Genomic DNA, 72,089 nt, shown 5'->3' with positions numbered 1-72,089 from the left:
TACATCTTACTTGTAGAGTTTGTTGGCTGTTTCATTTAAAGTCATCATTGCGTTCAGTGTTAACATTTCATCAGATCATTTGCTTTATACATTTATTTTTTGATAAAACACTTAATTTGAATGAGTACCTACTTAACGAGCGCTAAAAGAATACATACATTATCACATGATCGCACATTGTAAAAAAGACTTTGCTGCCTTAAAATTTTTTGTTAAATTAACTCAGATTTACAAGTCATGTCAACAGTGATGAGTTGTCACAACTTATAAAATATAGTTCAGAAAAGTCAACTTAATTTTATAAGTTATAACAACTCACCTGTAGTTATAACAACTCATCTCTAGTCAAGATAAATAATAGTAAGTTGAAATGACTTGTAAATCCGAGTTGATTCAACAAACAAATTTTAAGGCAGCAAAGTATTTTTTACAGTGCATAAGTATGGACGACATCCGCCATATGACATATTAGGCTTGTTCGCGTTTATGCGGCGCTGCGAAATCATAATAGGCTACTGCGATTTGAAATCAGACTTCTCCATATGATCTCTGGAAGCGCTCCCGTGGTACTTTGATGTCACCCGCCTGCTGGTTATTGTGGCCCTGCATGAACTTAAACAAGCCTGGTATATACACGTATGCGTTTGTATGAGAGACAGGTGCGCTAACACCTGTTTGCATCAGTAACTTTGACAATCCTACTTTGTCCGGTCTCTGTCAGTGTTGCAATCTCTTGACAAAGGAGAGTTCGGTCAGCTGCTCGAAGATCTCATCTTTGGAGAGATCCAAAGGTTGGTTTTATACTCTGAAATATACTTAAAGGGGTCATGGCATGAAAATCAGACTTTTTCCATGTTTAAGTGCTATAATTGGGTTCCAGTGCTTCTATCAACCTAGAAAATGTGAAAAAGATCAACACAGTAACTTAATTTTGGTAAACTGTTCTCTACAAGCACATTAAAAAAATAGGTCGTTGAAATTTAGCTCTCCTTATGATGTCATAAGAAGCTCTTATTATAATAATACCACCCCTTAATCTGCACTATCCAACCACAGCACTGCCATTTAGTGCAGAAAAAGAGAGAGAGAGAGAAAATAATTGACATCACAATTGAGTTTCAATTGCAACAAACCACCATCATTGCAATCAGTGTTTGAATTTCATCAGTTAATTTGCATGTTAAAGGACACACCCAAACCTGCACATTTTTGCACACACCTACAAAGTGGCAATTTTAACATGTTATAATAAATTATTTATATGGCATTTTGAGCTAAAACTTCACATATCTGCTCTGGGGACACCAAAGATTTATTTGACATCTTAAAAAAAGTCTTGTGCCATGGCCCCTTTAATAATTAAGATATCTCTAAGATACCACTTAGATATAGCACACCTCAACAGTGATGCACAATAAAAATGACAACTGCTGACCAATACTTAATTATATTACAGATTTTCTTAGTGGAGAAAAATGAGTTAAACAAGCAAACTGTAATTTAATGTATATTGTCAGATGACAGCTGTGCTTGAAAGACATGCAGGTGATGTGAATACATTCATTTTCAGTTAAGCAATGATTAATGCGTGAGTTAATGCAATGTCCTTTTATTTACTGAATACAACAGGAAACCATGAATAAAGATAATTCAATTAATGAATAAAACCATCACAATAAATGAAAACATATAGAAGTGAATACCATATGAAACAAAACTTTATTTTTCTAACAAACCGTTACATATTTACTGCCATCTCAACAAAGCTGTGGCAATTCTGCAGCTTTATTTCAATGATGCACATAAGCACTTTGTGGGATATCCTGGGTCTGTGCATGAAGTCAGGGTGGAGAGAAACATCCCTGTGTATGCTGGTAGCCACCTGCAGGCAAGCGAATCCTCACGGATGGTGGCTATCCTTGTGTAAGTGCACCCATCTGCCTCATCACCCCACAATCTTGCTCTTCTTAATGGGCACATGGTTGATCAAGAGGATGAGGAAGACCATGACCAAGCATCTGCACAAGAAATCAATAATCAGAAAAGTGCTGTAGTAGATATTACAACAGTTAAAATAAACCAGAACTTTACATTTAAATACATTTTTTTGTAGAATACAGATGATAAAGGTGGTGCATGATCTCTGAAGGTGCATTTTGGTACTCTGCCCGGCACCCTTTTCCAAAGTCTTTTTTAAAAATCATGCATATGGTTTTGAATCTGTGTGTAAATCCACTTTAGAGACATGCAGTATGTGAGCTTAAGGGAGCTCCCCTGTTAGCTATAAATATGTGTTTTACAGCAAAATCACAAATACTGTATACGATACCGCCTTTATACAGTTTACTGTTCAGTAGGTTCAACAAATGTAGGAACCACATTATTTGTTTGTTATAGCTACTTGCATTTGAAATCACTTGAGTTGGTGTCTCCGGTCAATATGACGATTGCTTTGCTTTCCCAAGGCATCCGGGGATTTCTGGCCTACTCATATTATGAATACTAATTTGGACACACTACTCTGTTCACATACTGTTTTCTCCTACTATAAAGGCCCTGTCCCAAATGGTGCACTTCATGTGGACTTTCGGCCTCGTAGCCTTAAAATGCGCATGTGTGTTGTGTTCATCAAAGTGTGCTCATCAGTGCCACCTTTGCATCCTTATTGTGGTCTTCAGTGAAGCCCGCACTGCAGCAGGCACCGCGCACTTTATCAACCCTGAAATCTTTGCGAAAAAGCAATCAGACCAATCAGACGACAGTAAGGAGGATTTCACACTGATGGACAACTTCTCTTCTTGTTTCCGGCGTGACGCTCTGTCCCAAAATACGACTACGGGGCGCCCTCTTAGACTCTTGTCAAGGGTCCCTAAGGGTCTGCACTAGAGGTCTTCTCGGGGCCAAAGAAATGTACCCGATCCGGAATTACCTGAATCACTTTATACCCAACAATTATCCCTCTGGGGACAATAAAGAATCTAATCTAAATCAAACCCAAGGTGCATAAATAATTGTTTTAGAAGAAAGACCCAACCTTAGACAAAGCCGAGAAAATTAGACCCGAGTCCGACCCAAACCAGTGGCATTTTTTGACCTGAATGTAAACGGCAACGAGCTGTGTGCAGTCTGCAGCCCCGCACGCATCAGTCAGACAGAAAGTAGTCAATACAGAAGGTCTGGTGTTTTTCGCTGCTTTTTCTGGACAAAGCCCGCCCACGAGCTGTTTGACCGACATGTCAAACAACCAATCACAGTTTGTTTCGTCTAGCGCCACGTTTCGGACTCCCCACAATAACGAGCCGGCTGGAAACAAGTCAGTTATTGAAATAACCAGCCGCAACCAAAGAGCATCTAAATAAACAACATTACTCACCATAGAACAACGTTGTGCACTTTATCAACAGCCACACAAATGAGACGCTCCCGTTAAACATCTGTTTGAAGCATATCTCTACACTTTTTAACACATACAAGCAATTCAGGAGAACCAAACTTTTTGACTCTATTAACTTCCTCAACAAAACTCTTGGACGTCTTTTAGATAGTCTATGCTGCGAACTTTGCATATTTTTGAGAATCCAATGTTTAGCTGATCATGATAACTGGTCATTATTATCCACGTGAACTTTTCCTCAATGGAACGTCAGAGCTTTGTTTTCCAGGGACCGAAACTAATCGCGACACTCGCGTCTCCTGGAAATCCGGTTTATTTCAACCAATCAAAAGACGACTTTAGACATTCTCACAGGGTTTCTAGAAAAGTGTACGAAAAACATCAGACGTTCAGCCAACAGTCTGTGGGCGTGACGTCTGGGGCTGAGACTAGAAAGAAAGAAACCCCGCTGGTCTTACAACTAATTTGGCGAGCTGCTCCATTTGCTTTACTTTGTTATCTGAAGATGACACCCAGGTAACCACTAAAATGTACATTTAAAATTGACTGACATGTCTGTCTCAATGAAAATTAACCTACCGCCAGCCACACAATGTCCCAAGCGCTCTTGGCAAACAGAGGAGAGGTTTGAAAAGGACATTGACATGCACACGCGAGAGAGTTCGGGTTTTCGGGTCCGTTCGGCAAAAACACATTAATTTTTAATTACCCAAGACCGGATGCTGCTAATATTATACCTGAACTGTGTCCGAGGCACAGATGAAACTTTTAGACCCGAACCCGATTGGGTTCCAATGTAGTGTGCACTACATTATGTCATCAAAGTGTGGACTCTGAGGAAGTCTATAAGTCCATAGTGTGCCATTTGGGACAGGGCCAGAGTAGATGTGTAGGCGGTTTAGGACGCTACTTAAATATATGTACCTCCCAATCTCGCAAGAAATAGTCCAAAATCCAAAAATATCCTGAGGATTTGGACTTATTATTCATTAGCCTACTGCTTTTTGCCTTCTTTATAGTATGGACGTATGTGGTTTTGGATGCAGCCACTGACTTCCATAATAGGAAAAACAAATATGATGGAATTCAATAGGTACCGTCAACTGTGTGCTTACCATCATTTATCAAAATATCTTCTTTATCATTTATCATAATACTACCATAATATTTGTTTTCCTACTATGGAAGTCAATGGTTACAGCAGTTGTGTGCCTACCAACATTTATAAAAAAAATGTGTGTGTTCATCAGATAAAAAAATAGTACAGGTTTAGAACAACATGAAGATGAGAAAATTAAGACAGCCTTTTCATTTTTAAGCTTAAATGTATGAAGCAAGTTACTTTTCAAACCCATTTCCCAGAACATTTTCCACATCTTACACTAATTCAAAAAACGTTTTTACTGTAGTAATTTTGTAAGGGCCATGCAGCACACTTGCTCAAGTAATCATTCTTTCATATGATTCAAAGCTGTTTAATCTGATGCATTGGAAATTTCACCGGATCATGGTTATGTGCATGTCAGTATGTCTGGTCTGCTTTAGATGCCGTCACTTTGTATTGACAAGTGTTCAGTGTATTGAAGCCATGCAGACAAATGAAGTGTGTAAGACAGCCGGGCTTTGTGTAGATCAGACAGTCCTCTGATCTCAGACTACAAATACATCCGGTTAATTACAATGACTCATAAAACCCACTGCACAGATACATTCAGTCACAAAAGCAATTATATGAGAAAAGACAGCACAGATTGAAAAGCCATTCAGATCTATGCTGGCATTCGCAAGGATTATTCAACATTTCACCAAATAATGTCTTGCAATGCATTTCACATGGGAATGAGAGATGAAATGTAATAAACTTCAGCTCAACAGTTTTATTTTGACATACATGGCATGCATTATTTTTTTTTATCGTCCCTGAGTTCTGCTTATAGTTCTAGTTTACGTTCTCAAAACATTTCATTCAATGCATAATGTTTGAGTTCTGTATGTTACTGTTTCCCTACCTCATCAGTCTTTCCTATTTCAAGATAAAAGATTGATATAATGATAGGACCTGTTTGCATGGTATGTCTGGACTACATTAAATTCAATGCAGTATTCAGTGGGCGATATATGTAACCTTCACTCTTCATTGACAAAAGATGACCGCAGGTAAACGCTTTTATTTTGTGCCTTGCCACAGATGACTGCAAGTTAGTTGTGTGTTGTCCTTTAGGGGTTTGCTGATCTGGAGCCAGTGAGCAGTTCTTACGGACATGCTGAAGCTGCAATTGTTACAAGCCCCCAAAACAAAATGACACTGTGCCTGACACGAATACCGCTTGGGAAATGAAGACACAAACCAGATGAACTGGAATGTTGGAACAGCAGAAGTGAAAATATCTTTTTTCCACCCGGAAAAGAAAAATAAGCAGATGTTTATCCTTGAGGGTTTGCACAGAAACAGCCTGCAGACAAGCAAAGGGAACATTTCTCAAGTAGAAAACCAGGACTTTATTTGGAAGCTCTGATTTTAAATGTGTGCATATTCAGATTTGCCAATGACATTTAAAATCTTGACATGTTAAAAATGCATGAATGAGTTTTAAGAGCAAATGGGTAAATATGATGATTTCCCATAAGGATAAATAAAGGGATACACTTTGCTCCAATAGAAGATACAAAAATAAAGGAACAGAAGGGACACTGGGACAGTACCCTTTCAAAAATGTATATATTTTTACCTTAAGGGTTCTTTAATCTGTAAATATCAGCATATAAGTACTTTTTTAAAAGGTATCCTACGTTCCCAGTAATAACTTTTTTGTACCTTTTTATTTAGTATTTTAGAGTTTAAAAGCTAGTTTTTTTATTTTATATTAAAAAATCTTTTGTTCAATTTAAGACCGTAATGCAATTCTAGAACAACAGCAGGTTGAGTTAATGGCATTATTTTATTGATTTTCACATACTATAAAACAAATATTATTTTTTTAAAACCTATCATAAAGCAGCCTGGGGTGTGTTTCCCAAAAGCATCGTTAGCCAACGAACACCGTAAGTTCCATCGTTACTATGGTGTTTCCCAAAACCATCCTTCAAGTGAACATTCACAAACTGCATCGCTAACTTGTGTCGTTGGAACGACAGCTCTTGACCTGACGTTAGAAGTATCGTTCCTTGTTATTATCATATGTAGACTTACGTTGATCATGCTTTTGAACAAAATAAGCAAAAAACATGTAGTACAATGTATATCCATCATTCTAAATATATAAAAATTTTATTTTACGTCTTTAGGTTTGTAAACAGAATTAAAGCGCTGCATTTGAAACTGCGCATGTGCGCAGTCCTACGAGCTTTAAGACCCTGGGGAATCCCTGGGAAGAGTAACGTAAGAGGGAACTTGGGCGTAAATTAAATATCTTTGAAATAAAAACAGATAACTAAATCACAATAACAAAATCAGTCTTCCGATGGAATATATGTTATTAACAGCAATAATCTGACATTAAATCGATTTGCACAGATTAATTAGTACCTCACCTCCCACGTGACATCATCAACTTTGTTGTTAAACTAACATGGTTCAAACGACGAATGTGCGACAAAGTTATATGCTTTTGGGAAACAGTCGTGAGTAGCTAGGTTGTTTCTCCAACGATGCATCGTACTATGGTCGTTCAGTTGTTTGGGAAACGCACCCCTGGTCTCACTGTTAATATGTAATTCTGCAATGTAATGAGCAAAAAAATGTAGGAACATTTTAGTAGTAATAGTAACAATATAGCATTTAATACATATTTTATGTCACTGATACAATCCTTCTAAACCTACCAAAAATGGTTTATTAAAATCATTTTAAGAGTTTGGTTCCAAAACGCAATAAATCCATTTTGACTAATTTGGGTAAAAATGTGTTTTCCATACCAAGAAAGTGACAAGATGAAAACCATTATTTTCTGTTACAAACTTTCACATAGCATCTTTAGGTTATAATAACATTAAATATTAAAATCCACAATTTGATTTTCAAAGATTTATTATAAAAATGTACTTTGTCATATTAAGAACACTTTCATCGCTGCTGTCATCCATGTCAACTTTTTTGTTTACAATGCGTGGGATGGTGCGCTTTGATTTGTTGAGCGAATTTATTGCATTTTGCAGAGAAGGAAGATTGGCGTTTAGCGCATTTTGAAAAAGATGAAAGAATAACATGGCGGATATTGGATTTTGCGTAAAATGAAGAATTTACTTTTTAATACTGACCAGGGCTGGGTTTCCTGATAACGATTGAACTTAGCACTTAAAAGCGCTTTCTACGAGCTACTTAACGAACATTCGTTGTTTATTTGCGTGCGTTTCCCAAAGATGCACGTAAAACGATCGCTCGCAGCTGGGTTTTAAGTGCTACTTACGTGTCGCTATCCGTTTGTCAAGTGCTGAAATGTCACCAATACAATGACTACAATTTGTAGCAGAAGCTTGTTTAGGCTAATGATCTTAACCGATGTGCACTAATATTTTTTTATAATATTTTACATTATTGTTTAATGACTTTTTAAATGTTTTAATAATTTGTGCATAATGAAATATTATTTTCCGTATTTAGGTAGCACTTGCCCCACTCTGAAATGCCTTCTGCATTTTATATTATAGTTTAGATTATTATTATTATTTGTTTTATTATCTATGTTTATTTATTATTAGGAATTATTGCATTGTACCATAAATATTTATTTGATTTCTTTAATCAGATGCCATTTCCCTTCAAAAACAATTTTTTACTAAATTATAGCAGCAATAAGGAACCATTTATCAATTTCCTAGTACCAACTTTTACCAAAATTGTACCAAAAACCTTTTCCTTCTTTATTAATTTATGTTCAGTCCTTTCAATTTGATTTCTTATTTAAATTTATATTAAAGTAATTTAAACACATAAACAAAGAAGTACCCAATAAATACATTTAAAACATTGTATTATTGTCATTGCATGAGTGCAATTTGCTGGTTGTCCTGGTGGTGACCTTGTAAACTCTGTTGTCTTACAATGCACTCCAGACCACTCGTAGATCTACAATGATTTTTAAGTGCTACGTAAGTTACGAAACTTTTGGGAAATGGCCCGTAATTCTAAGATGATTCGTACGATCGTTTTTACGATCTACTTAGCCTTACGATGCTTTAAAAGGGACATATAATAAAAAACAGACTTTTTCCATGTTTAAGTGCAAAAATTGGGTCCCCCGTGCTTCTATCAACCTAGAATGTGAAAAAGTTCAACACAGTAACTTTTGGCTAAACCATTCTCTGCAACGTGAAAAAATAGGTCATTGAAATTTTATGATGTCAGAAGGGGATAATACCGCCTCTTAATCTGCACTATCCAACCCTAACTGCCATTTAGTGCAGAAATCAACTCATTTGCATTTTAAAAAACGGCACATTTTTGCTCACACCTACAAAGTGGCAATTTTAAAATGTTATAATAAATTATTTGTGGGGTATTTTGAGCTAAAACTTCCCTGTACTCTGGGGACACCAAAGATTTACTCGACATCTTAAAAAAGTCCCCTTTAAAACTAGGAAGATATACACTATATAAACATTTGCAGGCTGTTAACCTTTAAATGATTTGCTCTGAACTCAATGCAGTCACTAAATAAACTGCTAACCTACTTCTGTTGGCAAACAACGCAACATTAATGGTTCAGCTTCTGAAACAAGTCAATGTAAGTTCTGAAGAAGCCGGTGAAATATGGGTTGAGAATATTAATGTCATGCTCAGCATGTAACTAAAGCACTGCTATAGAGTTCATCCCATCTGTTTGGCAGTGAGGTGATGTTGTGTAATGATCTCTATAATTGCAGAAGCTCCGAGGCCAAAAAAGTGAAATTGCTGCAAGCCAAGCAAAACTGTATGGAGGCCCGACTTCAAAAGTCTTGATGAAATGTATGATCATCAAAGCGAAGAGCTCCCCGAAGAACACTTCTGGTCTCTTACAGCTGTACGGTTACACCAGCCTCAGCTTTTCCTATAACATTCACCCATAATGTTAGCGGTCTATCAGGTGTTTCACAAAACTTCGAATTAAAGACTTCCCCCCTCAAGTACCACTTCATGGAAAAATGAACACAGAAATTAGTGCTTATTCAGGAACAAAAGATAATTTCTGTTAATGATCCATACGACATTTACTACACATCAGTGCAAAACATCTTACTGTACATGATAACTACAATTATTTCATCATCATTAATATGTTTATGATGCAACTGGAAAAAAGATGTCCTGTTATATATGACAAGTAAGTGATAATGTCAGCCAGTCGTTTCCACACAATAAACACTCCGGATTGTTTTAACCCATTGTTGGGACAAATATAAACATTATCTGGGTTAAAGGTATACAATTTGTAAGATATTTGCAGTAAAATATCCAAAAACCACTAGGCCAGTGCTATATATTTTGTTCAGCTGATTACTAAGTCGTGAGAAAATTGCCATTTTAAACAGTGACAGAGTCGCACATCAATGATGTTAATATCCATGTTATCCTTTGTTAAGATAGAGGATCAATATCGGTGTCGCATTATCTGGATGGAGATAGCTTCACAAACAACCTTCAACTACACAGAGATGCCGATCTTGCTTGTGTTTTACTCGACAGGTGAGTTGTTTTGATTTGTAAAATGTTGTGCTATTATATCGATCACAAGATGAGTTTGTATTAGACTCTAACGTTATATGGACAATGAAAACAGTGCGTCTTTCTGTGGACGATTTAGACTCACCTAAAGGATTATTAGGAACACAATACTAATACAGTGTTTGACCTCCTTTCACCTTCAGAACTGCCTTAATTCTACGTGGCATTGATTCAACAAGGTTCTGAAAGCATTCTTTATAAATGTTGGCCCATATTGATAGGATAGCATCTTGCAGTTGATGGAGATTTGTGGGATGCACTTCCAGGGGACAAAGCTCCCGTTCCACCACATCCCAAAGATGCTCTATTGGGTTGAGATCTGGTGACTGTGGGGGCCATTTTAGTACAGTGAACTCATTGTCATGTTCAAGAAACCAATTTGAAATGATTCGGTGGTCATAAAGGGATGGACATGGTCAGAAACAATGCTCAGGTAGGCCATGGCATTTAAATAATGCCCAATTGGCACTAAGGGGCCTAAAGTGTGCCAAGAAAACATCCCCCAAACCATTACACCACCACCACCACCAGCCTGATGGGTCCATGTTCTCATTCTGTTTACGCCAAATTTTGACTTTACCATCTGAATGTCTCAACAGAAATCGAGACTCATCAGACCAGGCAACCTTTTTCCAGTCTCAAAATTGCTTAAATCACATTTCTTTCCCATTCTGACATTCAGTTTGAAGTTCAGGAGATTGTCTTGATCAGGACCACACCCCTAAATGCATTGAAGCAACTGCCATGTGATTGGTTGATTAGATGATTGCATTCATGAGAAATTGAACAGGTGTTCCTAATAATCCTTTAGGTGAGTGTACGTTCAAGAGGTAATTATTGTATTGCAATGTAACATAACGCAATTTAATTAAATGAGAAATCATTGTAGATTGTAACTTTGTTGTGTTTGTCTGAACACTTAATTCTGAGATGTGTTGAATAGGACTAATACTGTAACATCTATGACTATCAATTTAGTTTTGAACATTACATGAAAACTTTGTCACCGGGTGACTATGATAGGGCGGAACCAAAAGTGGTGAAGAAAGGTTCCGCCTAAAGATGGCTTCCGCCCGGGCCCGATTTTTAACTGCACCATTTTATTTCCTGGGCTGCGTCCGAAAACTCTAAATTGCTGCCTTCTGAGGCAGCTTTTCAAGGCAGCAAGGCATCAAGGCATGTCCGAATTCAATGTTTGGTTTACTTCCTGTCTCCTGAGATACCTATGCGTGGACGTACATTAAGAATGTGATTGGTCGAGTCCAGTCGAGTTCGAAAAAATAAAATGGCGGCCAAGGACGCGACTGGACCACCAATTTAGTGTAAATAAAGGTATATTTTCACTTTTTACACCTTTTAATTGCATTTCTAGCGAGAAATTAGTATTGTAGTTTTCAAATATGTGATTAGTTATCACAAAGGCGCTCTCTGTTTATATTTCAAACACGCTGCCTTAGAAGTGTGTCCGAAAGTCTTTCTCTGAGCTACCTTCATGCCTCCGAAGTCATTTCCTCATGAGGCAGCAAGGCAACGAGTCACTGCCTTGAGTTTTCGGACGCAGCACTGGTCTCCCTAGCAACATAGATTACGGACAAACGAGCAACAGGTGTGACAAATCAAGCGGAGAACTCATGATTGGAGGATGGAACAGAGACAACACACATAAAAAGGCCCAAAGAAGCCCAAACAAGAGAAGTCGTTTCGGGCACGAGTGTTTTACTGCCTAGGGCAGACCCGATCACACGCTCCGTCCTTCGAGGAGCCGGAGGGCGCCGTTGATCCACGGAAGTGCTTATAGCACAGGGAAAGAGTGCGGCAGCCAGGAAAGGCGAAAAGGACGGAGCGGTGGATTTTAAAGGAGCACTGCACCGGAACGTGCTTGTGGTGTACTTTGTATACGCTGTGTTGCTGCTTTGCAGACGGACCACGCTGGCTGGATCGCTCTCCTGGGGAAGAGAGAAAGGGGCAGTTAGCTGACGAAGGAATATTGTGGAGTTTCATTGAGAGAGCGTACACAGAGCCATCAAGAGTGCAGTTAATAGCTGTTGTTGACAACGAAGTGTGAGTAACAGCTGTGGTACTTATCTGTGCAATACTTGTACAAAGAGTGTTTGGTGTGTTCCTTTGTGTTTTTGAGGTCCCTGGCCCCACTGGAGAGGGAAGCGTGGGCGAGCCGTGGTTTGACCGGAAGCACGGACGAAGCACTTGGTAGGAAGCATCGTTCACCAGTAGAACAGTGGCCCTGTGGGAAAAAGGAAGCGCAGGTGAGCCAGAGGAGCGATAATCAACACGCCGGGCCGGTGAATAACACACATCTCACTCTCATCGGCGGTCCAGCGATCGCCCAACCATCCTCTCGAGGTCGTCGTAGCCAGGTGGCAAGAGCAATCTAAAAACCACGTGAAGTTGTATAAGAGTGCTGTGGGTGAGTTTCACTGATTGATGGTGTTTACGCTTTACTTGCTGTGTGTATGCTGTGCTTGTAGCGTTCAAACCACCTAGCCCTGACGAGTCACGAGACGGCGACATCCGTTGTGGCCTGGGTCCTAAGGAGAGCGAGAAAATTTGAGCCCTGTGCCCGGGGTGTGTCAACGAGAGCTTCGTTTGTCCATAGAGCAGACAGTGGTGAAATCCAGTGAGTATTATCAAGAGTGTACCGTGCGGACTGTGGGTTGTAACAGTGTGTGTACTGACCTCTCCAACAGAAGCTTGTGGTGAGCGGAGCCCCGACGAAAGTTCGCCCCAACTCGTGACCCCGGTCGTGGAAGAAGGAGGGGGAGTTTGGGAAGCGTTCGGCTCCGTGTCATCGGACCCACTAGTCCCTACGACGCCCGGACAGCCGGAGTGAATGGGCGAAGGAATACGGTGCACCGACACTGTAGCGAAAACCCACTGTTTGCAAGCAAAGCTCTGTGTGTATGAAGATCCCCAGTGCTGTGAGTAACGTAACCTGTGAAGTAAACCTGTTCTGTGCTTATAGCAATTACCTACCTGTACCAGTGAAGCTCTGTGTGTATGAAGATCCCCAGTGCTGTGAGTAACGTAACCTGTGAAGTAAACCTGTTCTGTGCTTATAGCAATTACCTACCTGTACAAGTGAAGCTCTATGTGTACGAAGATCCCCAGTGCTGTGAGTAACGTAACCTGTGAAGTAAACCTGTTGTGTGCTTATAGCAATTACCTACCTGTGCAAGTGAGGCTCCGTGTGAAGCAAAGGTCCCCAGTCCCTGTCCCAAGTGGCCCTGGAGGCGAGCAGAAGAACTATTAGTTTTAAATTACCCTTTCCCCTTTCCCCTCTCCTTTTAAATATTTAATAAAGTTTGTTTTAATTGTAGTATACTCGTCTGTCTGGTCATTGGGGTGGTCTTGGGAACCTCCTCGAGGTGGAAGAACTGAGAGGGGTGTGACCTTTAGTTTATTCGGGTCCGCCCCGGCCGTGACAACTTACATAATGAAATAAAACCATGTCATCAAACGCAACATTTATAAAACTTGATTACTTTACCTCATCCATTAACATGATTTCTCTTTCCGTCTGATTGATGGCTATCAAAGACAACAAATCCCATCATTCCATGCTTCTTCAGAGCGTCATTAATCTGCGTCATTATTATTGTTTTGATTGTGCGCCTTCTAGCGGTAGATTCTACAAATTGTACCTTTAATTTAACCCAACGACTGGGTTCGTCCTTTTTTTGACTCTACGCTGAAGATAAAAATGAAAATAAAAATAACCCATGCATTTTTAGATTGATCCCTGACAGGGTCTTGTCTTCCTGTTGGGTGTACAGTATATTGTGATAAGGACTTGGAAAGACAATCTATCCATCCATTTTTTGTAGAGTATTTAAGGTCAATAATGACTGGTAAACTTTGCATTTTTCACCTTTTTTTATAAAATGATGGGTCAATTTTAACACAGCATTGGGTCAAAAAGGGACAAACCCAAACCATTGGGTTGTAATTAAACCAATGCTGTGTTGTTTTAACCCATGGTTGGGACAAATATAAACATTATCTGGTTTACTTCACAACCCAACGACTGGGTTTGTCAATTTTTGACCCAACGCTGAGTCACGATTTAAAACAAGTGACAAAACGCACAAATAAACAAGACAAAAGACATTTCTAAACATACATTTTATTAATCCTAAATCACTTTTAAGTCTCTGACATGCCATATTTTTAATGGGGGAGTGACATGAACCTGCAGTTTTCAACAATAGCATAATTCAACAATGCAATTAATTCAAGTGTTGGTTGTGCATTTTTTGTCATGCCGAGATTTACTCTGTAATCTCTCTGTGTACTTTTCCCAAGCACTCACGGGCCATTACTCATTCTGAAGTCACGTCCATACATTTTCAGTCTCAGCTGGATATTTTACAGAGTCAAAGCAGGTTAAGTACTTTACATGAGACCAAAATAGCTGTAAATCCTCTCCTGGGGTATAAACTTACAAGCCCTTAATTCCTCTCAGTGCGGACAAGATCTAAAATACATGCAAGGCATAACTGCTGTATGGTAGTGTTTGGGTTGGGATACAAACTTAAGCTTACTGTTTCTGTAGATCAGATCTATTGCCGTTTTAAGTTTCAGAGTAAAATTTTTGCCTGACTTGTAAAATAGTACAATTTACTTATAATGATGACCTATATTAGCTTAAATAAATATATTTTTAAATAAATATATATATTTATTAAATATATTTTTTAATGTTTTATATGTACTCTTAATTCTTTTTTATTCTTTATTATTGTATACATTCCTGTATTTTTTATACATTTATTTTCTTTTAATTATTATTTAAAATTCTCATGTATCTTTGTTTTTCTTGTGATTTTACTGTCTCTTATTTCTAAATACTTTTTATCTCTCTGTGTATGAAATGTGCTATACAATAAAAGTTGTCTTGCCTTGCCTTGCCTTGCCTTAACCCTCATAAATTTCACATTTCAGGGGCAATAAAAACATTACTAATACCCATACAGCAAAAAATATATTTTTCCTGGCCAAAATATAAAAGTTTGTATAAAATGTATAAAGTATGTATAAAAGTCTATTTGAAATATTAAAAAATGTATCTAATTTCAACTTTTTCAAAACTGTTTTGTATACAGGTCCATAACATATAAAGTTTTTCTTCCAATGCGACATGAATATAAATGCTTTAAAATATATTTATTTATTTTTAAAATATACTTCAAAATATAGGCCTACAAAATATTGTCAAAAATATATTGGTAAAAAATACATTTTATTTTTTTTTATCGTATTTTAAAATATATTTTATTACATATATTTTTTGCCAATTGTTGGTTTATTTTGAAATATATTTAAAAAAAAAAAATTTTACTGTATGAGACCAGCCTGATTTTTTTCTTATGAATTTCTATGAAGTAAATCATAAAAAAACATAAACTCTTAAAAATAATGCTGGGTTATTTTTAACCAATCGTTGGGTAATAAAAAAACCAACCCATTGAGGTTGTAACTTATGTATATAATATAATCCAACATTTTTTAGAGTGTACACTTATTATAAAAATATATTTAAATCCCAACCCCAACATGACAGGGGTGATAGGAAATCATACAAAAGCGTGAACGAATATCAGCGTATATGGTTGTAGTCATTTAAATTAATACGAATTAGCCACCTCATAAAATATATACAAATTGCCATGACACTGTGTTGAAAGAACCCTATAAAATTAAGTAAGACCATATCAGAAATCTATATACTACACAATGTGTGCACACAAATCATATTTGATGGATACCAGTGACACTATTTCATTTCTAAGCAATTATGGATTTCTTTTGAATTTCACCCCAGATGAATTATGACACACCAACAGTACAGCTGTGTGATTCCGGAATGAACCTCGAAATAGGCGCTTTGATTTTGACTAAGGCTGAACAAATACTTAAGCATGCAGGACCAAATACCTACCAGCAGGCATTCAGGGTCCTCCAATCCTCAGCTTAACAGGAAAGCCAAATGTCCTTCCAAAAATGTGCAACACTGAGCGAGCAGCCCCTCAGCTGCCGCGAGCCGTCAAGGACAGACTCGTCTGCACACCGCCTCAAACGTCTGCTCACGCTCATCTGGAAGCCATTAGGGCAGGATACAGAGCAAGCATTGGTGAAGGGCAGCTTTGATATAAAAGAGAGGAAATGGGTCACGTCCTGGATCCACATCCAACATCATAATCGGATTTGCTGATTGATTATGAAGCCTTCGCCAGATTATGTTTCATATCCCACTCGTCACGAAACACACACACGAATATTCAACGATGCATCTGTATTAAAGTTCACATTGTGATTTGGGCTCTCCGGAGCAGATGGTGCGTCGCTTTGCTATGCATGTAAATTTTTTGTCTGGTTTTGATACAGAGCTCTGCACAGATTGAGAGATCAATGCATCAATGTCACATGCTTTTGTCTATGGTCTTTAAACACCTGCTGCATAATGGCTTCCTGTGGGAGAAACAAAACTGAAGTGCATTGTATACAAAAATAGACTATAATGACGGCTGGTTGTGGATAGACAACAAAAGATTATTTTTATAAGTAATGCTATCATGTATTTTATTCCTTTAGCGTGTAATATAGGTTTCAGTGCATGTAAACAATCTGCATGTCAATTCTTTACTGGGAGTTGTGACACTGCAAAGTTACAAAGCACCTAAGGGAGATATTATTTTATCTGAACTAAAACAAACACCTGACTTGTAGTCCTGCCAATATTTTTATGACATTATCACATTTGTATCATGCCCACCAACTGGCATCTTTGGCCTACCCTCAAAGAATAAGTGAACAAGTGACCAATCAAATGTAGTGTAGTGTGGATTAAAGGAATATTCCACTTTCATTAAAAAATTCCTGATAATTATTAAGGATTGAATAGTCAGGATGTTTAAGGGCCCTATCATACACCCGGCGCAATGCAGCACAATGTGCTACGCAAGTGTCTTTTGCTAGTTTTAACCAGGTGCAAGCAACGGGTTGTTTAAATAGCAAATGCATTTTGTGCGTCCATTTGTGCGCCCATGAGCGTTCTGGTCTGAAAACGAGGGTGTTCACGTGCATTGTTGGAGCGTTGCTATTTTGATGCAACTAAATAGACCACACCATTGACCAACTAAAACCTGGTCTAAAGTCTAAAGTCAATGGCGCAATATTGTTTTTGTTATTTAAAGGCAGAGTGCACAATGTTTAAAAAAACGCTTTGGAAAAGGGAGTCGGGCCGATTACCAAAACACACTTGTAGCCGATCAGCAGTAAGGGCCGTGTCTACTAACTGACATCTTTGCCGGGGTTGCGTATGTGTGGGGCGGGTCTATCAAAAGAAGGTCCAGATTCTATTGGGGTAGGGGGTTGTATGTTTAGGTGATTTCAAATATCAACATTGGCTTTCAAACATTGTGCACTCCGCCTTTAAAGAGCGCGTTAGTAATATGCGGCTATAGACTGTTTCATCGGACGCACGTGCGCTGACGCGATACACATCTGGATCCGAATTTTACTTCCAGTTTCGTTTTTTTTAATGGTATGACTAGTTGCTAAACTGATCTCTTGAACAAATGCCCCGTTGAAAATAACAAATGTTTTGGTTTCCTAGGTAATCTGTGTGTTGTTTTTTGCTTGTAAATTTGCATATTTGTAAATTATTCTTATAAAAAAATTTTGGAGATTACAATAATCATGCATAATACTTTAACAGAAATTAAAACAGCATTTTTTACTTCATAACTATAACGGGTAAAGAGAACCAAAGCTTAATTACACAAATAACCATTTCAAAAAATAAAACACAATGCAATTTTTTAAACATCAATTTTAAACTTATGGTCTTCTTTCCTCGTACAAACAGTGTCATCTAAATAGGCAATCTGCTATGGTGCAAGCGCAACTGGATTTGAAAGGGGATGAGAGCTGAGATTCTCATTGGTTTATTGAACGTTATGCCCAAAACACACCCATTACTCATTATGAGAATAGGAACAACCCTTTTAGAATGTGCGCCAGGCGCATAGATAATTTTTCCCTTCGTTAAATTAAAAAAAGTGGATTCAGAAATGTCCTTTTAGACTGTGTGATGTACGCTTTAGACCATGTGCTTAGAGGACCCTATGTCTTAAAGGGATAGTTCACCCAAAAAGACCCCATTGACTTTCAAAGTAGGAAAAAAGAATAGTATGGAAGTAAATGGCGTCCACAAACGGTTTGGTTACAAACATTTCTCAAAATATGTTCCTTTGTGTTTATCAGAACAAAGAAATATATACAGGTTTGTAACAACATGAAGGTGAGTAAATGATGACAGAATAATCATTTTTGGGTGAACTATCCCTTTAAGGTTTCTTTGTTCAGTCGAGAAGAAATTACGTTTTTTGAGGAAAACATTTCTCTCATTTCTCTTATTTTTCTCAATTTAATATATTGGACCTCAACAGTTCACAGTTTCAACGCAGCTTCAAAAGGCTCTAAACGATTCCAAACGAGGGTCTTATCTAGCGAAACAATTTTTGGGAAGAAAAAAAAATCTGTACTTTTAATCCACAACTTCTCGTTTTACACTAGCCGTGTGATGTGCCAGCAGAACCTTACGTATTGAATAATCATGTAGAATGTTCAAGCGTTACATATGAAATTCACACTTGGGAACCATTTTACACAATAAACTGAAACAAAGACGTTAATTAGAATCAATCCACATACAACAACATCTGAACGCTCCTCTTTCTCCACATTTGTGGTAGTGATAATTTCGCATACATATTGCATGACCTTTCGACGTGATTATGTTATATGTAAGGTCAAGCTAGCGGGTCACACGGCTAGTGCAAAACAAGACGTTGTGGTTTATAAGTACATATTTTTTATTTTTCTTGGCGAAAATGACTAATGTTTCCCTAGACAAGACCATTATGCCTCGGTTGGGATCGTTTAGAGCCCTTTGAAGCTGGATTTGAACCGAATTGATAAATTGCTGTCAAGTGAATCTTGAAAATTTGAAAAAGTGATATTTCTTACAGTGTACAGTTTTATATTCTACAGTTTTATTTGTATATGATTTTTTTTTCAAAATCACAATGTGTGGAATTCGTACAAAGTTTACATCAGAAAATACTGACACATATAATTGTGTACAAGTGGTGTATTTGACAACATGACTCAACATTTCTTCATGAACAATGACACACGGACTTCCCATTTTGATGGGACTGACATGTTCACTGACATAAAATTTACTTTTGAAAGGATTTTGAACAAGTTATGATTTTGCAGGACATCCATGATGTTGTGCAATTTGTACGAATTGTTTCAAGAAATGCATGCATTATTTAGCCAATTTTAAGAATGATTTGAGAAATGCTCCAAGCGACTGAGAAAAACTGTAATAGCCTTCGTTGTTCCATTAGGCCCAAACATTGAACCAATTGAATTCCAATCCAAAGAATAATATCCCAAACACAGATCCTTCAGTGTGGTCTCTGGAGGGAGAAAGTTTCTCTGTAAAGAATTACTGTTAACACTGCAATTAAATCCTGGACATGGTACAAGCTCTGTGTTTGGATACATGTGTCACTGAGCAAAGCAGATCTGCTTTATAACATGATGGTATGTCGGTGATAGGCGTGCAGTAGATGAATTAGTGCTGGAACACAGATGCGGGTGAATCAGGACAACATACTGCATCTGTCAGTTTGTGTGCCTGGGACGAAAAGCCAGCTGGCCTGCAGGCACATGAACCAGATCATTCATTCATTTATTCATTCATCTATCAATCAGTGACTTTGAAGCAGGACTGCCGGGCTAACAGTAAAGCACGTGAAAGCCAATATGAGTTTATTGGTGAAACTAAAAGATGGGCGGTTTTGGCATTTGCTCTCTCTTTCAGACTCCTGCCCATTTTGGATTTTATTTAAGACATTGCTTCTTTGATGTGTTAGTCAAGTTTGCGGTGCTTGTTAAAATGATAATGATTTTAACTCTATAAATCTTTATGTGCAAAACATTTAAATGAGGAAAAATAATAAAACTAACAGATGTTGGTCAGATTGATGTCTGTCCATTGTCATCTCTGTTAACAATTACGGTTTTCTTCACAAATATCTGGGGCATGTTTGGTTCCATAAGCAAAGTAAGGCCTGGCTTACATTAGCTAATGTTAAAGAATACATTTTCTTGAAAAGCTTTGCTTGTTTCAAAGCAGAACTATGGCCTTTGCTAGACAGCCATGTTGGGCCATTTCTTAACATTTTCAAGGTACAGAAAGTTGTACTGTTCCTTAGTATCTGCTAAATTACTAAATATGAAAAGTAAACCAAGTGTTAGGGTGACCATACGTGCCATTTTTCCCAGACAGGATTTTGTGTGTGTCCTCTGGAAGTTGTATTTGTCGACCACAAATGTCATCGAAGTACTCACATTTGAGTATAATAAAAGACTAATTGCGATTAATCGCAAACAAAAGTTTGTTTTTGCATACATGTATATGTGTGTATTTATATACACAATAATTACACACAATACACACACAAATATATTACGCAAACACAAACATTTATTTTGTATGCAATTAATCGCGATTAATCTTTTGACAGCCCTTACAAAAATTAAGATTTATTTCTCTTAAGACATAAAATCATTGTAGTTTTATTCTTTCATTTGCTTTTCATGGTAATGCAATGCCACAACAACAATCCAACAAACCCAACATCAATACATTCCATGACAAAAAGAACAGGAGTAGGATGAAGAAAAAAAATCTTATAAACTCCTACCCCATTCTTATATTAAAAAAGTTACAAATTAAAATAAATATATAAATAAATAAATAGCTAAATAAACAGGGGCATTAATTAAGTGAAATAAGAACTACCCCATATTTCCAAACAATACATCAGATATGGTAAAATAAAAGAACAATATAGGATTCTTGTTCCCTTATAATTTAACATAAACTTACTCAAAACAGCAATATTTTTACAAATTTTATTTCTTACATAAGCTATATGTGACTTCCATTTAAATTTTTCATCAATGAGTACTCCTAAAAACCTAAATTCTGACACTCTCAATAGTTGTTCAATTTAAAATCAAACAAACATTATCAGGGCATTTTTGATTTGTAAACAACATACATTTTGTTTTACTTAAATTTAAGGACAGTTTATTTTTATTTAACCATTTCTGAAGTAGGAAAAGTTGTTGTTCAATAATTTTCATTAATATTTTTAAGTTCTTCCCTGATACAAAAAAATTAGTATCATCCCCAAAAAGAACAAAACGTAAAATCTTTGATTCCTCACAGAGATCATTAATATGTAAAATAAATAATTTAGGCCCCAGCACAAAGCCTTGAGGGACTCCACACTGTATTGTTTCCAACTTGGATTCATGGCCTTGTAACAGTTGCTTTTTTGAAATATTAAACCTCGAGGATGTTGTCAGCCAATGCGACCTCCAGAGTACGTATGGGACGTGTGGTCACCCTACCCACTGTTGAACACTAACATTACCCATTGAATGCCTGATATTTAGTATTTACTATGAAGCTGGAAAAGCATGAAATGAAGATTGCTGTTCTGTATCGAGGTCTCATGTGATGTTTGAACCCAAGGGTCAAGGTCCAAAACAGCAAAATAGAGATGAGGCTGGAGGATTATATCCTGTTGTACTGATTATCAACACTGAATTCTCTGTTATATGCTTGACAGGTTAAGTGCCTCATTTTTCATGTCCTGTTGTGGAGCAGATAGTGTTGGCTCAGACGTGGTGGTCATGGGTGATTAAATATTAAACTTTGGTGTGTCTATGGCTTTCATCAGTAGGATGGTCTGTGGATCATCATTTCTGGGAACTGAGTACTGGCATCCAGCCCCATATTTGTCGAGTATGATAAATACGGGGCACCTTTATTTCACAGTGCCCTTGTTATAAATGATACATGTGTTTACTATAATATTAACACTGCCATATGTGTCATGATCCGGCTTTGTGTTTTCCCTATCTGTGACTCTTATTTTGAAGTTGCGTAGTTCTGGGTAGGTCTTTGGTTCTTTTGGTCCTCAAGGGTACAAACTCCCTGGCCAAGGCTGACAAGAGCAACTGCATTGTCCAGGATATAATTCAGTAAACTTTCCATATCGTACACACTTACAGTATATCAACTCCACTCTCTTTCTGAGGTACCAAGAAATAACTTTCCTCAACCTATTAGAAACAAGAACTGCAATGTAGTACCTGTTTCCTTTAGCCTGTAAACTACATTTACCAGGATGGATATTTCACTTTCATTTCTTCCACATGGCAAGTGATTCAATTCAGTTGGTATGCTGGCAGAAGTCTCCATAGCCTGTTTCCAGTTGAGAAATCCATTTATTAATGTTAAATTCAACCCATGAGTTAAACTTTCATCAGGGATAGCAGAATACGTCAATGTATTAATCTTATAAATGAACTTTTCCTCCTGATGTTACCTGATGTGGTGTTTCTGCAGTTTCACCTAGTGAGATTTAGGATGATCTGGTGATTCAATGGCGTGTTAGCTTCATGACTTTATAATATCTATAATAAAAATCAACTAATAAAAATGAGGTATTACTGACTGGTCTTTTAATCTACATTCTGCGTGGCAGTATAGAAATATATTAACTTTAAGAATTAAATTGGGTATTTGCTTGGGAATATTCACTTGACTGAAAGTAATGGGCAATGCAGAGTGTTTCCCTTTCCCCTTGGTGCTTTCTACTGTATACAAAGGCAGATTTTACAGTGTGATTAATACAATAGACTTACCGGATGACCATATAAAGATTTTATGAATGTGCAGCTCTATGGGATTTCATCACATGTATCATAACTTTACCACTCTGGTCTGAGTTCAGCTGTAAGATTAAACCTCACCTTGTAAATACTCTTATTACATTTTCAAAGAGAAACCTTGAGAACAGATGAAGAGTTGGGATTGCTTCACTGCTAAATAAAAATCATATTATTAACCAGCATCTTTGTTTTTTATGTCTTTGAAGAAAGACAAATGCACTTCAAAAGAGAGTACATGTGAAACTTATTTTAAAGGGATAGTTGACCCAAAAATAAAAAAATCTGTCATAATTTACGTACTCTCATGTTGTTCCAAACCTGTATATATTTCATTGTACTGATCAATACAGATGAAGATATTTTGAGTAATGTTTGATCCACTGACTTCCATGGGAAAAAATGATACTATGAAAGTCATTGGGGCTTCTGATCGGTTTTGTTTCAAACAGACCTCAAAATATCTTCCAATAAGTAAATGGGTCATTTTTGGGTCAGCTATCTAGTGATGGAGAAGCAACTGCCTATGCCACTCCAAGTCAAAACAGAGTCTTTGAAGGGTCAAGACCGAGTCTTTGAGGAAGCAAGTCCGAGTCGAGACCGAGTCGGTTAGTAGTCGAGGCAGAGTCGAGACCAAGACCATAAAAACATTTCAGTTTTCATATTCATGATTTAATATCACCCCAGTTAATAAGCAGTTAAACAGTTAGGCCTACAGAATAAGCTAGATTGGAAATTGTTTAGAGGATCAGTCTTAATGTTTTAACCTCTCAACGCGCACTAGCTCGGGGACGGAAAGACGTCAGTTTTTTTAACGCTGCTAACACTATCTATATACCTACTGTCTACAAACATGAATAATATTAACATTACTATACATCGTTAAAAAGGTCTACGGGTTTAGCATCAGTGTATGCTCTCTGTTTTGAGATACAGATGCTCTAGCATCATAAATATAGTATTTTGTTAGTCCAGAAGATGACAACATGCAAAATATAAACGGGACTCCTTACCTTTGTGTTAACATAACGATTGTGAATCGAATCCAGTCTGTTTCAGATTTATAAATAACCCATAAAAACTCTCCAATAAAATACATCCAATGACCATTTTTGTCCACAAATGCATATAATCCGTGAAATGTAGATATATTGTCCATTGTTTACATCAGATTTCACATGAACGTCTTGTAATAGAATATAATATACAATCTGAGAAATATTTACATCGTAACACTTGTATATGAGATTACACTCGCGTTCAAAACTGCGGTCAAACATTGTTTCTAAAAGTAGGCGGGAGTATAATATCCAAACAGTGCTGTCAAATATCATGACGTCTAGCTCGCTTGTTCCTTCAATGACTTTGTGGAAAATATTGATACACTCTTAAAACAAATGTGTTAAAAACAACACAACATGTGTTATTTTTTACACATGTTCTGAGTGTGCGCAGGGACAACACATGTTGAGTTAAATTTAACACAGAATATGTGTTATAAAATGCAACACAAAAAATGTGTTGCTTCAGTAAACACATTAATGTGTAACTTTCTATTAATTTAACACAACTGTGTGTTACCCAGTAATTGTTTAGTTTTAATATAAAAGAGAAAAAAAACATACGATTTGTAAACTTTAAATAATGAAATCAAGCAGACAACTATTAAATATTGTTCACAAACGATTTATTTGTAAAATAATAAATATTTGACAATTAATGCTAGCATGAAAATATGCTAGTACTGTATGTTGCAAGATGTATGCTAATTTAAATAAATTTAAGTGCAAGTATAATCACTTCAAACATACATTACATTTATACATAAAAAACACCATTTATAAAATAATTCATTGAATTTAAAAGCACATGTGTTAAACATGTTGAAACAATGTCTGAAATCGTTTTCAACATGCAAGTTATCAAAAATTCTTACCTTGTCCTGAAACATTAACACGTTATTTTACATTAAGAAAAATACTTCAAATGAACTTGACAAGTGTATTCAAAGAAATTTCCATCACAAAATATTTAGGGGTGGTTTCCCGGACAGGGATAATCTTAATCCAGGACTAGGCCTTAGATTAATTAGGAAATATATCTGGTTTTAACAAACATGCCTTACTAAAAACATTACCTGTGTGCATTTTGAGGCAAAACAAAGGACACTGGTGTATTTTAAGATATGTCAGTGCAAGTTGTTTTCAGTTTGGACAGCTCTTAAAAATGTTTTAGTCTAGGACTAGTCTAATCCCTGTCCGGGAAACCGCCACACAGTGCATGCATTGGTTAAAACAGACTGCAATTTTGCGGTCCATTTTGAAACTCCATTGCCTTGGATTGTTTGCAAGAGGACTGGGACAAGGGTAGATCATATTCATACCAAAAAAAAAACTGAAGACAGTTGGCAGGGATACTTAAGGTTACTTAGCTAGTAAATTTGAAAAGTCTGTCTACCGCACAGGTCAGATTGTAAACATCAAGTAGAAAGGCAAGAGAATCATTCATTGCGAATTCATGTCCTGAAGAACCGCTGGAAACCAACTGTGGCTGAGCTGATTTTAGACACCTTTTCATCATTTAGTAAGCAAAGAGGTCATGCTGGTACCAGCCTACAGAAATGAAACAATATACATCATTAGAAAATGTTGTTGCATGAAAATTACTTATTTTATATAAAGTTTTTAGTCACAAAGCTTACCGCCACCAAGTCCCAGTCTGAGACAGCAGAATTCACACAGCAATAGATCTGGGTGTGGTAAACATGCAGGTCACATGCAAAATATAAATTATGAGAAAAAATTATTTAAAAAGGATTACTTTTATATCTTACATTAAATATCTTACATTACATTTCTTCTCTAAAGATGCTATTTCCCTGAGTTTCTCAATAATTGTCACCTCCAATTTCCTGATAAACATGTCTTCTTTCCTATCGGTAAGTCTGGAAAACTCGATGTCCACCTTCAGTAAATTTAATAAGAAATATTAATATTGAAATGATGAAACACTTTGTGTAAAGTTATCTGCAGTTAAGTTTATTACAAAGACTGGCATGTCCAGACATTGGGGATATTCCTTAAAGATTTCACCAACAGTTGGTGATTTTGTCATTACCTGTATCCATTCTTTATTGATGATGTCCTCTCACATCAACTCCATTGAAGCTTCCGTCTGATGTTCTGTAGTCTCATTTTTATAAATCCACTGTGTGATGGCCCATCAAAAAAAAGAAAAAAGCTCCTATCATGATCAATGCAAAAATAGCACTAAGTTAGAGTCAAGTACAGTTTTTATACACATTGTCAAGTAAGTAATTTCATACACATTAATGAAGTATGTAAAAGCATCCTTACAGTACATGTCCCTCATTTTGACCAAATGAGACCATAATCCAACAACACAATCTCCTTTGCGAGTTCCAGCTTTTCTTTTTCAGATGGATAGCTAGCTGAAAAAGATTACAAACAAACATTGACACAAGAACTGTGATTTACATTTAGTAGCACAAGACTACACCCATTTAATTCACTACCCCTAGCACTTCAGCCTTACTGCAAGCAGTGAAAGGTTCGTAAAGTTTGACTCCTTACATTTAGACCACTACTACGTTATGTTGAACGCGAGGGCGCGACACGAAAATAAAAAACATTATTATAAAATGTGGCGGTGCGTCCAGTATGTTACAGCATCACCGAATAATAATGAGTTTTACCGTCTTTTGTCTCGTCATGCCGCTCACAGGTGTACAGTACGTTAGGTACAGTGACGTGCATACTGTTCCACCATGTGCTTAACCAAACGCGACGAGGCGTCGCGATAATAGAAAGGCATAATTTATAATATCCCGTCCTATTAACGTCAGGACATAAACTGAAAAGAAACCCGTTACCGCGTGTCACATCTATTTAGGACACTGTGTTAAAGATTTACGTTAAAGTGCTGTAAGTGTCACACATACTTACTAACCCGTAGTCCAATGTGCCTTTCATTAAACAATGACTGCTATCATGAATCTCCAAACGTAACTTTGCAAAACGAGCGAGCATTTAACGTTACCACAATAAAGTTTAAATGAACAGTCTCCTGCACAATTGATGCTAAAGTTTCTTACACTATATGAAAAATAGATATCATATTATAACGGTAATTTTTTATTTAATTTCTTACCTGATGCAGACAGGAACATTCTTGACCTCTTGACTGGAAATGCGGTTGAAAAAAGAACGTCACAGCGCAGGCGCAACACAATATGCGTTCTTGTCTGTTTTTTTCTCCTCAATAAAACAAATACAAAATAGACTGCCAAGGCGCAATAATAATGTTCACGAATTTCATAATAATAAAATAATAATAACACACGCAAAAAAATATACAACAATGCGTGGTTGTCTGTCCAAGTGAAACGTCATCAGCTGACTCGTGTGAACTTACAACAGCCACCAATGGAAGAGAACGCCTGCATAATGTTTGAAATATTACTCTTATTGTGTCACAAAATGTAAATTCAAAAGCTATTTAGGCGAGAATGTATGTATAAAAAGATCAAATGTGCGGTCGGTTAATAAAGATAGCGTTTATTAAAAAATCTGCTCCGACTCTTTCGGAGTTCTGATCCATACAACCACCGGATACTCAGCGCTAATGTACCCCGCCCAACGCAGCTTGATCTCGGCAAGTCCTTATCAAAATCCCCTCTGGCTGTTATGTGGTAGTAGTGGTTAACAGTAGATATATTTTGGTTAACAGTAGATATATTTTATTTTGTTACTTCGTTTAAATATAAATCATCATTAAATTACAATAATTATGCATTTTATTTTATGGTTTACTGGTAAACGTGTTTTACACATTCATTGTGTAAGCAGTTAAGCATAATATTTACACATTATGTGTCAGTTCTAACACAAAAATGTGTTGGAATCCTTTTACACATATTTTGTGTAAAATTTTAACACATCAATTTTAAGAGTGTAGACAGAACGAAGCCAATTAGATAATGAATCCAATGATCTTTGTGTGACGTTTTATTTCCTTGTGTGGAAACGTCATTTTATACGCTTACATAAGGATAAATAATAATAAGAACTAACGTGTATGCATGTAAACAAAAGACTTTTATTTTGGGGCTGACCGGCACTTAGAAAAGGCACTAGTCTTACAAAAACCCTTGCAAGAACCTAATTTTTGGGCCTATTGACCTCAAACGTGAAATATAACTTCTTTAGACTTGTGGCTTTGGGATCATTGCATTTCTAGGTTTCATACACATATTTATCATTAAGATTTTTAGTATTAAAAGATGTTATGCAAAAAAATATTACAATGTACTTCAGCTTCTCTAACTTTTTTAATTTTTATCTTAAAATAATTTTGAAACCTGGAAAATGAAACTCAAAGTTCATGGTTTGGGTCAAAGTGGGGGTGCTTTTCAAGAGGTTAATATGGACTATGCTTTTACTATCATTAAAAAAAAACCCTACCACATTTTTTCTAGAGATAAATAAATGGCTCTGATGGCGGTATCTTTGCATTGCACCATGGGATGTCATTTTCAGACCGAGTCAAGACAGAGTCTTTGAAGGAACAAGTTCAAGACGAGTCCGAGAAAGCAGAAATCGGTCTCGAGTCCGGTCTCGGACATCATTACAGCTATCTCTTTAAGGCATTCAGAAGAGGTGATAAAAACTGACTAAAAAGTTAATTCCAGTACTTACAATCCAGTTTTAGCAAGGGCATCATGATAACTCACGATAACGAAAGTGCATATAAGTTAGTAGGTTTGGGTTTGGTGGACTAGATCTGTTTCCAATTACACATGCTGTTGACTACACAAATTACCATCCAGTGACATCTCCTCAAAAAGGCAATCATGCTTATAGAAATAGCCTTCTTTGTTAAATAATTTGTAGGGTTTGTTTTTTAATAATTAAATCTTTATTCTGAAAGGTTTAACATTTGAAAAATTGTACTGCATGTGTGAGTAGTCGCTGTAGTATTTTTTGGATTATTTGTGCATGTCTTTTATTTCAGAGAGATTTTAATTGCGTTCAAGTCACTGTTTCATTGAACAGAGATCTCCAATTAACAGAACACAATCCAGATCACCATTCAAGATCTTTTCCAGCTGGACTGCTAATCATTTCTCATAGATTCTCATAATATAACTATAAACAAAATGTTTTTGTTCTCCATACAGAATTTATTTACATTGAAATCGCAATTGTAGGAAACAGTAAATCAGCTCAATGATTTTTGTTTGTTTAATTGCCCAGATTCATGTAATGCAACCCGGTCAGTGATTGTTAACATATAAATCAAAAATGATTGTTATAATCTAATACTGCATCTGTTTTTAATGAAACATTATTTTTGTGTGATAGTTTTGCATGCTGGGACCAGCATGAGATGATGGTTTGCTGGTCCTCAGCATAAGATGCTGCCCTGTAAAAAGAATGCAGCATGCAGTGAGTCAACTCAACCTTAGTTTTGACTTGTGATAAGTAAGACAAGTTGAAATTGTTTAACTTAATTTGTTAAGTTAAAGTAACACAAAAAGTCATTTATGGATATTTTATTACAAAAATCTTACATATTATGGCTTTAATATAGTTTGTTTTATTTTGAAAAGAAAAAATCCACCTGTCATTGTCACATCACATTCACAGATCAATTGTGTACTAGAATGTACAATTTCATACAAAATCCTTTCTTGAACTCTCTCGCCCTACAGTATTTATGACTTAGTAGGACTTATATGTCCACAGATGAAAGCCTTTATCAGCATTACTGTGTCCTTCTCATTTAGGACAGCTCTCAAACATCTAAACGACATCCAAACATTTCTTTTATATTGAACAAGTAATCTAAATATCATATTTATATTTAAAAAACAAGCAATTCCTTTAAAAGGCATGAAAAAGGTCTATAGCAGTGCTCGCCATGTGCCCGTGGGCACCAGGTTATATTTTAAAAAAGTAGCCCTCCAGATTGTTTTATCCATTGTGGTAGCCCTTGCTCACAAAACGGGTGGAGACCCCTGGTCTATAACATTGGAGCTGAAACAATGTTGGAGGACATCAAAATCTGTTTGGCAAAAACAAATCCATGTCCACTGCTGCCATCTACAGGTCCAAATCTAAACATTTAAGAATAATTCTGACATCAATGATACAAATACTTTTCTGAAAAGACCAAAACGGAAAATAATACATTTACCATGTGTTCACATAAATAATATAGCACTGCTAAAGTGAGTGGTGGTATTTTAATAAACATGTAGGATAATAATATTTAAACATTTCTACCTAGGACTAAATATTAAGAACTGCAAGCACAGACCAAACGTTTTTCAGCACTATTATGCTGTTGTATGCTACATGTGAATAGCTATATTGATTGATAATAAACTTATAAAAAAAATAGTATACATTTTACTGTTTTGTGATTTGATTATCTTAGTTTTGCACATTTTAACATATCACACAAGCACAATTTTTACCTTTGATGGTAAAGAACATTTTTAACCTGCTTATTCTCCTTCTTATTGAATTAAAACACATGGGGTTGCTTGAAAACGTTTATTGTAAATGAAAGGGGCAAGTGGGATAGGAAACATTTGTATGGGGGCATTATTTTTTTAAATAATTTTGTTTTATTTTGTAATCGTTCACTGTAAAAAAAAAATTCTGTAGAAATTACAATGTTATTGCAGCCGGGTTGCCGGTAATTTACCCTAAATTTTAATTTATGTTATTTACTGGCAAGACTTTGTACAAAGTTAAATAAATTTGAAATATTAACAAGTCTTTATCTTTACAGAATAAAACTATACAATAACAGCCTCATGCAAAGCATTCTGGGAACCAGAAATCATCATCAACCTTTTTTCTGTTTTTTTTTTTTGCTCCAGATTTTGTTACCCAGAATGTTTTGCTTGATGCTGTTTTTTTAGTTTTACTCTGCAAAGATAAAGACTTGTAAATGTTTAATGTTCATTTAGCTTTGAACAAAATGTTGCCAGTAAAAAACATAAATGTAAATTTACGGTAAGTTACCGGCAACCCAACAAGTCTAAAAATGTTTCATGTTCATTTAACTTTGAACAAAATGTTGCCAGTAAATAACAAAATGTAAAATCTTCGGTAAGTTACTGGCAGCTAGTTGCCAGTAATACCCAGTAATAATGTAATTTCTACAGAAATTTTTTACAGTGTATGGAATTTTTTTTACAGTGTTGTGAAAAAGCTGAAGATTATTTAGACATTATCTGTATGTGTTCTGCAGTAAAAAAAAAAATAACACCAGCATACAAGATGTAAAGCCAATTTCATTTTTAAACTTGAACTCTTTCTTTAAGGTGATCCTCAAAAGCCACTTAGCATGTTGATAATCAATGAATTATTATCATTCATTATCAAATTCTTAATCCAAACTTTAACTCTTAAAAATAAAGATGCTAAAGGATTCTTCACAGTGATGCCACTTTCAGTCAAAGTTAAGTTAAGTCTTAAAATAACCATTTCTTTCTTTTTATTTAAAGGGTCGATTCATGATTTTGCTTTTACTTTGGTGTGTATAAGTACATATTAAAGATATGCAAATGTAAACGATGACGCAAGTTATAGTCTCCAACGTAAATTTTTTTTCTTGAACTTCAACAAACACACGGATTGTAGGCAACAGTTTACTTCCTGGGATTGGTGATGTAGTACAGACCGACATTATCATAATTCCTCTCGCTTTGACTCACAGCCTGTAAGTTAACTCCAGTTAGCATTGCATTGTGAGTGAATCTTTCAAACATGGTAAGGAGCGTCACGTTTCTGGCTGACATCTGAGATATTCAGACCAATCACAACATACAGATTAGCTGACCAATCAGGGACACAGAGCTTTACAAATCCGTGCATTTCAGGAAAAGAGTAAAATCTGGATCTACAAAAATGTATGGTATGTGGAAAATAATGTGTTTTTTGACACACTGTATTATACAAAATACACAAAATAACGTTGTTTTTTTAGCAATAAAATATGTGCTCTTTTATTCACTTGAAAGACTCTTTTGTGTAACAGAAAGATTTTTTTTTTTTTAGAAAGCATACATCCAAAAATGGTTCTTCTATGACATTGTGAAGCACCAGATCTAAGATTTACAGCATATAGCGATCGCTTTTGCATATTGTCTCATATAAATCAATCGGTTGACCTCGGTGCATCTGGAATATTCATACTTTTTTGGTAAGAAATCGTGCTAAGTTTTGTATGTGTTTTATAGTAGGCTATATAATAAATTAATGGGCACGCTATTTGCTTCATTTAAATTGAAATCATCAATGCCATCTTTGCAAAATTATACCCCAATATATAATTTCATACCCCATACACTCTCAGAAATAAAAGTACAAAAGTTGTCACTGGAACAATATTTTAAAGAAAGTTCCTAATATGTATTACCATAGATATCTACCTATATCTATATATATTAGTATATATTAGTTAGATATATATTAGTTATATTTTTTGTCAGTACATTTGTTTTCCATCCCAGCTATCAGGAGTTGCTGACATGTGCTTTACACACCCATCTCAGAAATCAACATATAATGAAGACATTTACTTTCATACCTCCAGAACACTTTTTGTCATGTATCTTAATAAAACCACATCAAAACTTTTCATATATACATATATATATCCAGGTCATCTTTTCTCTTTTGTTAGAAGAATCATGCATGTTCAGCATAACTGGTTTATGTAAAATCAACTGACTTTGTCCTCTGAAACAGTAATCTAAGTTTGAACCACAAGATGGCACTATTTGGAGTTCGCTGGTTCTCTATCTGCTATATACAACAGTGTATTTAGTAAATAAAACTTTATGTTACTGATTCTTAAGATATAAGAGACAAAAACACATTTTAGGTATTCATTCATTAAAGCTGTATAATATATATTCATTAAATGTATTAAATATATATCATGAAAATACAACTACCGGTTTCGAAACAATTCTTTGTACTTTATGTAGGCTATAGTTTTTTCAACATTACAGAATAATAATACATTTGTCCAAACTATAGCATAACACAAATGTTACTGTGGGAATTATGTTGTGACTTAAAGAATCCAAAATAAATCAAAACTTGTCATTTTATCAAGAAGCTGGATGAATTTGGAAGAATATTAAAGAAGTTCACATTTAATCTGGACTCTTATTGGCTGCTGTTTCTTCAAAATTCAGTCAAAAGTCATCAATTTATGTATTTATTTATTTAAATTACATTTTTTTTGTTTTCTAATAACAGAAATGAATCTGTTTGGCACAGGTATATTTTTGTTTTTGAAATATACTGAAATGTTTAAGCATCTAATCAAACATATTTAGATCAAATGATTTTAAGATCATTGTTAACATTTCAGTCAAGTGTTTCTATACAAGTTTTTCCAAATGTTTAATTATGTGAATTTGGAGGCCAAGTGGCCAACAGAAATTCACCATTGTGTCCTTTGAACCACTCCTTGCTGATTCTGGCAGTGTGGCATGGCGCATTCTCCTCTTGGTAATGGCCATCACTGGCAGGGAACACAGTTGCCATGAATGGGTGCACTTAATCATCAACGGTTTTCAGATACCTAAAGCTGTCCGAGATGGTGCAGTTGTGATAATGGGTGTGATAACTGTCCCAAAAAAACATTGCCAGCCCGTATCTGCCCAACAGTTCATTCAGCTGCCATGTCCTCTGAGGGTAATTGCCGTATTCCTCCTTGGCCATCAATGTGATGCACCAGGAATCACAATGATCTTGGGCCCATTTCATGCATTATTGGCGTTGCCATCCAATTAGCATGGGGACCTGGCTGGTCACCACTGTTGTACAGTAGCTGCTGGTAATTTGTCACACTGTGGCCATGTGGTCGGGTCACTGTGAATAATGAGCGACAGTCTCTTCTACCCTCTGGCATCAATGAGCTTCAGACACACAGGTGGACGCTATCATTTTTGTTCCAAGACACAGTGGCAACACAATTTGTCATCTATCAAAATCCGATAAATGACAGCTTTATCCCTTCAGACACCAAAGACTGACAGAAACTAGTCATTGGGCGCTATATTCGCTGAATGCTGTTTTCATTAAAATCCTAACCCTAAACCCAACATCTCGCGAGATTTAGGCCGTAACTGTATCCCTTCTAGCCAAAAACAGAAGATTGGGTGTACGTCCAGCAGGTGGCGGCACGAGCTCTTTTGCGGTTGCACTCGCTTTCATGTTTCCGCTGCAGGAGAAGAAGACCGAAGACTGATCTCTGATCAGTGTTCAAGAAACCCTGCAAGAAAGTCAGGAGTCTCCCCGCGATCGCTGTGGCGGAGACGAGAGGTTGCCATCTGCGGCACGGAAGGGGAAGCGCTGCCGTGGGATCAGACTGTCCTGCTGCAGGATTGTCTTTCTGCAGACTGCCGTCCGTGAAAAGTATTGACATAAAGACACGGGCCGAGGTGTCGCGTGCAGGGAAGCGTCCTCCGAGCACTCGCTTTCGTCTCGTCCGCGCTCCCGCCAGAGAGTCGCCCGTGTCTCGCGCACGATGGGAAACGCCGCTACCGCCAAGAAAGGCAATGAGCTGGAGAGCGGTAAGCGATCATCAGTGTTAATAACATTTTATTGTTCAACTTTTAAACAAGATCACTTTCAGATTCATAGTGGCGGGTTAATATTTGTTGGACTTGTTAGCTAGGGATAATGTGAGTTTGGGTTAGTGAGTTTGGATAATGCAAACGTCTGTAATGCAAATGCGCTTTTAAAACACAACTGCACGGTAACGAGAGATGTTTATCTTGTGTTAATCATAATAATCACGAGAGTTTTAGTATTTAAAACCCACTGCTGTAGTTGCTTGTCATCTGGAAACCCTTGAGTGAGTAAAACTAGCTTAACCAAAGGCCTAATGCAGTTAGTGGTATTTATGTTTAGTACACAAAAGTGATATTATTATATATACGAGTCGTTAAATTGCAGTAAATGGGCCGTGTAAAAACTGTTTGTATTTTGTGACCTCTGTTTATAGTATGCGATAAAGCCCAAAGGTTAGCGGCTAGTAAGCTATCTGCTAGGTGGGCCCGGACAGATGGTCGTGATGCTCAGCTTTTATCAGAAGAAACACTCAGACAAACAAGATCTCTTATCGTTCACACGTGTTTTTTTATTTTTAAGTTTAAATTGGTTAATCTGCCATGTAAACAGTATGCATTTTATGTGGTTAATTTAGTTGTGTTTTGCTGTAAAGCAGTGTTTGAAGGGTGTATAAAATGAGCATTAGTTGTCAGGTCAGGCCTGTTGACATCAGTAAACAACACGAAGCTACTTAAATTGGAAACGCTTGTGACTGGTTTGGTATTTTTTACATTAACGCGTTAAGAGCTTACTTAAAGGGGTCATGTTATGAGATTTTTTTAAAGATGTAACATAATTCTTTGGTGTCCCTAAAGTACGTATGCGAAGTTATAGCTCAAAATACCCCATATATAATTTATTATAGCATGTTAAAAATGCCACTTTGTAGGTGTGAACAAAAATGGGTGTGTCCTTTAAAATTCAAATGAGCTGATGAAACGCAAACACTGATCAATGATGGTGGTTTGTTGAAATTGAAACTCAATTGTGCTGTCAATTATTTGTTTTTATTTTCTTTCTTTGTGCACTAAAGGGCAGTGCCGTGGTTGGATAGTGCAGATTAAGGGGCGTTATTATTGTACTTGCGTCACAAAGCAGGCGAAATCTGAATGACTTCATTTTTTACATGCTTGCATAAAATGTTTTACCAAAAGTTACTGGGTTGATCTTTTTCACATTTTCTAGGTTGATAAAAGCACTGGGGACCCAGTTATATCACATAAACATGAAAAAAGTCAGATTTTCATGATATGACCCCTTTAAGTTCTTCCATACATTTAGGATAAAGCACTTCAGTGTGTTTCATGTCCCTTCATGGTTTGTACTCAAACGTGTATGAAATAATCAAAGCTTTCCGCTTCTTATTTTGTTTATAGAGATATTAATATTGATGACGGTAAATTTACGTGTCCAGCTACTAAGAGAGCTAAGTTGATGCCACCCAAAAGCAAATAATCTGCAGCTTTCTAAAAAACAAACAAACCAATTGGTAGTCCCAGTTTGACATGTTTTAAATGGAGAATTTATATTTACACAGCCTTTATCTTTTTAGATGTGTTCATAGAGACCAAAAGTGGCAAATCGTCATAATAAGATAGTCCAAACGACTTGCAAATTTGATAAAAATAAATTAGGTGTGCACCGATAAATGCCGGTATACACTAATAATATGTGGCCGGTAGCTCTTCTAAATCGCACAGCCGATATTATTCACAGCTATTTCATGTACTACGGCTTTTGATCAGTAAGTCCTTATCGATTTGAAATCACTGTTGTTTGAGTCGTTTATAAAATGTTTTTAAAAAAGCAACACTCGTCAGACATAATCATTATACATATTCTTTGAAAATACCTGAAAATGTTTGAAGAACAGCAATATAAATATATCCTTAAGCCATATCCTGGAGCTGCGTGTCATAGTGTGTATGGTTCTTTATCTGCAGCGCATATTGAGTTTATGCACGAGAGCGCCCTCTGGCTTTTGGATGTAGCGGCATTTCACCATAATTCTTTGAGAAGCATAGCAAGCATCATCGGCCGATATATCGGTGCACCCCATATAGTTATGTGTGTGGAAAGAACTTAAAATTTATACCATTATTAACTAAATAGTGTTCCCCTATTTAGTTTAAATTGACACCAAAACGTCATGGGTTCTCGCATGTGTAACATTCGTCATGGCACCAAATATCGAAATGCATTAATAGGAACATGTTTATCATTCAACGTAAGTAAACTAAAAAGTGGACTGTATGTGTGAGTTCATCATTTGTGCTCTTCATTGGGCTATGAGTGAATAATATCCACAATAATTAGCGAAAAATCAGAAAAAAACTGCATGTTATCATGAGTGAAATGGTTAGCTCCTGTCATATAAACATCTTACTGGGAGTCCTCACTCTGATTATTGGAAATATTTGGTGCATTTTTTGGTGTACATGTAAATGTAGTCTTTGACAATGATAATTTTTTTGTGAGGCAAGTGTAACAGAAATTATAATTTTTGGCCATTTTTTTTCAACACAAACATTTTGGTCTGTCCTGTGATAATTCATAACTGTGATAACTAATCTAACGTATTGTAGTATTGTAGGCTTTTGCTGTTGAATTGCTGCACTTTTTAAACCTTTTAAACAATTTTTTGTAAGTGCATGTGGGTCTTAATGGTATATGAATATGGTCAAGAAATTGATTCCCTTGCAAGACAACAGAGTTGAGTGATTTCTTTCCTCAGCACTACTCGCATATTGACATATGCGCTAACCTAGTCAACCTGTAATCTCAGTAGCACAAAGAGCTTTCTCAGGCTAGATACACACAGCATTGGTCATTGACGTGAACAGCTTGTCGTCAGACCTTCTTCAGAGGATAAGAGTCATTAGTAGATTTGAAAGGCTTGATGCAATCAACTGCAGGCATATTAGTTTGAGTACGACAAATATTTAACCTGCATGCACTGCTAAATGCGATAGATGTCCAAATGCATTGTGGACTGTGATGGGAATAATCTTCTTCAGGGGTACGTTTCACAAAAGCATTTCACCTTGTAATGCAATGCAAGTTGCTTTGTTGAGCGCTTTTTCCTCTGTTATCTCCTGTCAATCTTGCCGCTGTCTGTCTCTCACTCTTTCCCTTTGCTTGTGCTTAAATTTAGTAAAAAGGACACTCTGAAAATGTAACTTGTGCGATGGTGAGATAATTGGCAAAAGAATTAGGAAAATGAAAAATAAAAAAATTGTTCAGGTATTCGGTCTTCGGCTGAGTTTTTAATTTTATTCGGCTTCGGCCAAGAATTTTCCTTTAGTGCATCCCTAGTTTTTATTACCTTCACGTAAAATTATTAATAATTATTAATATTTATTACCTTCACGTCTGGTTCACACCAGACGCGTTTGAGACGTCAAATTTGCGTCTACCACGAGTAGTTGGACGCTTGAACATTTTGAGTGTACTCACTTTATTCTCACGTGAAAGCCGCATGTAAAATTGTAGTTATGGAGACATTCACGCTGAAATTCACGTCGTGGGAGGGGCTTCTGCGACTCCACTCGCTTCCTGTAATCACATCACTACTAGAGCAAGCTCCTGATTAATTAACATGGCGAGTTTTTCGGCCAAAGTTCAAATTTTTCCAGCGGATGCGCGAATGAGGCGGAATCGCGTCTACCACGCCGCGCTTAACGCCTCATCCGCGTCACTAGACATTAAGAAATCATTTTCATTTCAAATACTTATATCACTGACAACAGTGGTCTGGCCAGGATATCTTCATTTAGAAAGTAGAGTTGCAGACCTCAACTGATGTTTATGTTGTCATGTTGTGTATTGGCCACCAGTTGTGTTATTGCAGTACCAGTTTTGGCCACAATCCTATGCCAATAGAGTAAACATAAAAAACAGGGTTTAGTTTTTATTAACAACACTGTTTCAGCCCAAATGTTTGATTGTGTGCTGCACATTTTACGAAAGGACTACTTTCTAAATACGGGGGAGTTACAAGGCTGGATGTACACAACGGATTCGTCTAAAAAGTGGAGCAATTCCAACTTTGCAACTACATTCTGGTTCTGCTGACTGACATCCTTTAAGTAGGCGATGTTTTCATATTTAATGAATTTCTTACTGGCGATTAAAACGCGAGTTTTGTGCAGCACAGAGCAGTGATTGTATCCTTACTTAACCAATCTGTTACGTTCTGCTCATATCCCATTGGTAAAGTTGATCGATCAGCTTAGCCATCTTTTCTGGGTCAGATTCAGGCTTGTATTGATAAGGTAGTAAATACGATAGTATCTATCAAAACATGGTTAGTAGCGTCACATTTCCGTTTACGTAATCGAGGTATTCGGCCAATCGCAACGCACTGGATAGCTGGCCAATCGGTTCACACCGCGCTTTCTCAGAACGATGAGTACAAAATGGTGGGCGGGACTTAGAGGTGCCACAAAAATGTATGGTATGTGGAAAATAATGCGTTCTTTGAACCATAAACCATGCAAACACATTATATTACACCAAATACACAAAGTAATTTGCTTTTTAGCCACAAAATATGAGCCCTTTAAGTATTTTATTATAAAAAAATACATCAACTTATATGTATAAGATCACCTGTGTACTGTCATTATTTGCATCTGCTTAAGTGTGCAAGCGTTAAATGCATGCCCATTACTAACACAATATTTGCTCAAGATGTGTGTTGCTTTCTGTGCAACCAAATTAAATATAAACCTGGCGCATTTTGAGCGTAACATTTCTGTAAGTTCACTGTGAAGTCAGAAGTCCTTTTTTAATAAGCATTTAAACTTGTAAGGAGTCATAGTATGCTTCACAACCATTCCAGACCTGCACATACTTGTGGAGCGAGAACATACCATAAAAGGATGAAGCAAAAGAAAGAATCCTCCCATAGACATCTGTTATAAAAAAATCTTCAAACCAGTCACAGCAACCGAAACTAGCTCTTAGAAATTAGAGGTGCTCGGATTAGGCTTTTTGGGGCCGATCACTATAAGCAGTATCGGACAGTAACGATCATAACATTTATTATATATATTTATTATATATGTAAGTTTGAAAACAAACTATTAGTAAATATTAAATTTTTAATAGTTTAAAAAAATAAAAGTATCATGATTTATTTATTGGTTTGCAACATGTGCAACATATTCCTCTCCCTCGCTTATAAAAAAACTACTTAAACCATAGCAGCCTATGCTTGGTTCTTGGGAACAGCTTAGAGATTAACAAACAAACCTTCTGTCACTTCTCTGTGCAGGACTAACAAACCAAACCCACTGCAAATTCACATCCTGGTTTGTCAAGAAATACAGCTGGCACCACAAAAAATATATATGCACAACAATTGCAAAATGCTATAAGGTCATATTAAATTATTAAAATGATTCAAAAAAATAAATAAATAAATTAATGTAATTTGAATGCATAAGTTTACAAATGATGAAGAAAGCAGCATCAGAAGTGTCTTTAAAATGAAGTGGCTGAGAGGAGCTTGTAAGATAAGCTTTCAGTACAGCATGATTGATTATAGCTCTTCAGATTGTGATCATATATCCTTTAAAACAGACAAAACAAGCTGCAAGGAGTATATGTATGCATGATTAAAAGGTATTCAAACTGGGAATAATATGAAAGCGATCAAAAAGAATGATCACTAAAACTGTCAATGACTTGAGTGCACGCATCTTACTTACATTGTAAATAAACTTTGTTGTTTATGATGAAAGTGTGAGTTCGCCCTTTTATCTAAACACCAGAGTGTTTAGCGGACTGGTTCGTATGTGTGTGTGGGGGGGGGTGCGTGCATGCGCATATTTGCACATGCACATTGATGCATACATAATGCATGCTCATGAAACAACAAGGGAGAAACTTTTTTGGGGTTATAATTTTTCCAGCCGCGCTGAAAACGCGTTCTAATGGTGTACTAGTAGTGCAGATTGATACTTTTTCTCAACTTTGAGTGACCAAGAGAGAACGTCTGTTTTTCAATCCGAAGGCTGCAGCCTCCGGAGGTTGCATATGCAGGTTGTATATTTCATCAAGTCTGGTTTATTATTTTCAGACATTTGCAAGTCATGAGCATATTAAAACAATGTATGATTAACAAAGAATAATAGTCAACTTTATTATTGTTAAAGCTCACGTACACACGCTGTTTCTGCATTTCTGATGTTAATCTGGAGTACCTATAGAGTAGTATTACATCCTTTATATCTCTGAAGAGTCTTTAGTTTAATCAGATTTATAAAAGAAAGATTAGCTTTACCGAATCTTTCCGATAACGTACGAAAAATGAAGAAGGAGGAGTTATACCGCGGGAGGAGCGAGTACGAGTCATGCAACACTATACAACACTGTTTTAACTGATGATTCACTACATGTTCGTGTCATTTATATAATATGCACGCGACTATTTCCAACATAAGACAGAAGTCTTACTTACCACGTGCAACTCGCCATGACCTGGTTGGGAAAATCCACTGCATCAAACACACACGCAAAACTCCGCTGTTACCCTGGATAATAAACTATATCCATTGTTTCCATAAGGCTGGATGTCTTCTCCTTACATCCAAAAACACACTTCTTCTTTCGTGCCATTGTTGACTTTTGAAATTAAACAAAGCTGAGTGGCGTGATAAGCTGTTAGCAAGCTCTAGCGTCTCCCGCTGATTGACGGGTGGGCGGGGTTTTCCGGTGGAAGTTTTCCGGGGGAAGCCCATATAAAGAAGTGATACGCATCGAAAACCCCTGAAACGTCAGTTAGAACCATAATTGAAAAAAATTTGCCGAAACTTGTACGAACCCTGGCGAACTGCATTCGGCACAGAAATACTCTGTTACACGTCCAACTGCTGTTTTGACACTTTGCCTGCGTTTAGCATGAGGAAACAACTCTATAACAACTCTATAACTGTGTTAATAAGTCAGAATGCTTGAAATACCATTAAACCCCCCCCCCTTTAATGTTATGAAATAAGGCAGTCTTGATGACGTATGCAGCTTGCAAATGCGACCTTCGGAGGCTACAGTCTTCGGATTGAGAAGCATATATTGAGCAAATATTTTGCCTCATTGTTCCGCCCCCAAGCCAGCAGTTCATCACTGATATCAGTTGCCTTCCTTGCAAATAGCGCATTAACTCCGCGTTTGCTGGCGTTTGTGTTAACAAGAACTTAAAGACATCTCACTGGGCGAGATGGTTGCACTTCCCCACCACGGGTCGCACTCCACCACCGTGGTGGTAATTACAACCGTCCCAGCCCTATCCATTACATTCCTAAGCTCAACAGACACATCTGTGATTGGAACACGTATTAAGAAGATTTGATGCAATTTAAGCAAATCCAAATGTGTAATGTAAATGTGTAATGTCGTAAAAGGACTACCGTAGCTTCTCTGTGTTTCAAAAGCAAGGGATAAGCAGTGGAATAAGCCGTTGGTTGCAATTCGCAACCTCACTGCTAGATGCTGCTAAAATTTACACACTGCACCTTTAAGCCTGTTATTGTATTAGTCTATAGTTCTTGCAAAATTAAAGGAAGTTAGTTGGTGATTTTGTTGTTTGAGCAATCTGCTAGGTTTCACGTGCCTGTTAATTAGATATAATTGTTGAGCGCTCTTGCTCACATTATTTATATGTATATTTACATGCATTATTTACATGCTACAGTAGTTACACTCCTTTAAGATAATGTAATTAATAGTGGAAAATAATCAGCGCAAAAATGGTAAAAAACGTTCTATCATCGTTCGCCAGACGTTCTACAACATCTGCTTTAGTTTGTGTTTATTAACCCTTTAGTTTCACTTCATCACGCAGCTATTCCTATAAGAGGTAAAAACATTTAATTCATTATATAAAACATATAAAACATTATAACCCCAAAAAGGTTTCTCACTTGTTGTTTCATGAGTGGAAGTGCTACAATAAACACGCAGATATGCACCGATCCCCTGAGTGTAGCCACCGAAATGGCCAAGCACATACGCACAGTGGCTTAACATTTACTTCAAATGTCGCGTCTAAAACCACGAGGAAAATGTGACCGCACTGCTTTTCTCCTCTTCAAAGCGTGTGGTCACTTCAAAGCGTCTTTTGTTGCTAAGAAACCTAAGCATTGCTTTGCGCTGTGACGAGCACCCACCGGCGGAGAAAAGATTTGGCGCCTATGAACATTCACGTTTGTTAAAAAGTATATCTGATCCTCGATTACATTTTTATATTTCAAAATATATGTATGCATTATATATAAGACCTATATGCATCTCCCCCCCAATCTATAACCACTGCACCACCCCAGTGAATTTGTGCATTACCATTGCGGTGGTAAAAAACTGCCCTAGCCCTAGTTGTGTAGTGTTAATGACAACCATCACAGCCCTAACCCTTACTAGTAATAAAGCATAGGTATGCAGCGTTGCCAATAGTATGGGCAAAATACATTTGCACTGCTTTGATATTTTCACATCTGTAGGTGGCTTGATGTAAACACTGAACATTTTTGTGAACTGCTGGTTCTTGTTCCTATTGCATTCAGTTCAGTTTTTATTTGTCTATCCCTGTACTGTTGTATTTTAAGTTATAAAATTTTGTTTTGAAGTCCTGATATAATGTGTTTATTCAGACAGTATAAACAACAGTAATGACGTCAGCAGCACAATAAGAGATGAGTTGTTAATGTTGTGGGCCGGCAAGAGAGGGAGAAACTCTTTTCATTTATATTATTTATATTATGATAGATAGATAGATAGATAGATAGATAGATAGATAGATAGATAGATAGATAGATAGATAGATAGATAGATAGATAGATAGATAGATAGATAGATAGATAGATAGATAGATAGATAGATAGATAGATAGATAGATAGATAGATAGATAGATAGATAGATAGATAGATAGATAGATAGATAGATAGATAGATAGATAGATAGATAGATAGATAGATAGATAGATAGATAGATAGATAGATAGATAGATAGATAGATAGATAGATAGATAGATAGATAGATAGATAGATAGATAGATAGATAGATAGATAGATAGATAGATAGATAGATAGATAGATAGATAGATAGATAGATAGATAGATAGATAGATAGATAGATAGATAGATAGATAGATAGATAGATAGATAGATAGATAGATAGATAGATAGATAGATAGATAGATAGATAGATAGATAGATAGATAGATAGATAGATAGATAGATAGATAGATAGATAGATAGATAGATAGATAGATAGATAGATAGATAGATAGATAGATAGATAGATAGATAGATAGATAGATAGATAGAGATATGGTGTATTTGGTTTCTTTTGGGTATGCACTAAACAGATTTCATGTTTCAAGTAACAAAACTTTCAATTTTTTCCAAAAATAATGTTTTTCTGCCGTCTGATCAAATCATTTTTTTCGTCTAAATTAACTTTTACAACTACATACAGCAACAATATCCTTCAAAGCATTAAGCACCTTTCTGTCAGCAGTCGCTTGTTGTCTATCTGCTCTGTCTTTGCTTTTTGTTCATTATTTTATTTTTTTAAATGTATTTTTATCATGTCTGATCCATGTCTTGCACAGCTTAACCGATGTGATGTTTGACAGAAAACTTTCTCTCTTCGTGTCTCTCTTTATCTCTATGTCTGTTTCTCCATCATCCCATCCATGTGGGTGAATGTTCCTGAAAATCCGTGGTGATCTATAGAGACTTTTGGTATGATCATAATTGCATTAGGAGACCGCGGTGACTGAAAACTTTTATGTAAATTAAACTCAGTAAATTCTTAATGACAATGGACCTTTTGCTCATTACGTTTCCGTCACCGCGGTCGACTGACGTCTGCCGTGTTGTTTTCATTTCACGTTAAATTGTCTTAGATTACACCTGTAATGTCACGCTCCTGTGTTTAATAACTACAGAAGCAGTGCATGCATCACCAAGAGCATCGTTTTACCTCTGCTGTATGTAAGATTGCCTGGTTTTGATGTGTAGGATATAGAAATAGCTAGAAAAATAAATGTACCCTCCCTTATTCAGTCTTATTTGTACTGTTGAGTTGATATGCAATGTGTTTCATGTCAGCTGGATAGCCATGCTATGATCCAGCAAAAAAAGAGGGTACATTTGTTTGATGGCACTCACATTTATTCATTACAAGACTTGACTGCAATTTTAGTGTCTCTGATTAATCAACAGTAGGTTTGCTTTTCTTTTTTTAATGCTTACAACCATTTTTTCTTTTGTTTTCATGTAGTGAAAGAGTTTCTAGCAAAAGCCAAAGAAGATTTCTTGAGGAAATGGGAATCTCCACCACAGGTGAGAGTATAACAGACTTTCCTTATCAATAATGTTTTGATGACACTAGACGATAGTATCGTGTATCGACGATCTTCAGACATATCGCCAATGGCAGGCTTTCATGGCGATAGTCATGACGATAGTTGGCGAATGGTTATTATTATTATTATTATTATCATCATAGTTTTATATTAACACCCACAATGCATGCTTTTCCTCACATGAGGGTTTGTGGGCTTCACTTTACGCAGAGGGCTTGTAAAGAGAGAATTCCTTCTTGCACGTATCTGCACTTAATGCGCGCGTCTTGGTCTCCTTCTACCACTAAATCCAGCGCGCCGCGTCATCAGCAGCTGCGCTTCTCTCTGTCTCACGTGCACGCGCTCTCGCGTCTGTCCGAAGTCTAAACATAAACTGAAGTAGTAATCCTTATGTATTTGTTCAGTTTAATGCGTTTCATGCGAGCTGAGGCAAACTGTACTTTTTGTTTAAAATATGACCCGTTGCTTTTTGGGCCTCTCTCGCGTACGTGCAGAAAGCTGCGCTCTGTCCGAAGTCAGATCACTAGGTATTAATCCTGTTTATGATATGCATTTCAAGGAGTTGTAGCAACACGTCCCTCGTGTTTAATATATGATTCTGTTTAAAATATGATCGCGTTCCGCTGGACCGATGCGTTTAAAAAGGCACCTCATGAGAGCACCACTGCTTGACACGTGTAGTCTTCTGCAACAGCACTAAACCAATGCATTGAATTGTTTGTATGTGCGCGCACGTGTGTGTGCGTGCGAAGATGCATGTTCTTACAGTTATTAAGTAATCATTGTTAGGGTTTTAATTAGTGCTGCCACTAACGACTAATTTTCTAACGACTAATCTTTCGACTAATTTTTCGAATAGTCGACTATTCTAAACGACTAATTAAAAAAAACTCAAGTGTTTGTTATTTCATTGTGTCCATTTTATTTTGAACCTACCGGTGTCATAAACAATTTGAATAACTTAAATGTTACCAAATAAAAAATTACAATGTAAACAATATAAATAATAATAAAAACTTCCAGTGCAAAGTAGATGCTTAACAGAAATATGAAATGTTTCACTTCTACTCTTTGATCTTATATTGCATTTTAACACAACTGAATGCTATTTTACATATTATCTGTTCTGTTGTAGCCTATAAAATAGTGTCTAAACATGACCCATCACCTCGTTTTTTATCCAACCAGCTGTTCCTTTAACTGCTGCTAAAATCCTGATTTAGATATGCAAAAATCACCATACATTTACATTGTAGCTTTACTGCTGTTGCTCTTCTCATAATTGTTGTTGTGTTTTGAGCCATTTCTTGATTTTAAATGCGAGTGATATAGCGCAGACAATTCGGTGCAAATTCAGAAATATAAGAGAATACACTGTTGTTGTTACATAGACTACAGAACACGGCATACAGCATCATAGGGAGGGAGAAAGCTCGCACACAGACTCACACTACTGCTAATCTTTCTTCAAGTCATGTTAACTCGATCAGTCGTCTTTGTCAGAGACATCTGTGAATGTTGACGTTTACGCAAAAAAGAAAGTACATTAAAACCACTGCCACCTTTTCACTGTCACGTAAGAGAGAGGCGCGCGCGGTCGAGGCGCTGCAAGCAACATGAGTGATAGAGAGAGAGAGAGAGAGAGAGAGAGAGACGCGCTGAACACTCGCAACAATGAATTGCGCCGTTTAAAATAGTAAAATAAAAATGTAAATGGGAATCATGAAAAATCTATTTGTTGCGTCCAGTGTTGATTCCGTGGCGGAATCACGAGCAAACACTGATAGCCTTTAACATCCAAAGACAGAGTCATTGTACTTCTCAAAAGAGTTAATAAAACAGTACTGACTAGCTCGCCGTTTCATTAATAATCATATAACAGTTACTTACGTTGTCCCATTCTCTGTGGGTGTATCGTCAATAACTCCCGAGTGTTTTCGTTTGAGATGCTCGTGCATTGTCGTTGTGCTCCCGTGATAAGCCAGCGACGTTTGGCACGGTGTAACAGACCACTCTTTTATCACAACTTGGCTTTAAATACTTTCATACTTCGGAAGCTTTCCGACTCATAATTCCATAGACTCACCTGCCACCGCCAATTTTTCAAAATTAAAGCAGTGAAGGCAGGGGGAGAGGGAAGAAAGATGATAGCGTAGCAGATTAACCAGCAGGGCGCGCACAGCGCACAGACTGGTGTGGAGGTGAATTACATTGAGCCATTTGAGACATGAGACAGACTTACAGTGGGCCGTTTGAGACGGAAAAAAATAAATATGCGACTCCTCGACTAAAAAAATTGCCGTCGACAAATTTTCATCGTCGATTACGTCGCGCTCGCATTAATGGCATCAGGTTTAAGAAGGTTGCGGTCATGACGGTGTTGCTCTTGTTTTTTTGTCCACCCATCAAGTGACTTGTTATAATGAGTAAAAAATTAACAAATAAAAAAATGAGTAAACTACTGCCCCGCCCCCCGATAATATCGTGTATCGCTGATCTCACAGGCTGACGATAGGACGATCTGAAAATGGGGCATATCGCCCAACACTAGATGACACTCCTACATCTCTTTTGATTTTAAAACAATGTACTATTACCTCCAAGAAACACCTATAGGGCTCATTATATTGTGCGTAGGTCCTATGGCATAGCAGCGACGACGTACGTTTCGCGTCGGTTTTCATTTATACTTTTGGGTACTTTGCATTATTCTAGCGGAAGTAAACGGCTTGGTAAGATCTGTTAACCTAAAGGGAATTAAATCTTTATTCCTTTTTAATAAATATCTGCTTAAAGTCTTCTATATTGTGTTAAAGTCACTGGTTGTTTATATATTTGATAAAATACCATGTTATCTAAATACAATGTGTGATGTGGTGAGGTATTTGTTATAAAAAAAAATGTATAATACATTCATATATCATATTTCAGTAATATAACAATTCAATTATTCTAACGTTAGGGGAGAACATTAGGGGAATGTTTATTTTCTCAAAGAAAACATTCCTGGCTAACCTTGGAAAATAGGGGAACGTTTTGGGAACTAAATTGTTAGCTGGGGATGGGCAGGAATAGATTGCTTATATGGAAATCCAGGATTTATCAGTATTCTACATTAAACAGTGTATTTTTTGTTCGGGCTACTTATATTCATTTCGGGCTACCAAAAATTAAAGAGTTTCTGCCCAAAGGGCTACCAGGGATTTAAAATTTTTGCGAGCCCTGTCCACGCGTGTAACCACAGTAGCAGCGCGACCGTCAAAGAAGAAGCAGCTTGATTTAACCCACAAACCAAGAAGAAACGGCAACTTGTTGTGTATGATTCGAGAAGACCAGCCATGATGGAAGTAAATAAACAGCGACTTTTGGGCTTAAATGATGGTGCTCCTAAGTATAATCAAAAGTGAAAGTAAAATGTGCACGGCTGCATGCATAAGCCCCTCCCACCTGGTGATACCGGGTTTGTCACACACTTATTAACCGGTGGGAAAATTCTGTCACTGCAACATCACTAATAAGGAGTTTTTCTTGGCGTTAATGTTTAGATAATAATCTAACGTCTCCGTCTGTGAAAAATAATGCCTAGTTTGATGGATGTGATATTAGTAAACCTACCAACATCAGTAAGATGTTTGTAATGACTCAACGCAAGAGGAAAAACTACCTTTCAGTCGAATATCATCGGTTAATTGAAACTCCGTCATTTCGTTGAAATTTAGAAAATGACGCTAAAGCTTTGCGCAAGTCTGTAATGGAAACGCAGCTACTGTTTACTACATAAAATCATCCTGCTTAATGTAAATAACATTTTGTGAAAATATAACCTTGATATCTTCAATATTCACTTAGACCATGTCAACTATTGAATTCGAATAAATAACATGTTAATTCCGTATAACATTATAAAAGTCCTAGCAATTAGGGCTGGGTAAAAATATCGATTCATCAATGCATTGCAATTATTTGTTCCTCAATTCAATATCGATTTATCAAATCCTATGAATTGATTCAGCCTAACGGCCAGTGGCGGCGCTGTGGGTGGGCAACACTCTAGCGCCCGCTCCCCGAGCTAATTTGATCCGGCCCTTTATGTAGTCGGTGAAAAAGACATCTCTAGAATAAATAAATGTAGAATTAAAATAAATGTAGTTGGACAACGGGCCCTACAGTTACGTGTTGATGAGCGTGCATCTGTTACGGCCAGAGCCGGACAGTAACGGAGTACATTTACTTGAGTACAGTACTTAAGTACAATTTTGAGGGATCTGTACTTTACTCGAGTATTATTTTTGGGGAGTACTCATGACTTTACTCAAGTACATTTGAGAGGCAAATATTGTACTCTTTACTCCACTACATTTCTATCCATAACCGTGAGTACCCGTTACTTCTAGAAAAAGGGGGAAAAAAAATCTCAGAAACCCTCAATTTGTTGTTTCCCTTTTCTCAAATGTGATTGGATTGTGCAGGCGCCACTGATTGGGACAGCCTATCAGCTATCCCAATCAGCCTTTCCGCCAAAGTTCCAATAGTCAGATTTAGATAAGAAAAGAAATCATGGACGAAACAATGAATGAAGACACAGCAGGTCCATCCTGGGAATGTGACAACCCGTGGCTCCACCTCGCCAGACTATTTTAATTTTCTAAACAAGTTAATGATAGTTTTCGCTTTAAGTGTTTGCTGTGTTTACCAAAACAGAGCTTCATCATCGCTTACAAAAATTTAAACCCTTGAGAGCGGCAGGGATCGCTGGTGATCCCGGATTATTGTTGTTCAAAATTCATTACTCTTCAAAACATCACACTCTTACTTGATCTGGACAAACTCAGCATCACAAGACAAGCTTCGACATTTGACCGCTGTTTGTTATTAAAATGGTTTGCAGTGACATTAATTTCTTAATTTATGCCAGGAGTGCAAAATAATTAATCTGAAACATTCGTTATTTTGAATAGAAATCATTAAACATTTATTCTCGTCTTCTCCGGTTTATTTGTATTCAAATACATAAAATATACAGAATCCGCCAGGGCTATTAGTACAATGGTGCGCATATCTGAAGAAATAATGATTAATTATCACATGTTAGTAAAATTTTTAATCTTACAGAATAAGATTTCTATTCATTTTCCACTGAATTATGCGATCTGAAGAGCTCAAAGAGCGAACGGAGTGAGATGTGTGTCTCCTCTTCCTGATTTGTGTCAGATTTGACCTCAGAGCTCTATCATTTGCTGTACAGCAGTCAATCATCTCACATGGTTCAATGTGCACTGTGGCAGTAGTAATGCAAAATTAAAAAATGTACTCTTGTACTCTTGATACTCAAGTACTTTTAAAAACAAGTACTTTTTACTTTTACTTGAGTAGACATCTGACTGCAGTACTTTTACTTGTACTTGAGTAAAATTTAGCAAGGGGTAACTGTACTCTTACTCAAGTAATGAACCTGTGTACTCTGTCCGCCTCTGGTTACGGCATGAGATGCAGAGCGCGCGTCACGTGACTGGCGCGAGCAGCTGTGTCACGTGTTTATATTCGCGCTTTGGTCTACCGCGAGCCGCTCGCGCCCGCATATCAAGACGCGACATTGGTGAGACCACGGACTCTATGGCTGTTTTAACTTCTTGTATTTCCATATACATTGATATGTCGGCTCAATGATGACTTGCTTATCCACAATGACATTAGATGTCTTAATAAAGGAAACGCATTGAAACGATTAGTAACAGTTAATCACCCATCGCGCCCAACACCTGCACCACTGAACGCGTATCTACTGACAAACATACACCTGATTTTACTGCTCTAGCGAAATCTAAAAGTATAATTTCTCTTATTAGAAGCTAGACTAATGTTTGCCAATTATTAAGATGGCTGTTGTAGTTTAAATAGAGGTAGTGAAATAATTAGCTTAGACAAAAACAGCATAAAACAATGTTATGTTACATATTGTAAACTTTTTTGTTATGTGTACTAATAAGTTAAATTCTCAATGAGTGTGATATGGCTCTTATTTACCCCTATACATGTAAATTAAAGCATCTTACAGAGCACTTATGTTGTTATGCAGTTTTAAAATACAACATATGAACATGTCTGGATGTAGAAAAAGCCTACTTGGACATCTTACAATGCACTAATTTTGTTGTATGCAGTTTGAAAATACATGTTTGTAGAAAAAGCCTATTTTACAATGCACTGATTTTGTTGTTATGCAGTTTAAATATATATGTAGTCATAATCACTGATATATCTTCGGCCCCTTATTTGAGATGCTTTTCATGAACTGGACCCCATGACAAACTAACTGAATAGCCCTGCTCTAGTGAGAGCGTTCAGCGTTGTACGCTTTACCAAAACACGCTTTACCAAAACAGCAAGATGGCAAACAGCAGCTGCACTCCGTTCAAGTCTGCACTAAAAGCTTAAATTAAAATATAGGCTACTCAGGTACTTAATTACTTGTGTATCTACTTATTATTGAATCGATATTGAAGCAAACAAATCAATATCGAATTGAATCGAATCGAAGCTTCAAGAATCGGAATCGAATTGAATTGTGAAATTCCTAACAATACCCAGCCCTACTAGCAATAGCTGTAACATGAAAAACTGATACTGTCACACACCGGAGAGTAGGCAAATGTCCGTGTCAACTAGGGATGCAGCGATTAACCGGTTTCACTATTAACCGCGCTTTAAAATGTCACGGTTAAGTAACCGTAAAGCCTCCGCTACACCGCGTGTTTTTGTTTCACGCACGCACACACAAACCAGATCCACGAACCACCAAGAGGCGCGTGCGGCATGCGACATGCTCGTTAGCGCACTGTATGACAAAGCTCCGCGTTCAAAAGAATATGTGCGCGTGACACGTCTCTTGGTTGTTCGTGCATCTGGTGTGTGTGTGTGTGTGTGTGTGTGTGTGTGTGTGTGTGTGTGTGTGTGTGTGTGTGTGTGTGTGTGTGTGTGTGTGTGTGTGTGTGTGTGTGTGTGTGTGTGTGTGTGCGTGCCTGCACGGGTGCGTGAAAGCCACACTCCAATCGGTCTGTGCAGCATTAACAACCTCCTCCTCGCGGATCAAATCCGGAGGGGGCTCCTGGTGGTCTGACTGCATTTAATAACGTTGAATTATTTTAACGTGTTAATGATTTATGAATTAATAGCATGAGTTAACACGTTAATGCTGCCAGTCCAAAATGACTCGCAGAACCCAGTCCAGGATGACCCTGTGTTATTATTCGTTTTGAGAGGCTCTTATCAGTTTTACTAATACTTCAAACACATCAAAGTAATATACATTTAGTTTTATAATATATTTATAATATATTATAATATATATTCAGTCCAAATATAAAATTACATTTATTCAAAAGATCATTCAAATGAATAGCCTACAGGTTTCAAAAGGCACTTATACTGTTTAAGTCAAAGCCTGCTAGGTTATTATTATTATCATTTGTCCAAGAATTACATAAAAAATACACAAACTGAAAATACAAAAGAATTTAGCAATTGTTAAAAAATTTATTCATGTGATTTTTTTACATTAATGTTGTAAAATAAATGAGTCCATAATAACCGTAATAACCGTACAACCGTGATTATTTATCAGACTATAACCGTACCATCAAAATCTATAATCGTTGCATCCCTAGTGTCAACTTGATTATTTACATACACTGTGAAAATTCCTTGTTGCACTTAAATGTTTAAACCACTTGAATTAATAAGTATTTTCAACTTTTTTGACTAGTTTTTTAACATTTTAGGGGCAATTTCCCGTAAAGCTGCCTTAATTTAAAAACATCTTGACATATCTCAACATATATTAGTGCCATTGTTTTGTCTCAAGATGCACACCAGTATTGTTTTTGTAAGCTATGTTTGTAAAAATGACTATAACTAAGGCCTAGTCCTGGATTAACCTAAACCCTCTCTGGGAAACTGCCCCCATGTCATTTAGCAGACGCTTTTTTCCAAAGTGACTTAAATGAGGTAAACATTAGCAGCAGTAAGAACAACACAAGAACAGCAGTACATAAGTGCACTAAAACTAGTCTCATCGACCCCAACACACTATACTGCCCTACCAAGCCAAAGCGCAGTAACTACGCAGTTGGTCAAAAATGAGTTAAGGGTTGAAATGGGCTTTGTGAGATCTGTTGTGTCTTGTGACAAAGTCTCCTGGTTCAATTTTGTCCAATTGCAGAGAAATGTGTGTGCCAAAATTGCAGTAACATGTTTGATCTGCTGGTGTAAAAACTTTAAAGGAATATTCCATTTTCTTAAAAGAAAAATCCAGATAATTTACTCACCACCATGTCATTCAAAATGTTGATGTCTTTCTTTGTTCAGTCCAGAAGAAATTATGTTTTTTGAAGAAAACATTGCAGAATTTTTCTAATTTTAATGGACTTTAATAGAACCCAACATTTAATACTTAACTCAACACTTAACAGTTTTTTTCAACGGAGTTTCAAAGGACTATAAACGATCCCAAACGAGGCATAAGGGTCTTATCTAGCAAAATGATTGTCATTTTTGACAAGAAAAATAAAAAATATATACTTTTAAACCACAACTTTTCGTCAAGGTCCGGTCCAGCACGACCTAAAGTAAATGCGTAGTGACGTAGGGAGGTCACGTGTTACATATATAAAACACACATTTGCGGACCATTTTAAACAATAAACTGCCACAAAGACATTAATTAGTATCAGTTGACATACAACAACGTAGGAACGGTCCTCTTTCAAGACGCTTGTAAACACTGGGGCGGAGTTTCGCGTTCGTCCTCTGTGACCTCTTGGCGTCATGACGTATTGCTGTGACGTAGTGGGGTCAGCTGGCGCATCACGACCGGATCTACACGACGAGAAGTTGTGGTTTAAAAGTGTATATTTGTTTTTTTTTATTGTCAAAAATGACAATCGTTTCGCTAGATAAGACCCTTGTGCCTCGTTTGGGATTGTTTATAGTCCTTTGAAACTCCGTTGAAAAAAACTGTTAAGTGTTGAGTTAAGTATTAAATGTTGGGTTCTATTAAAGTCCATTAAAATTAGAAAAATTCTGCAATGTTTTCTTCAAAAAACATAATTTCTTCTGGACTGAACAAAGAAAGACATCAACATTTTGGATGACATGGTGGTGAGTAAATTATCTGGATTTTTCTTTTAAGAAAATGGACTAATCCTTTAAGGACATTTTTCTCAGTTTCAGTGTTTGCGTAGTTACTGCACTTAGCCTTTGGAGGGCAGTATATATAGTTAATGTTTTTTTTGTTTTTTTGAAATCTATAGTTGCTATAAATCATGAAAATAAAGTTGTAATAACTTAAGCCCATTCATTATTTTTTATTAATTAATACCAACTGCTCAAGAAAGTTGAAATTAATTCAAGTCGTTTAAACTTGAAATTTCAGTGCAATGATGAGTTTGTGTATCTACTTAATACCACTACAGAAATGTTATAATTTTACAGTTTATTAAACGGATTCTCCTGGCCTTTAATTTCTGATTGGATAAGACCACGTTCTTATTCGTTGTATTATGACAATATGGCAATGCCTTGCATTGTAATTTGAATTGCATTTCCTAAGTTGATGTTAGCGAAGTTGTTTATAAGTTTGCCTTATCTTGCAGAGCACAACTGGCTTAGATGACTTTGACAGACTGAAGACGCTAGGCACAGGATCCTTCGGCAGAGTCATGTTGGTAAAACACAAGGCTGCAGATCAGTTCTATGCTATGAAAATTCTGGACAAACAAAAGGTGGGTTTAGTAGCAAGCCATAGGTTACCGCTCGTTAATGTAGACTTATTACATGGCATTCTAAAATGCTTGATTCTGATTGGCCAGTCGCAAGGTTCCAAGGTATGTTATTCTGAGATAAGAACCGCCTAAAGCTAATAACACACAGTAACCCGGATGCTGCAAATCATTTGGACGGGGACAGTTAGGGCTGCACAATTAATCGAAAAACTAATCGGGATTAGAAGAAGAAGTTGTTTTATTTATATAGTGCCTTTCCATGGCTCAAGGCCGCTTCACATAGTATTATACAGTACATTAACACCTCCACCTATACAATACAACACATAAGACCATATTCATAAGGGATTACAATTACAGATGAAACAATTGTATAATCGGCAAAAGTCTCAATTACGTAGTAATTATGTTCTGGCACCAAATATATTGGTTAAATCAGAGATTTTAAAATTGATGAGTTGACGTTTCCTTTAGCCATTTGTTTTGGATAACAACATAACTTACATAATTGGGTCAGTGACAAAACCGGTTTGGCAAGATGAAAATGGAAAAATCTTAAAAAAAAAAAAAACTTGTTTTAAAAGCATGCATCAGGTTTATTTCAATGCACAAAGTGTATTTATGTTAATTTGATGCAATAAAAAATTACATTTGCAACATTTTTATCTAGGTTAAGTAGGGCTGGGTAAAAATATCGATTCATCAATGCATTGCAATTATTTGTTTCTCAATTCAATATCGATTCATCAAATCCTATGAATCGATTCAGCTCCTAGGCCAGTGGTGGCGCTGTGGGCAACACTCTAGTGAGAGCGTTGAGCGTTGTACAAGACTCGCTTTATCAAAACAGAAAGATCAAAGATGGCAAACAGCAGCACTTCTTTCAAGCCTGCGCCATCAACGTGATCAAACATTAGTAATACTATACACATTATTTAAAAATATACTCAGGCACTTAATTGCTTGTGTATTTTCTTTCTTATTGAATTGATATCGAAGCAAGTAAATCAATACCGAATTGAATCGAACCGAATTGAATCGAAGCCTCAAGAATCGAATCGAATTGCGAAATTCCTAACAATACCCAGCCCTAAAGTTAAGACTGAATGGACCTGAAAATGTGAAATGGTGTAACTGCTAATTGCGCCAAAGAATGAGAAATATTAAATATTTTATCCACCTTCATGGCATGTAAGCGTAATCATCAAAAAAATATTTTTTTTAAATGTAAATTTGAATGCGGTTTTGTAATATTTGTCGTAATCATAATTATTATATATATATATTATATATAATAATAATAATAATAATTATTATTATTATTAATAAATATTATTATATTATGATTACGACAAATATTAGAAAACCGCATTCAAATTTACATGTGTATATATATTTAAAAGCATGCATCAGGTTTATTTCAATGCACAAAATATATATATCCATATTAGTATTTCTAAATGTAAATTTTAATGCGTTTTTGTAATATTTGAAGAGTTTGGTTCCAAAACGCGATAAACGCCATTTTTTTAAAAAATGAGTTACTGCCAAAATCTGTATTATATCAGGTCAGTAGTTAAAAGTAAATTCTTAATTTTACGCAAAATCCAATACCCGCCGTGATATTCTGTCATCTTTTCTCCCTTTTTTTCCCAAAATGCGACAAACGCCACTCCTCCTTTTTTACAGAACGCAATAAATCCATTCCTGATATTACAGCCCACCAGTCACGCAATGTAAACAAACAATGGCGGCGCACTGAGTACACGGAGTCCTAGTTTTCCTCATCTACTTTGTACTTCTTGATCAACAAACAAAACAAAATAATACTTTAATAGCATTGCTAAACCTGTGATGGTTTTCTGTGACGGGAAAGAAACGTAAGCCATCAACATCTAATAATTTCCGCGAGAGGCACTCGGTTGCTTGTTCTCCCGACAGCATCAAGCTTCTCATGCTAAAACATTGACCCCAGAGGATCTTATGAAAACTTTACATTATTTTACTTAAAGTCAACGAAAATCGAGCGGGACCAAAACATTTTACAGCTGATCGCTGTGAAAAATGCTAAGCAACGACGTCAAGTATAACCGCAGCAATGTGTTCTTAATATAACAAAGTAAGTGTTTTGATTAATGCCATTAATGTTTATTTTTTAATCATTGTATACCACTAGTCAACTACATAAATATAAAATGGTAAAGATGAATGCACATTTATACATTGATTTAATAGATTTATAGCATTTTGAAATAAAAAACTGTCATGGATTTATTGCATTTTGTGGAAAAAATAATTCGTTTTTATAATAAATCTTTGAAAATCAAGTTATGGATTTGAATTTTTTATGTTTTTATAACCTAAAGATGCTATGTGAAAGTTTGTAACAGAAAATAGTGGTTTTCATCTTGTCACTTTCTTGGTATAGAAAACACGTTTTTACCGAAATTTGTCAAAATTGATTTATTGCGTTTTGGAACCAAACTCTTCATTTGTCCTGACATATGCTGAAAACACCTGTTTTCTAAATAATCTTTGGCAAGTGAAAACCAGAAATTTTAAACTTGGTCCTAAAAAAAAAGAGAATGTATGCAAGAAATCTGCAAATTTATTCAGAAATTTTAACCCTTTTACATTTAATTGAACCATACGGACACAAAATAATTAACGTCACGTCATTGACCCAATATTTTTTTATTGACATTATATTATTTGGCATGTAGCCATTGTTTCATTAAAGGCTTTTTATACATTTATCAGGAGTGCCTCATTTTTCTTTTTTCTTAATGCCATTATATTATAGGCCCATTTTTGAAGAGCACCCTGGATTGTTTATACATTATTTATATTTTTTGACCCAGAGAAGCATTCCTTTTTCTTTTTTTTATATTATTTCGTTTTGAATGTTTAGAAAGTTATAAAACCTTAAAAACACAAATTTTAAATGTACCAATCGTCAATAATAATCACAATTTTAATATCAAGGTGACTAATCGACACTTATGATTTTTGTCATAATCGTGCATCCTGGGGTACTGTTTAACATTTATATTTAACAATTAAATATAAAAATGTCTTTTAATAACATGACATTATATTTACAAATAATTATCTTAAATGTCTTTATGTCTTATCTTAAAACCGAACATAAACAGGTTTTCCTCACTGAAGGTCTAAAATATTTCAAATCAAACATTCATTTAATGTTTCTTACCTTACTTATTAGGTAAATAGCCATGTAATAAGCGGGATCATGTACAGACAGCCAGTTGTTATTGCTAAATAAGCCACTTCAATGTAATACAAAGGGCTTATTTCTGTGATAACAACATTAATTTGTGTCTCGGGCATTAACACAACCAAAAGTTTTCTTAACAGTTTTGTCTTATTTTCAAATTTAGGTGGTAAAGTTGAAACAAGTGGAGCACACATTAAATGAAAAGAGAATATTGCAAGCAGTGTCCTTCCCGTTCCTCGTCAGATTGGAATATGCTTTTAAGGTAACCTGAAAACCCTCATGATCTCCTTTCATTAGCATTTTGTATTATTGGACTAATGCTGTATATATCTGCTAGGCCAACAGTTGTATGTATTTTTATGTGTCAGCCTTTAGTCCAAGACAAATCTCCATAGAAACAAATAAATTCATCTTGAATAAGCAGATATGTAGTTCTTTTTAAATTTTTGGTGGTAAACAGTTAGGAAATAGGTACTTTTAATTAGTCTACCTTTACTGACTTTCAGGCCAATATCACTTTTATGTGAATAGTAGTGGACCAGAAGGAAATGCATTATTTTGGTAGAACACAGACTTTTTGAGAAATGTAAACTTTCTAAATAACTTTGTAACATAAGCAACAGCATGGCAAACATCTGTTTCAACTAATAAAATGCAACTAGTCATATAATCGGGCAATGATTAGAAAAGCAAAAATATAATACCTTGCAATACCTTCTGAGCTGGTTCACTACTTCATGTCCATGCAAAGTACATCTGCTTCGGCCTCTGAAAAATCTGTACTTTCTGTCTCGCTTTGTTAAAGGGATAGTTAACCGAAAAAATTTTGCCTCATATTGCTATAAACCTGTATACATTTCTTTGTTCTGCTGAACAAAGAGGTAGATATTTGTAAAACAGAGGCACCATTGACTTAGTAGTAAAAAAAATAAGTCAATGGTGCTTCTGTTTCCTGTTTAAAAGCATTGCTCAAAACATCTTCTTTTGTGTTCAGCAGAACAAAGAAATTAATACAGGTTGGGTGAACTATCGCTTAAATTCTGCCTTTTCCCCTATAGGACAATTCTAATTTGTATATGGTGATGGAGTATGTACCAGGAGGGGAGATGTTCTCACATCTTAGACGAATTGGAAGGTTCAGGTAAATATGAAAACATTCATCTGTTGTCAGAGTCAAGCATAATGCAAAACTGCTACATAGGATCGTATATATAATTGATGATGACTTAAGTGCCTGTAGTGAAGCTATAACGTAAAAGTTAAGTTATTCAGTTTAGTTTGTAGTACTATACTGTATGCTGTCACTATATCGTTATGATATGTGGCTTATTATTATTATTATTATTTATTTTATTTATTTATTTTTGTTCTGGTTTACTAAACTCTTGTGTTGAAGTTTTCGATGTAATTTTTTCTGATCCACAGTGAACCACATGCACGGTTTTATGCAGCTCAGATCGTCCTGACCTTTGAGTACCTTCATTCGCTAGACCTCATTTACAGAGACCTGAAACCTGAGAATCTGCTCATTGATCAGCATGGCTACATACAGGTAACCAGCGGGAAAAGCAGTGTCAAGTGAGAACATCCTAAAACGGATAAAACACTTAAAGGGATAGTTCAGCCAAAAATGAAGATTAACCCATGATTTTCTCACCCTCAAGCCATCCGAGATGCAAATGATTATCTTCTTTCAGACAAACACAATCAAAGTTGTATTAAAAAAAATCCTGGTTGTTCCGACCTTTACAATGGTAGCAAATGGTGCTTCTGATTTGAAGTCCATCCTTTAGAACAGTGGTTCTCAAACTTTTTCCGCGTGCGGCCCCCCCCCCCTTGTGTACGGTGCAATCCTTCGGCCCCCCCCCCAAAGAAAATTTATGACAAAAACTGTTCTAAAATTTAACATTTTAATTAAACAAAACATATTCAGTTACAAAGTAGTGCTGTTGGTTAGTAGCCTTATTTCTTTTTAGGTTTAATTACAAAGAATTCATGATAAATGAATGTATTTTATAAAAGTCATAAAACTGGGGCCCCCCTGGCACCATCTCGCGGCCCCCCTGGGGGCCCCGGACCCCAGTTTGAGAACCACTGCTGTAGGAGAAGTAAACCACACTGTGTGTTAATAAAGGCCTTCTGAGGGCAGTTAATGCAATTTTGTAAGAAAAATATCAATATTTAAAACTTTACATACTAAAATAACTAGCCTCCGGAGCCATGTAGATTACTTATGTGAATGATTAAGTTTTTGGGCTTCAAATCAGAAGCAGCATTTACTACCATAATAAAGCTTATAATAGCCAGGGCATTTTTTAAGAGAACTTGAATTGTGTTTGTCAGGAAAAAAATAAACATATTAGGGGTGTCCTCGACTAAGGATTTACACATTAGAATCAGAATTGTCGAATCTAGTCGACCGATAGTCGAATCATCTATGTGTGTGTGCATGGGTTGGGAGGGGGCCAGGTACAAATGGGTAACTTTTATTTTCTTTCAGCACACAGAAACAACTTTCTGATAAAGTGACCAAAACTATCTTTTAAGTGATGAACGAAGACAAAACTGACAATGCATTTATATAATTTTTTTAAGGTAAAATGAAAGGCAACATAAACATTTGTTTAATCATTCCTCATAACATTTTAAAGCCACGATCTACGGAACATCACACAAAGATATAACAAAAAATTTGATAATTAAACCTAAAAAAAAAAAAGTGATCCAGCCTTGGAAACATTGGCTACAATTCAGTGTTATCTTTTTGAAATTGTACTTCCTGGTCAGAATGTCTTTTTTGGGGGGGGTCTGTGTGATTCTGTCACTGCCAATTTAGCCTAATAGACCTTTTGCGTGTTTGCAAACAGAGAGTTTTTTCGTGGGCGAAACCCCAACTGGTGGCAGAAAGTAAATGCTTCTCAATAGCCGTGTGAAGTGTTTTAGCATTAAACTGTGATTTTTAAGGATCCGGTGTTTCCCCTATATTTATATAAGAGTAATGTTTCTTATAACGTTTTCACCAATTTATGTTTATTTTTTAAATAAATTAAAAGTTTAAATGGCTTGGCTACTGATATGTGTGCATGTATGTAATGTATATGTATTCTTCTTTATTGGTAAATCAATTATTTTTACAGTATGAATCGCTGAAGTACTTATAAGAGCAATTCTATCATGTATTCTGTATAATATCATTTATTAAATATTTCATCATTTCCTGTTTTTAATTTCTTCCTTATATTTTTAGCCTACGTGTTTGATCTAAAACTATTATGTTTACATACAAATTAATTTGTATAGGCATGTTTATATATTATTAACACTTTACATTGTGTGCGTGTGTGCTATGTTTATATATTTGAAGAGTTTGGTTCCAAAACGCAATAAACGCCATTTTTGAAAAAAATGAGTTACTGCCAAAATCAGTATTATATCAGGTCAGTAGTTAAAAGTAAATTCTTAATTTTACGCAAAATCCAATATCCGCCGTGTTATTCTGTCATCTTTTCTCCCTTTTTTCCCAAAATGCGACAAACGCCACTCCCACTTTTTTACAGAACGCAATAACTCCATTTCTGATATTACAGCCCACCGTTCACGCAATGTAAACAAACAATGGCGGACGCGCGTAGTACACGGAGTCCTGGTTTTCCTCATCTACTTTGTACTACGTGATCAACAAACAAAACAAAATAATACTTTAATTGCATCGCTAAACCTGTGATGGTTTTCTGTGATGGGAAAGAAACGTAAGCCATCAGCATCTAACAATTTCCCTGAGAGGCACTCGGGAGACGGGTGCTTGTTCTCCCGACAGCATCAAGCTTCTCATGCTAACACATTGACCCCAGAGGATCTTATGAAAAACTGTACATAATTTTACTCAAAGTCAACGAAAATCGAGCAGGACCAAAAACATTTTACAGTCGATCGCTGTGAAAGACGTTAAGCGAAGACGTCAAGTAACCGCAATGACAGGGTTCTTAATATGACAAAGTAAGTGTTTTGATTAATAACATTAATGTTTATATTTTTAATTAGTGTGTACAACTAGTCAACTAAATGAATATAACATGGCAAAGATGAATGCACATTTATATAGGCTATTGATTCAATAGATTTATAGCATTTTGAATAAAAACTTGTCATGGATTTATTGCATTTTGTGGAAAAAATAATCCGTTTTTATAATAAATCTTTGAAAATCAACTTATGGATTTGAATTTTTTATGTTTTTATAACCTAAAGATGTTGTGTGAAAGTTTGTAACAGAAAATAGTTGTTTTCATCTTGTCACTTTCTTGGTATAGAAAACACGTTTTTACCAAAATTTGTCAAAATGGATTTATTGCGTTTTGGAACCAAACTCTTCATTTATTAGTAAACATCATAATTTAGAACAAACAGGAAGAAGACACAGGCTAAGATATAAGGTAAAAAGAAGTAATAGAAAATGAAAAAAATACGAAAACTTTAATAAATGGTAATATTATTGATATTATGAACTAATTCAAATCTTTAATCTTTCTAAATAAATTATAAACGTAACGTAATAAAAAAACGCTATAAGAGACACATAGAGGGAACAGACTTCGACAGAACACCGGATATCTTCTCTAATTATTTTCTATTCAAATTATTAAAAGATTTTTAGATGATTTCATCACTCCAGTCTGTCCGGTTGAGGGCTTATTGCAACCATAAACATCTACGTTTATCTTCAAATGGTGTCTTCGATGACGGTATACTATAAAAATGAAGGTCATCTATTTTGGCATTCCTATTCTGACACTCAACAGCACATCAAAACATTTTCTAGTGAGTTATATTGTTCGTTTCACTCGTGTCTCATTCATTTCCACTGTTTTTCTGCCACCACATACGCACAACCGGCGCAACGTCATAGAATGTCTCTGAACAGGTTCACGCCCACTTTTGGGGGAAATCGCACTAGACGTTCCATTGACTTCCATTCAAAATAGCGGAACAAAGCAACCTTCGTACACAGCCGGCAGGCGTAAATAACTTATGAAATCACTCAGATTAAACACGTTGAGTAATTATCTGTCCACCCTGCCGGCCATAGAGCGCGAAAGATACATTAACACATTTAATTTGGTCAATATAAAAACATGTTTCTTTCTTTCTCCCAGCATCAAATTTGTGTAACAACGCTCCCTATTGGCCAGAGGTGTCTTACCCGGACATTAAACACGTACCTCATCAAGTCAACAGGGAAGCAAGTGAATGATTTTACTTCGTATTTGAAAGTTACTTCGTATTTATTTATTATGTCTTTATTTTTAGAGTAATGAGTGCACTTTTCCGTCCAGCCATACAACTAACTGGCTTAGCGATATTTCCAGCAATCACTGGATGGCGTTGTTACACAAATTTGACGCTGTGAGAATGAAAGGGACATGTTTTTATATTGACCAAATTAAATGTGTTAATGTATCTTTCGCGCTCTATGGCAGGCAGGATGGACAGATAAATACTCGACATGTTTAATCTGAGTGATTTCATAAGTTATTTACGCCTGCCGGCTGTGTAAAAACGTTGCTTTGTTCCGCTATTTTGAATGGAAGCCAATGGAGGCGCTGCTTTTTTAACCCCCGAAAAGGGGCGGTGACGAAATTTACAGTCAAGTTCCCGGATGTGCCGGTAGTCCGTATGCGCGGGACGTAACTGTGACATCGACTCGCAAAAGGTCTATAGTGTTAACAGCTAACAGCTCGGTTGCCAGTTATTAAATGAGCCACAGATTGTGGTATTAATATCCACACGAGCAGGTTTGTAATTTGCAATCAACAAAAAGATTGCAAACATAAAATTTAGCAGATTAGCAGGCAACCTGAGAGAGATGAAGAATAAACCACCATCTCCAATATTTTCAATTAAGACTGTGATACCAGCTTCAGCCACTAGAGGTCAATGTTACATACAGCTTCTTTAAGAAAAATCTTTTGCCTCAACATTTGCTTTTTCCCCTCTGACAGGTAACAGACTTTGGGTTTGCAAAGAGAGTAAAAGGAAGAACCTGGACATTATGTGGAACTCCAGAATATCTGGCACCAGAAATCATCCTCAGCAAGGTCACAACCATTGACTTGACTTCTGTTCAAATGTCACTTATAAAAAAATTGAGATAATCCAAATCCAATTTTCTGTTTTAATTCAGGGATACAACAAAGCAGTGGATTGGTGGGCCCTCGGTGTCCTCATATATGAAATGGCAGCTGGATATCCTCCGTTTTTTGCAGACCAACCCATTCAGATCTACGAGAAAATTGTGTCTGGAAAGGTGTGAGCAAGTTGCATTTCCACTATTATCCACTAGGTGGTGATCGTCCCCAACTTATAAAACACTGAAGCATACACTGATCCAAAAACTATGGAAGCCGATAGAGGTCATCCATATTTTTTATTCTTGCTTGCTTGTTTTCTCGTGATCTCGATATAACAAAAGTTGTTTTCTCATTATCCTGACATGGTAATTCAAATGTCATAATGTAATTTCCTGTCCATTTCTATTTAGTTTATTTTGAAATTGACTGCTGATGCATATGAGTTGAGGTCATTACCACATGTGTAGCTAATTGCCGATAGACTTAAAGGTGCAGTGTGTAATTTTTAGAAGGATCTTTTGACAGAAATGCAAAATAATATACAAAACTATATTATCAGGGGTGTATAAAGACCTTTCATAATGAACCGTTACGTGTTTGTTGCCTTAGAATGAGACGTTTTTATCTACATGCACTGAGGGTCCCCTTACATGGAAGTCGCCATTTTGTGCAGCCATGTTTCTACAGAAGCCCTTAACAGACAAACTTTTTTACTAAGTTGTCTCCAACAATGACATGTTTTGTTCTGGTGGCGAAGTTTCTCTATGTGTTTCAAAAGCAAGAGGTGAGCAGTGGACTGAGCCATTGGTTGCAATTTGCAACCTCACCACTAGATGCCGCTAAAATTTACACACTGCACCTTTAATAAATAAACAAAAGTTCGATGGTTGACGTTTGTGAATTTAGGGACAATCTCTAAAGTAATAATGTACAGGTTTCTATATTCAATAGTATTGTTAGTTAGGTTTTTTAAGTCATTCCATTTAAATGCTGTTTAAAGTAGAAATTTATATATTATGGAGTAGCTTGAGACACGGTCCCTAAATTCAGATTGTCAATTATTGACAAATCTATTTCAGCTTCAGCAAATCCCTGATCCAAGTAAAATCTCATTTGTTCATCCATACTAATTTAGCAAAATATGCTTTTGCTGTCTACAAACAAAACAACACATTCTATTGAGTACATTTTGTTATCTCCAGATAACGAGAAATTAATTTGTGATCACGTGAAAACAAGCAAGCAAAAATAAATATAGTACACAACCTCTCTTGGCTTCTGTAAAAAACAGTAAAAACTCTGTGAATGTTTGGATCATCGCTTTGAATGTGATCTCTTATGAAAGTCCCCTACAAAAATGCAATTATCTCAGCTTTTTGCTTAAAATATGGTATTTTTGAAGAAACATACCCATGTTTGAGAGGTGATCGGGTTTTGGTCTAAAAGCAGAGGGTCTGTTTTTTCATTTGATATATTGTAGAGATTCTCCGATCAGCATTTTTGGGGCCGATTACCGATCACAAAGATCATGATCTGCCGATCAGTGCCGATCACAGAATGGCAGTGGAATGGGAATCTTTTATCTAAAATCTAGCAGAGTTTGCACCGTTTGTAGAAATGAAACTAACTATAAATTAGGTATATTATTGTTTTAATAGAGAATCAAATAAATAAGCACAACAAATATTTCTTCTTTCAAAGAGAAATGTAATATGCCTTTAAAAAGGTTTATGTCTGTTAAAAGTAATTAAAATAAAACACTTCACAGTCTTTACTGTATGAATTAAATATACATGCATTCGTATGAAGTACAACAGTTCTTCACTGATGAGCAGAGAGTAATTTTATTGAGAGATGAATTAGGATACTGTAGCTTTAAGACGTGAGAGAGATCGTTCTCTTCACGTGCACTGATGACAGGCTGCTGTGTATGCGTGCGGCGGGTGTCCGCAAACAATAACAGCTGTTAACAGAGGAAAATGGAAGTTTAAAACGAATGCAAGTAATAAACTTTCGGCATGAGGATGCAATTGTCCGCGATAGATATGTGTTGTATACACTGTTTGATAGGGATGTGAAGACGCATCGCGCTGAGGACCGGAGCGCGTCCTCATAGAAAATACGCATATCTCTGTAAAGGCAGAGAGAGAAATCCAAATCTGCACGTCACACATGAGCAATGGGTTACAAAATGCTCGCACTGTGTAAAATGGTATCTTTTGCAGCCGCATCAGGAACGCTATGATGATAAAAGTAAACAGAAAGATCGGCTAGATTTACCGAGTGCCAATTGCGTCATTTAATGCCGTTATCGGCTGATTACGATCGGCGGCCGATCGATCGGAGCATCCCTAATATATTGTACAGGGGTGCAAACTTGTCACCTTTCGGCGAAATTCGCCGTTTTTTGATACAAAATAGGTCATTCTTGTGATTCGTCTAGATCCGATGAGTTTTTGAAAATGAGGGGTGAGGGGGGTCTGCGACATGGTAGCAGTAAATGAAATTATGAAAATCATGTCCAGCTATTGTGGTAACGATGTCAAATTATTAGCCAGTTTGGCGGGTTATGTTTTACAATTTATAGCCACCTCATTTGCTGCCGAAGTTTAAGCAGTCTGCAGATTGAGTGCACATACTTAACTCGTAGTATGTTCTCATTTGAGGTTACGCGCCCACGTCACGTTGCTGTGCGCGTGGTCATAAAGCTTAACATTTGTTCACGCACCGCAGTTTTAAGTTAAGTGATTTTAAGCCGTTGACAACAGTGCTATATGCGCTATATACCTGTTTCTGTTTAAGAGGAGCGTGCAAGCCGCGTATCCGCTTATATAAGAGCGCTTGTGTCTTGTCACCTTTTTCACCCCTGATGAGTTTGCACCCCTGATTGTATGTTTATATATTTAAAGAAAAAAAATTGAAGGCATTTCTTTTGTGAAAAAAAAGTGCTTGCGCTGGCAACTTCTTTTTTTTTAAACGCTGGCAGGGAAAGAGTAAACACTTAAGGGGGTCGCACATCGGACGTGCAGCGCCGCTCTAAAAGAAATCAAACACAAAGCCACTCACATAGTTTAACATTAAATAACATCATATTTGTCCCAAATCATGAATTATTAACCTTGGCTGCTAACGTATATTTTGCATTTTGAAGTAGACGCTATCTGAATAAGCTCGCGCTATTTAAAGTGCACATCTGGTGTACGATACCTCCGAGTTGTCCTAGACTCGACTCGACACGGCACTGAGCTGCGCGTCCGGTGTGCGACCCCCTTTAGGATATTCATGTGTGCGTGTTCAAATGAATCAGTCAAGATGTTGATTTAATGTCTTTCAGGTACGATTCCCCTCACACTTTAGCTCTGATCTGAAAGATCTGCTGAGGAATCTGCTCCAGGTGGACCTGACCAAGCGCTACGGGAACCTCAGGAATGGCGTCAATGATATCAAAAGCCACAAATGGTTCGCCACAACAGATTGGATAGCAATCTATGAGAGAAAGGTAAAGCGCTGATGTCTGTCTGTAGTTACAGAATTGATTAGTTTAAGCCAATTCTGGATCTCATCATTATCTCCTGTCACCCACCAGGTGGAGGCGCCATTCATACCAAAGTGCCGAGGCCCTGGGGACACAAGCAACTTTGACGACTATGAAGAGGAAGATATTCGCGTGTCTGTTACAGAAAAATGTGCAAAAGAATTTTCAGAGTTTTAGTTTTTCAGAGTTATGGACACGGCAGAGCTAAACATATGCATATATACGTATATTTATTTATCGATATATGTATATGTGTGTGCGTGTGTATCACACAACACATCAAATATAAGGGTATCTTTGCACTCTAAAGACATGGGATGAGCAAAGAGCACATTACCCTTCAAAGTTCTTGTGTACTTCCTTCATTCCATTTGACTTTAGAGATCACCAAGGGTTCTCATGATCCACTATGACGACATCTAACACTCATACACTGGCACATCACTTTAATTCACACTCTTTATTTTTTAAAGTATGTATTCCCCTTTTTCAAAATGTTTTTACATTCAAAATATGGACTTTACAAAAGCCAAATTATCACTGTTACATCAAAACACAGTATAACTGCAGCTCATTGTTTCTTGGTAGCATCACACCAGTGTTGCAATTTAAAGGGAAGGTGTTGCCTTGTAGCCATCTGCATTTTTGTGTGTTGTGCGCGTTCGTTTCAGTCGTTTTTATTTTCTTTTTTACCTCAGACCAAACACTGACAACGTTTTCAGGCCGCTTTTGGGTTTTTTGCTAGTATTCGTTACTTGTACATATCCGTTTGGTTTTTAAATTTAATTTCAACCATCCCGTGTGTTGAAAGCATGACCAAAAACCATCATGTTGTGGATGGCATAGGAAGAGGAGGTCTTTGCCTTAGGAAACACAATATTAAAGAGCCCACAGAATGTTACAAGTGTGTTATAGTCATGTTTATATGATAATGTTACGGTAAAGGTCCAGCCTCGTGCATATACTGACAAATGCTCATGTTATCAATACGAATATCTGTTGTTTTACCACTTTTTATTCATTATGCACACAGTTTTGTTGGAAAAAATGGTTTGGCTTACTGTCAGAACTTTCTAACAGTGCTGTTTATTGTAATCCGATGTTTAAATCAAGACAAACAATGAGTACATTTGGTCAGAATTGCTGTTGGATGAATGATCGCAGTGAGGCACTTATCAGTACCGTATTTTCATTCACTTTTTGTTTATCATTTTTTGTTGATGTTGAAGCTGTTTTGCAAAGTTCACACTTAAATGAAAATTGTAAAACTGCCAAAACTCTTTAATTTTTTTATTTTCCGTCATTGCTGTTTTGAATTTGTTGTTATGATGGATAATGTTTGCAAAGTTTGAATTTTGAGGTACATTCACTCCGACATATACTAAGAAACCGAGTATGTTAAAATGAGACAAAAACAGAGTTTAATAAGCCTCTGTTTCTTTGTATCACATATAATCCAGTTATTGTTCAGCTCATTAAGGCGTATATGCATTATTTCTTATAAATGTTTTTATTTATACACATAGTAGAGAGATGCTAATAAATTTTATTTTTAAAATTTGTAGCTCATTTGAATTTTTCATTTGCATTTCTGATACACGTGCCCTGTATCGGGTGCAGGGTTTCCATGGGTCCTTGAAAGTTTGTGAATCTGGGGGGGAAATTCTGGGAAGTTTTTGAAAATATACATACATGGATACAAGTCATTGAAAGTGCTTGAATCTATTTTATGCGAGAGGTTTTCTGGAAAAAAATCCATATTTTTCCCAGTGTAGTGTAAGATAATATCATAAAATATCTAGCCTTTTAGGCACACGTGCTGAACTGTTCGATTTAAATGCTTATATCTTCTGTATGCGAATGTTGATTCATACCAAAATGCTTTTTTGCATAGTTGTGTTTGACACATGAAAACGTCTCGGGTTACGTATGTAACTGTTGTTCCCTGAGAAGGGAACGAGATGCTGCGTCTCCCTTGCCATACTTCCTGTGTCCCTGTAACGCCATCTTTGGCAATCTTTTAGATAGCGATATACTTTCTGGCTTCTGCGTCACCCTGTCTTTGTCATTAAGCCTCAATATTGGTAGAATTTGATATACACATTCAGACGCACTTACCCCTGGAGGCGTCCCCAAAGTATCACCGCCGTGACGCAGCGCAACTTCCCTCAAAAGGGAACTGTAACAATGTATCTTAAAAGGTAACACGGTGTAACTTTGCTTTCACTTAAAATGTGTCCCCACATTTAGTCCTTGAATTTGAGGGTATTGGACCTGGAAAGTAATTGAAAGGTCCTTGAATTTGAAGTTAACTAAGGTGTGGGAACCCTGCGGGTGTTTGTTGTTGATGGATTAAAACTAGATCTTTATTTAAGGGCTTTTCACACTGCGCTTGACCATGGGTTATCTTTGTTCTTAACCTCGCTTTTAACTGTAGGTTAAGGAGCATTTCACGCTTGTAATTAAGAAGTGGGGTTATTCCTGAAATTACCCTAGGGTTATGTTACCTTTGCTTTTGTGTGGTCACGCATTTAGTGTGAAATGAAGCGGGGTTATAATGTTATGACTCAATGCTAAACAACAGACAGCCAATCAGAAACTGAAGTGCACGTACCTCAAATCACCATCTGTGTACTGAAAACACCTGAATTTCAGTAAATCCCAGGATACTTAAAACAGCAAAGAAAGATTAACGTTGCAACCTGTTCTGTCACTGACGTAGAAAGCGCAAAACCAATGGTTATTTAAACTGTTTTAATTCAGTCAGTTTGACACGGTGTGACCGTCAAAGTATGAATACCCAGGGTTGTCTCTTAGCCCCTGGTTAAGTATGAACAGTGTGAAGCATGAAACTGATAACCCGTGGTTTACTTTTTCAAGTGTGAAAAGCCCTTTTGTTGAAGTGATCTTGTCCACCAAAGATGCAAGCAAGTTCTGGCGGCGCCACGTGAAGTCGAACAAGCCTATTATGTAGGCTATATTGGACCGGGCAAGAATGAATAATATGATATAATAAGAATGAAAAAAATATCTGCAACAAACCAAAGCGTTCAATGACCCACATAGGTATTTTTTAATGTCTGTGATTATATAATCAGAGGTCCTGAGGACACAAAGCAACTTTGACAACTATTTGTGTGCTGATGAACAGGGCCCGGTTCCCCAAAACGTTCTTATCGCTAAGTAGTTCTTAACCTATTCCTTAACCTCTCTCTTAACTCTATGGCACGGTTCCCAAAACGTTCGTACGCTAAGTATATCTTCTGTAAGTCACACTTTCGTAAGGTTGGTCTGGACCATTCGTAAGCTCTCTCTTAGCGTTGTTTGAGCGCAAAACGCTATCGCCGCAGTCTTTAGAAATCAGTGCAGCGCAGCACAAGTCAAACTATGGTATGCTGACAATGATTTTATGTTATGGACATTTTTAAGACCTATAATAAAATATGTTTGCAATGGATAGAGGACTATTTATGCAGTTGACTTTATTTGGTATCAGAACTAATGAATCAAAGACGGCGCTGGTGTTTGTTCCTCATTTAAGTCTGTTCCCTCTATGTTTATAACGTTTTCATCACGTTATATTTATAATTTATTTAGAAAGATCAAAGATTTCAATTGGTTATACTAAAAAGCAATAATATCATGTATTCTATTACACAATTTATTAAATATTTCATATTTGACAGTTTTATGTCTTTTAACATATAGCCTGTCATTTTCTTTTCTTTTTTCTCTACTGTTTGTTTTAAAACTGTTATGTTTCCAAACATAATAAATATATATTATACATATAATATGATTCATACTGTAAAAATAATTGACTTACAATCAAGAACAGTCAAGATACATTACATAAATGCACACATATACATCTCAGTAGCCATTAAAACTTTCAATGTATATAAAGAATAAACATATAATGTGATAAAAACGCGATAAAAAGACTAAACTAAAGGGAAACACAGGGGGAACAGACTTTCACACAACACCGGTAACCCCGTAACCGTTTAGTCCATGCCAATTTTTTTTATTCTGCAACACTTAAAACTAGGGATGCACCGATAGGATTTTTTTGGGCCGATTCCGATTTAAACAGAAAACTTCTGGCAGATACAATGCCGATACCGATATTAAACACTTGTATACAATACTATACAGTTGGTCTATTAGCTAGTTTATTTCTGCATCAAATTATTTTACTGAACATGAATTGGATCTAATTAACATTCAACTGACCAACATAATAAGAGAGGCACAAATTAAGCTAAAACAAATATAATAAGACAGCATGACAACCTTCAAAGGTGGTTTTTGCTATTCAGCATTTATTTTATTAACAACATTAACTCGTTTTTTTAAATATAATGGATTTCTTTATGCAGTTCATTAATAAACAATCGGTATCGGCCTTTCTCGTGCTATTGCCGATA

The 72,089-nt window shown here is 36.4% G+C and overlaps 1 protein-coding gene and 2 long non-coding RNA genes across 3 annotated transcripts; 1 reads left to right on the top strand and 2 right to left on the bottom strand.

Annotated features, from left to right (window-relative positions):
• Positions 1-24,321: 24,321 nt before the first annotated feature.
• Positions 24,322-26,044, bottom strand: LOC129442072 (uncharacterized). Its single transcript, XR_012368234.1, has 3 exons — positions 25,839-26,044; positions 25,639-25,686; positions 24,322-25,549 (listed from the first exon to the last, which is right to left on the bottom strand). It is a non-coding gene; the product is annotated as an uncharacterized lncRNA (long non-coding RNA).
• A 17-nt stretch (positions 26,045-26,061) lies between these two features.
• LOC141362415 (uncharacterized) lies at positions 26,062-27,910 on the bottom strand. Its single transcript, XR_012368233.1, has 3 exons — positions 27,108-27,910; positions 26,294-26,388; positions 26,062-26,144 (listed from the first exon to the last, which is right to left on the bottom strand). It is a non-coding gene; the product is annotated as an uncharacterized lncRNA (long non-coding RNA).
• Positions 27,911-34,214: 6,304 nt separating this feature from the next.
• Positions 34,215-69,217, top strand: LOC129443123 (cAMP-dependent protein kinase catalytic subunit beta). Its single transcript, XM_073864366.1, has 10 exons — positions 34,215-34,566; positions 44,895-44,956; positions 54,630-54,758; positions 58,160-58,258; positions 59,055-59,137; positions 59,422-59,548; positions 63,996-64,091; positions 64,178-64,300; positions 67,459-67,623; positions 67,711-69,217. The coding sequence occupies exons 1-10, from the start codon at positions 34,521-34,523 to the stop codon at positions 67,834-67,836; spliced, it is 1,056 nt and encodes a 351-aa protein (XP_073720467.1). The 5' UTR covers positions 34,215-34,520; the 3' UTR covers positions 67,837-69,217.
• The last annotated feature ends 2,872 nt before the right edge of the window (positions 69,218-72,089 follow it).

Source organism: Misgurnus anguillicaudatus, unplaced genomic scaffold (assembly GCF_027580225.2).
Source record: "Misgurnus anguillicaudatus unplaced genomic scaffold, ASM2758022v2 HiC_scaffold_26, whole genome shotgun sequence".
Classification (NCBI taxonomy): domain Eukaryota; kingdom Metazoa; phylum Chordata; class Actinopteri; order Cypriniformes; family Cobitidae; genus Misgurnus; species Misgurnus anguillicaudatus.
Note: the sequence above shows the minus strand (reverse complement) of the source record. Positions and strands in the feature narration are given on the sequence as shown.

Coding starts and splice junctions, on each gene's coding strand:
- LOC129443123 (XM_073864366.1), top strand. CDS start 34,521: ATGGGAAACGCCGCTACCGCCAAGAAAGGCAATGAGCTGGAGAGCG. Junction 58,259..59,054: donor GATTGGAATATGCTTTTAAG/GTAACCTGAAAA, acceptor TTTCCCCTATAG/GACAATTCTAATTTGTATAT. Junction 64,092..64,177: donor CAGAAATCATCCTCAGCAAG/GTCACAACCATT, acceptor GTTTTAATTCAG/GGATACAACAAAGCAGTGGA.